Source organism: Pollicipes pollicipes, unplaced genomic scaffold (assembly GCF_011947565.3).
Source record: "Pollicipes pollicipes isolate AB1234 unplaced genomic scaffold, Ppol_2.1 Scaffold_7261;HRSCAF=8764_pilon_pilon_pilon, whole genome shotgun sequence".
Taxonomy (NCBI): Eukaryota; Metazoa; Arthropoda; class Thecostraca; order Pollicipedomorpha; family Pollicipedidae; genus Pollicipes; species Pollicipes pollicipes.
In genome coordinates this window covers 8,237,438-8,294,208 of record NW_023597054.1, presented here as the reverse complement: position 1 = coordinate 8,294,208, position 56,771 = coordinate 8,237,438, and the positions used below count along the sequence as shown (strand labels likewise).

General features: G+C 48.4%; 1 protein-coding gene across 1 annotated transcript; it reads right to left on the bottom strand.

Moving 5' to 3' along the window:
- Positions 1–17,941: 17,941 nt before the first annotated feature.
- LOC119112834 (abhydrolase domain-containing protein 2) lies at positions 17,942–46,040 on the bottom strand. The gene is made up of 6 exons (XM_037237119.1): positions 45,961–46,040; positions 44,801–44,967; positions 44,318–44,500; positions 42,758–42,925; positions 19,205–19,391; positions 17,942–18,292 (listed from the first exon to the last, which is right to left on the bottom strand). Exons 1-6 carry the CDS (start codon positions 46,038–46,040, stop codon positions 18,094–18,096), a joined length of 984 nt encoding a protein of 327 aa, XP_037093014.1. The 3' UTR covers positions 17,942–18,093.
- Positions 46,041–56,771: the final 10,731 nt, after the last annotated feature.

Here is a 56,771-nt window from a genome sequence, read left to right as displayed (position 1 = left end):
TCAGCGCGGCTACGCTACTACTGCTGCTGGATCAGCGCAGAAGAGCGGACCGCCCGAGCGCGGCTGCGTTCCCTGCCAATGGTAATCAGTGCGACAGCAAGCGCCAGCGTGACCATTTCATCCGACATTTCTCACTGCAAACAGCCGTCTGAGTGTATTCAGGCAGCCCGCTCAGGGGCCGGCCATCTGCATATTCGCGTAAAGTGACAATTCGGCCCTAGCATGTCACGTCTCAGCAGCATTTCGGTTGGCGTTGAAACACCGATTTATGTCAGCGCTCATCCAAAGAATGTCACGTACGCTGCACAATATTCGCTCTCGACGCATTAGCTCGTTCCATTTTACGTTCCAGCGACGTTACAAGGGAAATACTTAAAGCGCGTAGCGTTTTTACCCGTGAGCTACGGCTCTAAGTCGGCTATTCTTCATTGTTCCAACAGCACTGCAATGCGTAGTCCACACTTTGAACAAATAACAAGATTTCTTAGTAATAGCTTCGTACCGCTGCCGCAAACAAAGCACGATATAGTGAGTCACTACCAAACAAGTAAAGAAAATAGGCTTGTTTACACAGTTTCCCTAGACTGTAACCGCAGGCAAATGGAGACCTTGTCAGCGCTGCACAATCCCACAATGGGAATGCGGATGTTGGCGCATGGTTAATCGGGCCTTGGCCTGTAAGGACGGCGGGTCTGCACGCCGCATTATGTTGCCATTACGCTCGACGCGTGCTCCTAAGAATGGCACGTCTTAGCCCGGCCAGGTGCTGGCTTAAGGTCAGCCACGACGACGATTACATTACCGCATCAAAACCCAAACACGTTCCGCGGGAAGGTAGAAATCCGTCACCAACACGCTGGTGTACTTCTCCAATAAGCTCAGACGCATGCCGCAATGGTAAAGTATCCGTGGGTCCGAATACTTAAATTTCTGGATGAGAAAGTGATGCCATGAAGCAAAAAGGAGGTGAAAACTAAGAGATAATAAGGTTTACGCGTAGGGATGCCTGGGTAGTGAATGCTCGTTTATGATTCTGTCTGTCTGCAACTATGTTCTGATCTAAGCGATATTTGGAGATTTCGTTTTGGCATCCTGGCACGATTTTGTATTTACTTTAGTGTTATTTCGACCACGCATGTGGAACTTGCCCTACCGTACCTTCGACTACTTAATGTAATAACTCCAAGATCGTATTATCTGAAGGGGATCGCGTCTTTATCTAAGCAATACAAGAATATTTTGTTTCAGTTTCCTTACATTACTTCATATTCATTTTATTGTTATCCGACTAAATATGCCACTTCATGTGATGATACCAACAGTGTTCCAGTATTTTGACTGAAACATGTGGTCAAAAAATGGTCAACGCCCAAATATAGCAGCATCAAACTGAAAGGCAATATTTCAAACATATTCATGTGGCACAATGAGGCGAGTAAGTTAAAATGGCATGATATACGAGTGCCATTTATCTGACACCCACCTGTAGAACCTGTGGCCAGTAGCCGACGCCTGGCCACCACTGGGATGACGCACAAGGGCCCAGCCGACGTTATCTCACTTCCACCGACGGGCACATCTCAGCCGGGGTGGCCTCGGCCAACCCGACCACAACCCTCTCTTCAAGCCGATGCGCTCAACCGGGGTGGCCTCGGCCGACCCGATCACAACCCTCTCTTCCAGCCGATGCGCTCAGCAGGAGTGGCCTCGGCCGACGCGATCACAACCCTCCCTTCTAGCCAATGCGCTCAGCCAGGGTGGCCTCGGCGGATCCGACCACAACCTCCTCTTCCAGCCCATGCGCTTGCTGCTCAACACAGATCTTTGCGGTTTAGGCCCGTATAGCATGGCCATTCGCTTGATGAAGGACAACAAATGCCGAACTGTTCGAGAGGAACACGCAGTTTCCTTTCCACATTCGTAGAATAGTCATCTCAGGATGCTTGCGGGTCATGGCGGTTCTAAAGACAGACAGTACCCCACCGCTGCCGTCTGGCTTTTAAACTCGCTGATGAGGTTGACCTCATCGCCCTTGATGTCGCAACGAGGCTCCTGCCCCGCCCTGGAACTTAGCGCTCAGCGCCTGGTGCTAAAAATGGCGAACTTGCATGATTCCGTGTTGCTAAGAAGTTCAATAATTGCTGTTTTCTTAGGAACCGACCGCGCTTAAATAAGGCCCGGCTCGGTGATATTGTAAAAACACTCACCAATTCGATGCTTTCAGCGCCCCCGTCCTCCTGCCGCCGTGTTCCGACGCACCAGTAGAAGGCACGGCAGCACAGACCGGGCTGTGTGTGCCCCGGCGTGGGCTGCCAAGGCTAACGTCATGTTGACGCAAGGCAGCAGCGGGTAATATTCACCGCGGACAAATAAAGAGCACGATGAACGCTCATTTATACCGCCTTTATGGAGACCTAATGCTTCAAGCTGTGTTTGTCATACTCCGCAAGGAATTGAAGGCCTTGTGCAACATACTTCGACGTGACCAATAGCCGTGTCACAGGAACGGTTGAGCCAAACTTGTGGCGTGCTATATGCTGCGCCACTGGTCGCCCCGACCGGCACCACCAAATTGCGACGCAAACTTGGCCTTTATTTCTCGCGGCTCAGTCTTGATGCTGTAGTCTATGTTTTGCTTGGACTGGACGTCCATTTCATTCCGAATGACACGGCATGACTGCCACAAGGAAAATATTGCTTCTTAGCCAAAACTCCAACTCTGCGTGCTCATGCGTATCTAGACGAAGCGCAACCTCTTAAGACCGCGGAAACACTATTCTTGAAAAAATCCCTGAACTCTACAGCTTGCTGTGATCTATCCTATGAGCTATGATTGCTTGCTTGATTTATATGGTTCAGGGCAACTTTCCGTGGAATTCCTTCATCCCATGGGAGCTAATTTTACCATCGCTATAAAACTATCTATTTAACCAAAGGCATGTAGTTGCCAGGGCTTCATCGTATCGAGATTTATAGACATCTGCAGCACACTTGGAATTGATGCACTTCCGTATTTAATCGCGCCTGCCATGTACCATTTCCATAGAATATTCTATTAAAATTGCAGCGATTGAAAGGATATATCGTGCAACACGGCTAGGCTGCCAAGATCAATTTCAGTTCCGTGAGCGCATCGCTCGAATGAACTGTCATCATCGCGGAGAATCGAAACACTGCCCCAGTTACATGGTACACTTCCATTTTGTGATTCGCTGCCGACGGATACGAGAAAATCAGCCTCGAAGTCGGTTGAGTACCGGCAACCGAGCTTCGTTAGCCTCAAAATCAAGCAGTGTAAATCGTCTTCGCCTGACATAGACCTGACACTGAAAATATTGGTAATTTTACGTATTGGGTGAACCAACTGAACTGCATGCTTTGTTCAGCGGTGACTGGTCCAAAGCCTTGTTACAGAGGGTGTTTGTGATGCATGCGAGGATCGCATCCGCACCGTAACAGTTCGGACGCCGCTTCGGTCGGCAGCCGTCCCGTAGTTCACGTAACCCAATTTGTAGTTTCGTCAAAGCTGCAAATAGCGCACATCGGTTGTCGACAGGTGTTTTCATAGTTGTTAACACCTTTGGTTAAGAGCCTAAGGTGGGCAGCTCTTGAGATCTCTGGGACAGTGCGCTCCCACTGGTGGTATGTTCCGTTCGCTTTGGAGAGGCCGTTTGCAGTTTAAATGCTATATTTCACCTCTAAAGGTAATCAACGGAAGGCAGAACGTGATGAGCCAGAGTACGCTGAAAGGGGTGCTCCTATTTTTTTGATAAAAAGTAAGACAAAAGATACTTAAAAGGATTAGGTCCCAATCCGTTCCACAGAACGCAGCCTGACATTCCAAAGCAACACACCGTGGTGGGAGTGAGTTGATTTCAAGGGCATACACAGCCACACACGTCATTTACAGCGGTGACCTGCACCGATGTCTCGCGTCGAGAAAAAAAAATGTCTAGTACTTCATGCAAAGAGAACTGAGCAGCAGTGCTCTTGTTCATTGGGATTACAGGGCGCGCCGAGTACTTAGGTCATTTTGCACCCATGACAGCTAAATCACTACATAGGTGTATAAATGACTAACAATCCCACACCGTTCAAAAATGAAAACAGCTGAGTCGTGGCAAGGATGCGAGAGTCGGCACTACTGATGTTTGAATAGATAGTAACTGGAGCATCCTGTCCAAAATAGCGTAACCGCTCTTCACTCAAATGTGGACATAGGCAAATGATGTGGTGAACTGTAAGTGGCGCGCTTCGCAGCGAGGGCACTGGGCCGTTCTTCACCCGCGCAGGAGATAGCCATGGTCGCGAGCGCATGACCAATGCGTATTCGGGCAAAGGACTACTTTCTTCTCGTCTCGCATCGCGTGAGCTCGACGACTATAGGTCTAACTGTGGCTTGATGACTTTTAGCTTGCTGTTTGCTGTGACGTCCCAAAGACGTTGCCATTTTTCCGTTTAACGGAAATTAATAAAATTAAATATTTATTAACGGAAATGGCAACGTCTTGGGACGTCACAGTAAACAGCACGCTAAAGGTCATCAAGCCACAGATAGACCTATAAATGTCGTAATGGCAGGGTAAAAGTTCCTGACCCGGCGGAGGCAAAGTGCGGGTGCAAGGTGCACGCGCTGCTCGTCTTGACGCCTCATCGGCCAGCTCATTACCTTCGACGCTCACGAGGCTGGGATCCAAACATAGACGACACTCTTACCCCACAAGACCTAGCGCTGAGGCGAATAAAACTGTCTTGTATGATGGGACACGGTGAGTTAAGAGCTGGCAGAGCCAATAAGCTGCTCGAAGAGCCAGATCAGGTGTAAATTGCCTTCCCCAACTTCGATGAAACAAAGGGCCTTATTTCCGGCAACAAGCCCAGATGTGTACAGGAGGTATTTTTGCTTCTTAAGGCAACGAAAACGGACCGGGTGGCTTGGCCACTCACAAACGCAGAGCCTACTCCTGTCTCCATTTTCGAGGACGCCTGTATATGTGGTCTGAAAATTTATGTACGAGGCAATGTACTCCAAGGCCGGTAACCTAAGGTCAGCTGGGATCTCGCGCTGTTTATTAATGCATGACAGCGAGACATCCACATAGGGATTAGTCAGTTACCACGAGGGTGCCAAAATGTAGCGGGACCCTTAGTACAACGCACCAGTTAATGCCGCTGTTCCGGAACAGTTCCTCCATTTGCACGCCAAAAGGTATACCGTAGATCCTTCGGCCGGTTTGAAACATGCGCTCTAAACGTCGGGAAAAACTGCCCAGTGGGTCAGGCGGCTTGAAAATTGATTGCAACTTGGAAGTGTACCGTATTCCCAGTATTTCTCTCCTGATAGACAACGGCAGTTCACTTGCTTCCACTGCAAGACTGGATTTTGGCCACGATCTATATGCTGCAGTCACAACGCGTAATGCGGTGTGATGCGCTATGTCCAATACATGTTTGCAAGAATGAAGCGCACGATCCTAAATAAGACATCCGTAATCCAGCTAAGAACATATGAGTTAGCGGTAGATAGAAGAATAAGTGTTGCACCTGTCTACCCCGTACAAGAGCCTCGAAACATACTTAAGAATGTTCAACGCGTTAAAACATTTGCCATGTGGGAGTTTTAAATGCTGCCTATACGTCTGACGATTGTCAAAGAGCATGCCCAGGAAACAGACTGCCGATTCATTTGGAATCGTCTGCCCGTGGGCACTTAGACTCACCGCCGAGCACTGACACGACGTCTGCAAAAGTGTGCAGCAACTGTTTTGGACCGATGGATATCATTGGCATTGGCCGACAGATCGAGGGAGGGAATCCCCGATATCATTGATCATGACGCGAACGCGAACAAATCCACCCTGAGAACACTGCCCTGGGGCACGCCGTTTTCTTGCTGATGTCAGAAAAACGTGCACCACCACAAGGTCTAAAAAAATCGATTGGACAAAAAGTTTGCAAGGAACGTGCCCACAGCTCATCGAACCCCGTAATTGGAAAGCTTCAGCGGGATGCCAAATCGCAACGTCGTATCGTAGGCCTTTTCGACGTCAAAAAATACGGCACCAACGTGTCGTTTCCGTCTAAACTCGTGCAAATGTCTGTGTCTGATGTAATAAGATCAAGTGCGCTGTAATTTTTCCTAAACCCACACTGGGCGGGCCTTAAGACGTTGTATCGTACTAAAAACCCTGACAGGGGAACATTCCCCACACGTTACATGAATTTATATACGAATTAAGTCAACGATGTTGGGCAATAGTCAGCAGGGTCGCCATCAGTCTTGCCGGGCTTGAGCAGGGGAATAATGTGTGATTCTTGCCCAGGCTCCGGAAACTCTCCAGTCATCCACGGCATGTTAAAGGCTGCCAACAGGGCGTCATTCACTGGTGGGGGAAGTTGCTTTAACATAGTATTGTGGATTAAATCCGGACCCTCTGCCACGTTACGCAGCGAGCTGATTGCGGACGTTCGCTCAGACGTTGTAAACGGCCGGTTGTACGGCAGCGGTTCCCCCGTGCTGAAATTGATTGGTGATTGCCTCACAGAGAGTTCGGTATCGTGTGAACTGCGGAACGGCATTGCTATCAGCGCAGAGTTCAGACAGTGCACGGGTGATCTCATTTGCAACCTTGGATGGGTGCAGAATATCGCATCCATTAATGTGCAGCACAGGGTGCGGTGTAGATGAGCGTTGTCCAGTGGCTCGCTTGATTCGCACCCATACATTGGATGCAAGCGTGTAACAGTTCAGCTGACCGACATACGCTCGCCATGACGCACGTTTCGCTTCAAGAATGGTGTGTCCAGCAGTCGTTCGCGCTCGTCGGAACGCGATTAGATTTTCTGTCGTGCTACGGCGATCGAACTTCCTAAAGGCCCTCTTAGGCGCGCAGATGGCGTCCCGGCACTGCTGTGTCCACCAGGACGAGAGGCTGACAAGGATTGTCTGACGTTCGTGTAACAGATCTTACTGCAGACCGCAAAATCAAGGAAGTCAAAACCTGTACCAACGGAGGCTGACCCACGGCTTTCGTTGACATGAAATGCCCGGTTCGCGATTGAAACTCAGTCCAGTCAGTTTTTTTAATTTCACCGCTGTGGTCTACAACCCTGGATGACGTCAGTTCTGTAAATAAAACATATGGAGAAGTGATCACTTTCCGGCGGATCGTCCGACACCGATCAGCTATCAGATCAGCGGATCTGCGGATCAGCGGATCAGCTAAAGTGGTTGATAAGTTGCGGGCTCGAGAGGCTTAGGTCGATTGCTGAGCCCTGTCCAGATGGGAGTGTAAAATGAGTTTCCGTATCCCCGTGTCTAGAACACAAAGCGACCCTTCACGTATGAAGGCTTCACAGCGCTTCTTGCGGATGTTCGTCTGCACACATCCCCATGCTGAGTGGTGGGCATCAAAGTTATCTAATATTAGGAAGGGCAACGAGAGCTGAGCTACCAGGTGTCTGAGCTAAACGGAGGGACATGCGGTCCCAGGAGGCAGGCAAATTGAGCAGATGGTTATTGTGTGCGATACAAGAACACCTTAGCTGTGACGGCCTGTAACTCAGTGCATTAAGTCAGCCCGTGAGCAGACACACTGTGGTGTACCGCTAGCAGAGCGCCGCCATGCGCGACGGGATCCGCCGGCACGTCTCGCCGCCACACTGTGGTGCACCGCTAGCAGAACGCCGCCGTTCGAGACGAGATCAGCTGGCACGTCTCGCCGCCACGCTGCATAGCCAGAAAGAGCGGGCTGATTCTCAGGGGCAAGTTTCACCTCCTTGAAAACATACAATCGCTGGGCATCGTTGATTCAGGGACGCTCGCAGATCCTGGAGGCTTGTCCGGATACCCCTACAGATCTACTGTAAAATGTTTGTCATAGAGCTAAAAGGTGGGGACGGTCTTTACCTGTCTACCGCCTCGCGGCAACCACGCCTACAAAAAGACGTGTTTACGAGAGATGGAAGATCAGTGTGAAACAGGCGATCTAAAAGAGCAAAAAACATTTAACATTAATTTAGCATAAAATATTTACCACATGCTGGGCGGTTTACGACAGCGGACTTTAGTGGGGCAAAATCACTGGCACTGGTAGCACCGCATTAAGTTCGGCACATAACGGCGAACCTTCACGCGAGCGCATCCCACACGTATCTTCGGCTGGCAAATCAGTGGAACTAAACGTCAGTATGACGAGAATCCTACCAGCGCTTGTCACGCCAAACTCTTGATAGTTCCTCGACTATCTCGTCTTCGGCGACGTCACGTGGATGCAAACAATTCGCTGCGATCTTAAACGATTTTTTTGTTTTATGTGGTGTTGCTGATATCGACACGGTCTTTTCATGCTTACCCAGTGTCCTTGAATTGCCGGCTTTGGGTGTAAAGCGGCGTCTACGGGAGAGAACGACTTCCCCTGTGGGAGCGGGTCCCTGGTCAGCCCAGACAACCGGATCGCTGCCTAGTCCGCTCGTGTTCAACCAAGCGCGCCTGCTTGGCATCGCGGGCGCGCCTGTCAGCTTCCTGACGTTCCAGCGCCTGTACCACACGCTCACACGTACTGGCGAGGGGTGTTTGCCATTCCCTATGACGAGGAATTTTTCACGCCTTTTCCCCACATTTTATGTCAAATTTTCACTCCTGCCTGATACTGTCTAATCGGACATGCCAAACCCATATTTCCCTTCCTGAGGCTTTCAGATGTCATCCAAAACCAAGCTTACTAGAAACCACCAAGCATAAACAAGGCTCCACAGAACCTGGACACCTATGGCTATGTCCTGCCTCACTTACATCTCAACCATATCTATGCATGCACAGAGCAAGGACGCCAGGTACCTTCAAGCTCAAGAGCCCCAGCAACTCCATTCGCTTGCATGCATCAAGTTTGGTTTGTTCACAAAATACATCGCAGTCGGCAGCTGTGCGCCAAATGCAAGGTTTTCATGCATCCCCTTTTTTTGTCTCACCACCACACCACGAAAGCAGAGCCTGGTGCAAACAAAAACAGCAAAGCCTGGCAGAGAATTTTACCGCACGTATTGATTTTACCCAAAGAAACCTGACCGTCCAATTGCATCTCTCCCGACCAGCACGAGTGAGAAATTCAAGAAATGTCTTCTAAATGAAATTTACAAGATGAATATCCCCGTTTGAGCACTCATGCTTACAGATTTCAGGTCAACTTAGCTGATGACAAAATTTTGCCAAAAAGTATCAGTCATTATAGTTATTGAATTGCTTGTGTTTTTCTTGGTATCATACGAGTGTGATACAAATATATTCTTCCTTCCTTTCCAATTGCCTTTGAAGGTACCATCTGTTGCTAAAAATGTTGACCAATTTCTCTGCAAAATGCTCCAACTGCAAACCTGCACGTATTTTATACATAAATTGGAGTAAGTCGTCAGCCGCCCAAACATGTTTGATATGCACCCCAGAGTGAACAATTCACAGGGAATGAAGGAAATCATTTGAACCACGGTACTTATTTTTACCGCAATTTTTGCCCTGCTAAACCCGGTTAGCTGTTTTTTTCATCGTGGCGGTGCTCGATATTGATAAATCCAGACCTTTTCAGTGTCTACCTGACCAGTCTGCCGGACCAGGCTACCTCATGCTGCTATACATAGATTTGGAACAGGCCTGGCGCAGCTAATACAAAAGTGTTTGATGACGAAATTATCCCCTCTGGAACTATTTATTATGCACACCTCTCTCTTGTTTCGCAGTGTTATCTCGTAGGTTGGTGGACATGATTGATATTTATATTTGGGGATGGGTGGGGTGACCCTGTCTGTCTGTCAGCAAAGCATGCGAAGGGTACTGACTTTTTGTTTGGGAGGAGCAGGAAAAAGTGCGCCCTTAAAAAGCCAGTAAGCCCCATGTGGGGCAAGTAATTGCTTACCTTACCTGCTTTTAACACATGATCTGAAACCAGAGCAAACCATTTTCTGTTTTAACTCATGGGATTTTGTCATAAGACAAATTACGGCCCCACAAGACTTGCAATTGACTTATTTTGTTCCATATTCTTGACTATTTGCCTAAAATTTCTTGAAGTGGTCCCTTATGGCTGCTTGAACCAGATGTCCACAGTTGCCATGATTTGCTTACTGGCAAACGACTGTACTGTATATATGCACTATATTTTTAACACAGGGATGCTGGAAGCTACGTAGAAATTATAGTGAGGTAAATATCAGTATGTAGCAAACAGCCAGACCATCCGATCCAAAATGTGAAACCAATTTTGTCATTAAATATGAATAAACAAACCTAAATATATTCCTTTGCTTCAACTGAAAAGGAAAAGAGGTGCAAGTCCCCTACACCGGGCGAGGCCACTGCCCCTGCCGGGTGAGTAGCAGAGTCTTTAAACGTTAAATCAGTCGTCGGCTCCATACCGGAAGAGCATGATGTACATAAAAATCAAACAGGCATTAGAATCATAAGGGATCTGTCTCCAGAATTGTCTATGTTTTTTAGTAGAAAGGCTTGTAGTAGAGACGCAACTTTTCAACGCGCCAACCCACCAATATCTGAGCTGCAAGAACCCGCGGGCTTTTGAATGGGTTATGGGCCAGCCTTGGCGGGCTTTCGCTGGTTAAAATTTCAACAAGCAAAATAATGCATTCTTTCCACTTTTAGTTTTAAAATCATCCAAAGACCAGGATGTGCTGCCAAGCGCAACACAATCATGAAGCAATCGTTTTTGTTTTATTACATCAAGAGCATCAATGGTATAAGACAAATGGCAGATATCACATCAGCACACCAGGTTGCACATTTTAACAGCTTTAAGCAAACATCTCACTAAAAAAAAACAAGAACAACTCAAAACTATACACAGCACTTGGCTGTCATTGTGAGGGTGCGGTGTGCGCTAACTTTCTTGGACCAGGCACAAACCATGTCTTACAAATCACAATCGATATCCGTGATCAATAAAATGCATGGGAAACTGGGAGTCCTTCATTGCTCTAGCTTCTCTCATTTGTCAATACAGGCCACCGTAACTGGTATGTAAACTTCGCAACAGTCGTCAAAGCTGAACAGAGTAGTGGCATATATTTCGTCTATCTATGTCTCAAAAAGATGTAATTTGCGACCTCGACCACAGGGAACTTACACCCAATACGCTTCTCTCCTAGTGCATTGCCGCTATTTTCCAAATATTTCACACTAAGCCTTTTGTTCTCTTTGATTAGCCCATTCCTCTAAAATCTGGAGATGTAGGCAATTCAGTGTGGAAAAAACAATCTCAGCATATGATATCAGTGAAGCATTCCGTAAGCATCGAAACTGACAGCCGGAAGGCCATGTAGAATGTAATGCAGAAAGACTGCCTAGAAATCAACTTCACAATTTTGTGTTGTGCTTATCGAAGCTTTTCTGTAGAATGTAACAATACGTCCATTTTGCAATATTGCTTAACGTTTACGAAGCCACTGGATGGGCAAGTATTCGTGGCCAAAATATTATTGTCATGCTCGCTTTCACGCAGCATCACACAAACGACGTAGTGGTGGTTGGGAGTGGAACATGGATAGAGATAAGAGAAAAATATGGATCATTTCAAAACAAGAGTGTGTTTTTTATTCGGTGTTGCTGCATGATGCATCCACTTGAGGATAACGAAAACCGTATAAGAAAATGGCTCTGGTTCTTGAATGCGTAATATAAATTTGTGGCAATAGTGACGCAGTCGAATGACGTCAACAACATCCACGGCAACCTGTGCTTATCTACAGTGTTACGAACTGAGGAGACTTCCCATGACTTAAAACATCCAGCAAATTTCATTCTGTCAGCGCAAAACATTCAGCTGATGCATGCAATTTGAAAAGAAATGGACTGTGATTTATTGAGAAGAAAAAGTTTATGTGCAAGGGTGCATGTGTGCCTGTTTGCGTGCCTGCGTTCGAACGCGCGCGTGCGTGCGGATGCCTGTAGGCATGTGCGCCTGTTTGAGTGTCTGCATCTGCGCGGATGCGTACGGGTGCGTGTGTGTCTGTGTGCGTGTCTGCGTCTGCACGGGCGCATACGGGTGCATGTGTGTCTGTCTGCGCGTCTACGTTGGCGCGTGTGCGCTGATGTCATACCAACGATGCACATAGAACGAGATAAACTCAAGGCTATTTGGACCTCAGCCCAGAATACAGATCGTTTTGAGCATTACGTAAGACGCCATAAGGTCCTTATAAGGACGAGGACTCTGCGCCATACAATCTGGCTACGTCGGATCGAACCTCCACATCAAACTGAAACGTTGCCTTTAAGAGCTGCTCGGCATTCAGAAGCGTCGCCACAGTGACGGATAGCTCAGCATGTGCATCGGTGCAAGTATATTTTTGGGAGACGTGTTTTCGGTCGCTTTTGGGGTGCAGGGTTAAGAGCAGCATAAGATTCGAGAAATTTGGCCCCTACGATGAGGAGACTGAAAGTCCAATACGTTGGGGAAGACAATGCACCTGCACGCGCAATTGTGTAATGTGCGCTTACTGCACACGAAAGAGACATCGCGCAACGGGGAGTCTTCTTCCACCTCAGGGTAATCCTGAATGTACCCTCACATCTCAAAATAGCCCCGCACATAATCAGCAAACATCTGGCCGTTGCAGCGCAACCCCACCAGTATTCACACCGATTGAGCTGGTAAGCGAAGCCACACAGCCGTATCAGCTGCCGGCGCGCAGCCCCTACGGACCCAGCACACACAACGCTCTCCTGACGCTTGTGTGGACCCAGGCGCCACCTATATGCAGGCCGGTTCAAACAGTCCCGTCCACTGACCTAAGGTGAATGTAGAAACAGCGCTACAGCTACCCCGCTTCAATCTGTCAGCTACAGGAGATCACCGCACGGACTGAGTCACCTACATGACCGCCCGGTATGTCTCGGGGGATCATATTTAACGCGTCTGTGTCAGCATTTCTAAGTCCAACAAGGGTTGGTGAGGTGTTCTCCGGGACCATGTCGTTAATTCTCGCTGCGACATCAGGAATCTCACACACGCACTAAGCGCGCATCACTAGCTACCCTTTTACATGTGGCCTCAAAACAAGCAGCAATAAGCGAAAGGCAAGCATGCCAATGATGGCACTTTTAGGAACAAAGAGTTTTAGCCCGAGTGGTACTAGGAAAAAAGGCCAGTATCCTTGCTTATCGACTAAAAGATGATCTCCTGTGCAAAAAAAAAAATCAGCTATAGTACGAAATGGACGTCACATTCGTGCTATTGGCATGCCTCAGTTTCGCATACATATGCTCTGCCGTTATGCAGCTACACGTGTTTTCGGTGACACGCGGTGACGTACTCACAATGGCAATTGCCACTGCATGTGATGGCTGCCAGGGAGACACTACTGGGCGTACCGATTCACAATAGAACCTTCTAAGCTTTCATACGCTGTACCGATAACGTAGTAGTTAAAGGGAGTGCTCCACATTTGAGTGGGGTCATTAAATGAAATCGCCATTTTAAAGATAATTCGGTGCATTTCACAGCCATGTCCTTCGTAAGCCCTAAAATCCTCTAGTCTCTGGGCCACAGGCCCGCCAGCATGTGTAGGCAATTTCATGCAGGCTATCATTGCGGTCCCCCTTCCCAGAGGGACCCTCAGCCCACCCATGGCTGACGCATACAGCTTGCCCCGAATAAGCGGGGCTTCGCGAGGATTCACAATAAAGTAAGAAAAAGGGCAAGAGGGTCGAATATGCATCCCGAGTCACGTCTTGTGCTACGTAATATGCGAAGTGGGATATGGCTGCCAGTTATCACGGCAGCAATACTTGTAATGAAATAACTTAAGAGCAGCGCCATAACCGAGCATGTGAATACAAGTAAACTTCTCAAGCTCATGGACAAATATGCTAGAGCACCACGCGAAACGTCAAAACACGAGCACGTAACCATATTTGCGTCAGCGAACGCTTCCAGTACTACCACTGCTATCTCCCGAGGAGCTTGAAGTACAACTAAATGCTAAAGAGGAAGTTTCGCACAGCGGTTTAGCAGCACCTCAACGTCATGCAAAAAACCCTGACGCAATCAAGCAATGACGCATTGTGGAACATATTTACTAAATAGAAAAACAGTTTTCTATAGAGTAGTCTTTTCCACCTAAAAGTATGCCAATAGTTATAAGTGGACTTACTGCAGCATATCTGATCGCTGCTTTAATATCTTCAAATGCGGAGCACTCCCATTACAGGGAGCGTCACATATTAATATGGGGTTTTGAAGTAAAATAACGATCTTGAAGACCTCTTGGTGCAGTTCACAGCCATACCCTTTTTAAGATCCACATCCCTCTAGTTTTAAATCTTTACGCCCGCGAAAATAGGGAGAGGATTTTGGGGTGAGTGTTTTTAGGTCACCTTGGCATTCATGACGTCATACTAACGTCATTCAAGTCCTGTCGTTCCATAAGCCATGCGGCGATCAAGCCGATAAAAAGATAATTATCAAGTCGTTCGTATTCGGCGTTCGTGAGTGCAATTCCCAGATGTAGCGATCGTCAACTGGTTTTCACCAGTTGACACCAGTTTTCACCAGTTGCGTACCTTGCACAATCGATGTTATGCAGGGTACGTTGACGTAATCAAACAATCACGTATTGAGTAGCATATTTACTTAACAAAGAAATTGAGTTGCCTAGATCAGTCTTTTCTATTTAAAAGCATCCCAATAGTTTTAAGTGAGCTTGTTTCTTCACATTCAAAATCGTCAGTTATGAAACCTTCCCTTTAAAGGCAGCATACTACCTTTTTTGTATTGTTCACCCATTGTTAGATTAGCCGCGTCCGATTTCATTGATAACACCAGTTTTCTTGCTATCCGTCTAAATACCTGATGATTTCGATTTCAAGCAGCCGCCCCTGCGGGAGAAATATTACTGAAATCCTTGCTCACCAATTTGAAAGTAACACATTTCATTTGCCTTGCTTTTTCTAACGCGCGTGTTTTGTAATGTTTGCAACACACTGGGCTGTCAAAATGTCTTCGTAATAAAGGCTACGAAAGCTGGAAACACTCTTTAAAAAATGTCTGCTAACATGAGTCATTATGCCTCGAATTCAACACAGCGTTCCACGCTGGCTTTGATTTTTCCCCTATAGCGGATAGCATCGTGGCTCATTTCGAAACGCACTTCGGCTTTGAAAACGGAGTACCACGTGGTCTTCAGTGATGCGCTGGTTCAAACTTCAACCAATGCGTTTCTCGGTAACTGGCCCTTGCCGCCCGCTGTGTCATTCACAGACGTACATTTGTACTGACGTAATTCATACCAGTAGGGGTTCCACTCTTAGGCCCGCAGGCCCGCAACATGCGAGTTAAAACAGCTCAAAAGTGGCACCTTAAACCCATCACAGTTGACAGCGCCCCTAAGCAGATTCTGCCGTCGTCACGACGATGGCGGATGTCATCACGATGACGGACGCGATAACTACGGTTGTCGCGACACTCTGGGTCTACCAAGGGAGAAATGCAGTGCTGCTGCAAAGCGTCAAACGCGTAATTTTGACCCGAAAATGATAAAAATTGACCTCTTTACTATATCTTCATGGTGCTGCAGTGGCATTATTCAGTGCTATGATTAGGCTAAATGGAGCTGAGGCTTCACCAGGGTACGTTTTTGAAATGTGCCCCAAAGGTGGGACACTCCCTTTAAACTGCGCGTATAGGATACCAGGTGTGGCGCCTGCCCTTCGTGCCAGGGTGAAAGGCTGGTGACTTCACATAGCCTCAGCAGCTGAGCGCGCCATAGAGTCCCAATAACACACGCACACACACACGCACACACGCACACGCTTTCATACGCATGATCAGAATATGACAAGGTCATATCCTTGACAGCACCCGTTTAAGGCGTTCTGGCGTGCAGGTAAGCTGCTGATGGACGAGGATACAACTAGAGATGCCCGCAGGCAGTCTGCTGGCTCAAAAGTACGGCAATTTACAAACCAGGGAAAACAACGCAGCTATTAACAAACTGTGAACCATCGCTTACAAAAACCTTGCTCTTTACGACTCGTTACGACGTTTCCTCAGAATGAGTCCCTCGCTGTATTAAACACTCTGAAAATTACCCAAAGTTGCTGATCATGCACCCAGCTGCCACCCTCTTTCTCTGGCACATGGGCGTGGAATCGGCAGGGGAGTATGTACGGAGTTTGCACCGAAGTTTCGGTAGCAAAGCCGGCAACTGTCTAACAGAAAAGTCGAATCACTGGGCGAAGACGAGACTACGCTATTTTGGTAACGAAATGTTCTCGAACTTTCTAGTTCAGTATCTTAAATGCATGAGCAAATAATCAATGAAAATCAAACATCAACAGAAGGCAACCAGGAGTTGCAGGAAAAACGACAGTAATGTTTCCAGCCAGAACCTGCGTTTCACACAGCTAATTTTCTTTCACGGGCACCCAGGTCATTGACAGGCAGCTTCATAAAATACAACCCGTGGAAGACTGGACACATAATTCCCTCCATCCCACTATTTCCACAAATTGCCCGAGCCGGCTCGCCAGCTTCCCGCGCATAAATCAGGGCGTGAATAACAGATTGAGTTCGCGACAGCTCGCAATTTGGCATGGTGAAGTAATAGCCGCACGGCTTCATAGGACACATGTGCTGGCTGGCGACACCTTGGACACTTCTCACATGGCCAACCTCACCGGCAGGCGGCGGCATAGTCCGTTTGACCTTCGTTATGACGTCCTACAATGATTGAGACCCCACCCAGATCCGGCCTGGCGCACTCACACCATGTGACGTCACGTGCTGAAACCGGCGCCTGTCCCTGACTAAGGTCCGGGACCGCCCTTGACCCCAGCCAGGGTCGTCCCGTGACCCTAGCCAGGGCCCGTTCCCTGACCCGGTTCGGGACTGTCCCCGACCCTGACCCAGGGCCATCCCCTTAGCGTTACCTCAGACCGTCCCCTGACTCGGCCCGAGACCGTCCCCTCATCCGGCAACGGGACCGTCCCCTGACCCGGCCCGAGACCGTCCCCTCATCCGGCAACGGGACCGTCCCCTGACCCGGCCCGAGACCGTCCCCTCATCCGGCAACGGGACCGTCCCCTGACTCGGTCCGGGACCGTCCCCTGACTCGGTCCGGGACCCTCCCCTGGCCCGGCCCGGGACCGTCCCCTGACTCGGTCCGGGACCAACCCCTGACCCGCCCCGAGACCGTCCCCTGGCCTGGCCCGAGACCGTCCCCTGACCCGACTTGGGACCGTCCCAACCGTCATCTGACCCGTCTCCTGACCCGACATGGGACCGGCCCGACCCCACAAGGAACCCGATCCCTGTTCCCTGATCATGACCCGGAACCATCACCTAACCCTTACCTGGGATCGTCTCCTGATCCGACCCCGGACCGTCCCGACCCGGCACGGGACTGTTCCTTAACCCTGACCCGAGACCATCACATCGCCCTTATCTGGATGCGTCTCCTGATCCCACCCGGGACTGTCCCGACCCGGCACGCGACTGTCCCTTAACCCTGACCGAGACCATTACATCGCCCCTATCTGGGGCCGTCTCCTGATCCGACCCGGGACCGTTTCGACCCGGCACGGAACTGTCCCTTAACTGACCATGACCATCACCCCGCCCTCACTTGGGGCCGTCTCCTGATCCGGGACGGGACTGTCCCTTAACCCTGACCGTGACCATCACCTCGCCCTTACTTGGGGCCGTCTCCTGATCCGGGACGGGACTGTCCCTTAACCCTGACCGTGACCATCACCTCGCCCTTACTTGGGGCCGTCTCCTGATCCGGGACGGGACTGTCCCTTAACCCTGACCGTGACCATCACCTCGCCCTTACTTGGGGCCGTCTCCTGATCCGGGACGGGACTGTCCCTTAACCCTGACCGTGACCATCACCTCGCCCTTACTTGGGGCCGTCTCCTGATCCGGGACGGAACTGTCCCTTAACCCTGACCGTGACCACCACCTCGCCCTTACTTGGGGCCGTCTCCTGATCCGGGACGGGACTGTCCCTTAACCCTGACCGTGACCATCATCTCGTCCTTACTTGGGGCCGTCTCCTGATCCGGGACGGGCATTTGTGAAGCACTCACCTAGTGTACGCCTCGTCGAACTCCGTCATGGTGGCCGCCATGAAGATCTTGCGCTCGTCCAGCTGGTAGCGCGCCTTGACGTCATCCGTGAAGAGCACGGCCCGATGTCGCATGATGATGGCCTTCATGTTCTCCGTCATCATGTGCAGGTAGAAGCGGCGGAACTCGCGCCACCAGAGAAGCGCGTTCACACACCTACGGACCGCGAGGCGGTCAAGCGACGGCCGACTGGTAGGGAGGGATTTACACACGGACGTTAGGGGATGGGACATAGGACGGAACAAATAGGACGAAGGACAGCATGCAGGAAATGAAGTCGAGGGGACGAATGCTATGTCGCGGAGGGCATGGGACAGAAAGCAGGGGCCGAAAGTCAGAACAAGATAGACGTAAGGAGACAGAGGTCACAGGTCACAGAGGGCGGAGGTTAGGGGAACGAGGTAAGTGGACGGAGTTCACAGAACGCAGGTCGCGTACGAAGATGATGATGCGGAGGTCACGGGACAGAGGTCTTGAAACGGAGGTCACGGGACAGAAGTCGTGCACAGAGGCCATGGTACAGATGTCACGGGCCACAGATCGTGGAGAGGAGGTCATGGGACGTCGGTCACGGAATGGGGCTCGGGGGACGCAATTCAGTGGACGGAGGTTACAGGACAGAGGTCATTGGACAAAGCCACTGGACGGAGGTCACGGGATGGAGGTCACAGGGCGGAGAGCGGTGGACGGTTCACGACTCAGCCATGGGCGCCGCGTAACAGGCGTCCGGCAAAGGACATTACCATGCAGCACACGGACAGCATCAATAATTTGAGCTTTCAGTCGGCCTGCATCCTGCCAGCGCCAAAGCATGCTTCGACTTCTAACGCGGATTCTGTCCAGTAGTGCCATCCATTCGAGACGTGGCACAGCACACAAAGTAGGCGGCGTGTTAGCAACTACTAGCCAGCTGACCCCAGGCAAAGTTGGTGCCGCTGTCCTGCCCTTCCTGACCCAGGCACACCCCAACAAAATAGATCGATTCGAAAGTCGACGGCAGTAACGGGCAGGAATCCTCGAACGTGTCGCACCCTTGCCGCGGCGCCGCCGCCGTGCGCAGCGGCTGACCTCTGGGCGTCGTATCCCTGGCAGATGGAGACGGCGCCGATGATGCTGGGCGTCCGCCGCCCGGCCGGCTGTCCCATGTACTTGGTGACGATGTTGCCGCCCATGGAGAAGCCGACTAGGACGAGCCGTGTCAGCGGGTGCCGGGCCATGTGGCCCTTCAACATGACGTCCAGCTCCTCTGTCCGACCTGTGGCACACCAACAAGCCCCTATCTTAGGCCACAGCGCCGCTTGCAGGACCACGACGAGGCAGTCGAAGGCAACCAAGAAGGCGGAGTAAATCACCAAACCGACTTTACCTGACCTGACACCGCCAGCTTCACATTCGCGTATGTTAAATTGAATGGTTAGGTTGAAAGGCAGGGATGGGACACGCACTGGTAATATCTGCCGTTCGATTTGCTTGAGTTGCATGCTAATGCGGACATGCATCCGTGTCACGGTTCCAAATCAAAACCTCAAAAAGAAGGAAGTCAATGCCTGGGGTGTTGCGGCTAACGCACTTACCATGCCAGGCACAAAATGGTGAATGCATGCACGAAGTTGTGAAAAAAATCAATATGCGCCCAAATCACGGTTCCAAATAAAAAAACAACCGGCGGACGGCAATGCCCGGTTCAACACGGCTAATGTTTCACGTATCGCCCCAGACATTACCACCAACGCCATTCGGCTGGCATCACCGGCGCAGCAGGCCGCCATCTGAGCACAGCGAGGAGGTCCGCACTAAATACGTGATACTAAACTGTTGTTCAGTTGTCTCTATTTGTACCGAATGAACTTCCAGTGCACTGAAAAGCACAACCATACTTTTACCCTTTTCGCGATAAGAGTAACAGTACTTTTCGCAGCAGGTACAGAACAAATGTAACACGCGCTATGGTCACACATAAAATTATGACGCATAAGCGCGACGCTGATTTTAGCACAACTACGGAATCCTGCTCATAACTTTACAATATGTTGAAAACTACACAGATCCATGCCCATCACAATATCACTGAAAGCACCCACCTGGACTTTGCGGGGTGCGTTTTATGGCAGAAAACTAAGGGCGATAGCGTTTAAATTTTGCAGAAGCTGATAAAACAACAACGTTCGCACCATCACACGCAAAAGCGTGAAGCGATCATCTAGGCAAATACCTCTATAAATATGGAACCTATATCGCCGACACTTCACCAGGCTTGAATGCAGTCCAGCTGTGCATAAAAGCAGTTATTTAGGACACTTATTTCCTAGTCGTGACACGATCTGAGGGCTCCGGCGGCTTAAAGACGTGGTAGCCCGCATCGTCCGGGGTATTTCGCCAACGGCGACAGCTTGACGTATTACTTTAACCTCCCATATTATTAGGCTAACAATTGTCGGACCTTAGCGAAGTCGATAGCGTGAGTCATTCTTCTGACAACCGTGAAGTAACTGTTGACGTCCCGCGTTACATAACAACTCACAGATTCCCTACATCATCTAACGGCTTCGGTGGGCCGTGGCATTCGTCGTCAAGTCGGCGTCCTAATGATGCCTAGCTCTCGACCGGGCAACAAACGAGAGCCGCCTTCATTTGCGTCGGCATCATACCAGGACAATAGTTAAGGGCAGGATTCACATGCAGGATAAGAGCCAGGTCGGGATTTGGGTCCCATGCGACGTTTTGTACGAAATGTCTGTTCTACTCATTTAGAAACTTGTTGTGAAGCATGATGAGCCAGACGGTGGCAGTAAATTGGCATCATATATCGGTTTACCGGCCAATATTCCAGAAATGAACAGCACAAGCCATTTCGATTAGGTTATACACGTGGGTCTGCAACGACCTTTAAATGTGGCCTCATGCAGTCTGATCGGATGACTAACTCCCATCGGCATGAAGTCAAGCCAGTCTATATATCACGCGAACAGAATCCGTAAAAACGAAAGAAAATTTTGAATTGCTACCTTCAGAAGCTTCAGAAATCGTGCAAGCCTTCCTTAAAGGCGCTATGTCTCTAAGACCCGACTAGGCATCAAAATTTACCTCGTTGTTACACCAGAATGAGTCACAGATGGCCATTTAACAGGAGTCGAAAATTTGAAGTCAATCTGGAAAGGTACAGACGTGATTCAAGGAAGCCGGAGGGGATTACCTGAACGCTGAAGAGAACCTTGCATTTATACCATAACTCTCGACTGATTCAGTTTCCTCAGAGGGCGCCGTCTCGCTGTATGAGACACGAGCCGCCAAATAAGTAATAAATACGGTCGTCACATTCAACTAATCTGTTTTTGGTGGAGCGTTTGATGCGGCCTCCAGCTGTTCGCCGAAGGAGGAAACGAAAAGAAAACTTTAAATTGCTGCCTTAAACTGCTGAAAAACCGCAGGCGGCTATGGGTTCAAGGATTGCAAAGCGCTCCTGACATTTTATTCTCGTGCAAAGAGTAAACATGAAAGGGTCAACACGGGTCTTCGCTCTCGAAAAACATCGCTCTCGTCTGGAATTTATTCCATACTCATATGGCTGAGGCGTATTGCAGCTTCCCACGACCTCTTGACAGCCCACGATGAACTTGCCGATTCAATACGGAAACACAAGAAATTATATCAGTGGATCGGCTTGAAACGCTCCGTAGCACATCGCCATGCGTATTATCCGTGTCATTGGACTGTTGCTAACGAGCTACAGCCGAGTCGCCACTAAGGTTCGTAGCGGTTCTGTCTGTGACTTTTCACTGAGTGCCTCAACAGCATGTTTAAACCGTGCATCATTATTTGTATTACTTGCCGCCCACCAATCACTCGTACCGATTTCCTGGCGCCTTTCCGATAAATCCCTCCTCGGCACCGTCTTGAAGGCTCATGTCATTAACACTTTACTGTTCTAAGCATTGTCATATAAAAAAACGATTTTCCAATTGATTTTGACAAAAAGTAAAAAAAAAGTCAACAGAAATGATTTTCGCAAAAAGTCAACAACACTGTACGTAACACGGCAAGCGGACGCCGTTTTGTCGGCATGTGTAGTCATCTCACGTCGAGGGCGGATCACGATACAATAACGACCACACGCTAAACGATCTACGAATAATAAACGATATGGCAACTACAAGTTTCCTTTTGCTCTCGCAGATATGGTTCGGCATTACGGTCGCCTCCGGCACTCAACGCTAGAAAATGTTAAACTCGCTGTCTTGATGCGATATATATCGTTACGCCTACGGCCCAAATACACAAAACTCCTTAAACTCCCTTACCCCTCGTTGGAGCTGCAGATAACTGCACCAGCCTCTTGAAACTTCGAGGATAGTCAAACAAAATGCTTACCGCATCATCATAGCAATGTTACGTGATTTTAGGACATCATACGTTTCTGAAACTGCAACCGCAAACATCTCAAAACTTTTCAGCTTTACGTCAATTGTTAAGTGCGTTTGCGGGATGCGTTATGCATACAAAGAGAGAGAGAGAGAGATGGATGTGCTGATATGTCAGCTGCACACCTTTATTGAAACTAATAGTAGAATGTCATCTATGTCTCATTTCTCCTGGTGATTCTACGAGGAGTAAGGCTAACAGAAGACTTCCAGTCTTCCCCACACTGAGAAACGGGGTTCGGCTGGAGCAAACCCCAGAGTGAAATCGTGATCATATCTCAACGTAAAGCAACTGTGGTGTCTTGTGTTAAGATTAGGAAAAAAATTAACGTCGCGGAAAAAACAGAACAAACAAATTCACTTCAAATGATACATTTCTTCATCGAGCAGAGCTATGCCAAAACAGCAAACTCAACCAACCAGACGGAGGGAAATTCAGAGCAGCAGCTATGGCCTTTTCGTCAAGAACAAAGACCATCCGTCAGACCAGACCCAAACATTCTGGGGGGAGCCGTGCACACAAGTATTATTGCGAGCCGACCTGCAGCGGCGGACAATAACGCGGCTCGCCCATGCGTCTTTCAGTCATTGATGACAAATACTTTCACTCGTTAATCAATACCGGTAAACAGGCCTAACATACTCGTAAACAAAGAAGAGCCTATGCAAATGACCCATTAGCGTCCTGAAAGGAGCGTCAACAAGTTGCAGGGGAAGGCAGGGCTGTTGGATGAGCCAGCAGTGACGAATCGAGGCTATGTCCGCAGCCTAGTGGTCGCTTATCCCATCAATGAAGATTGGTGACAACAGTCGAACACAAATGCATCAACGAGCACTAATAGAACATTCTAGGACTACTGCCCCGGGGGGGGGGGGGGCAAGAAAGACTCCTGCTAAGAAGAGCTGTCGATGGTGACAAGTCATCTGGGCACACCAAATCTTGAACGCCTAAGAGCCAGCTTCCCGTAACCATTCAACCGTGAGTGCAATTACTAAAAGGCTGCATAAATGCAGATTTTTTTCTAGAAATGGACGGTCGGAGGCGGCAGGATCCGTGCGGCGCAGGAGGCGGCGGCAAAAGGACGGCAGGTCCGTGCGGCGACTCCGACCTGTCTGATGGCCGCCGGCAGGTCCGGGCGGCAACCCCAACCTGTCTGACGGCTGCTGGCAAGCCCAGCACGGCGGGCGCAGGACGCCCGCAGTGTATTGCCAAACAATGGTCCCGGCACGCACGACGAAGCCGTGCTTCTGCCGTCAAGCCCAATCTAAAGCAGAGACAATGAAATAAAGCCGAAGTCGAAGCCAAACCAGATAGTTTCCAAGCTCGAAACTGCAAAGCCGAAGCCGGAGCCAAATGTTTTGTATTTTTGGAACGCAGAGCTGAGTGCGAAGCCGAGGCTTCTAGCTTTGTGCACGTGTATTAAAAACTTAGAACTTACAAAACGCCAACCTTACCTGAACCCGACAGTGAAAATCCCGAAAACGGATCCAAATCCGAAGCTTGTGTAAAACGTTGTTTTGCGAAACGGAGGCGATTTTGGCGTCTGTTAAAGTTATTCGTGATCAAACAAGACCCGGGTTCTGCGGAGTAACTGAGACGACGTGTTAATGGGCGAATTTTCGGAGCGTCATCCTCGTCTTGTGTGTTAACATGTATACAACGTTTCGTACGTTAATTCTACGTTCGTGGTCACGTGTTGATTGGTTTTGAGAGGGACAAATTGGTTCTTGGCATCCATCCATGCATGCGTCGCAACCTCAAAACGTTGCGTGGTATATTAAGGTCACACGACAGGAAAAACTGCATTTTTTCTAAGTGAAGTCGCAACTGCAGGAAAAAACATCATAACAAAGCCGAAGTTAGTAACGGAAAATATGAGGCTAAGGACGGAGACATAATATAAAAGCTGTTCGAACCTAAAGCCAGCAATTAAAATGGCATGAAGTCATAGCCGAACCCAGCCGTTTGAAATGGCATGGAACAAAGAGTCAGTCGTGACCAATGGCTCGGAACCGAAACCGAGCCGACTGGAGCAAACTGCGGCTTCGCAAAGACGAAGCTGAAGCCGGCCTCGTCTCCACGCCTGGACCACACGGACAGTACGAATAGTGAAACATCTGAATGCAAATGCACAACTTGCGTACTTACTGGCGCCTTTCTCGGAGATACGCTGAAAAATACTCGGGGTGCCGATAACGCACACTGCGACACGCTTCGCACCAACGTCGTCAGGGCTCTTGATTTAAACGCGGCCATATCAATAAGCCGGCGGAATGACCCACTCAACAAATCGTCACCACACGTCCCGCTGGCTCACAGCTCCGCTGAGACGCTCCGTTGCCGGTCCACGCTTGGCCCGCAGCGTGCGTGGCTGATTGCTCACAGGAAGGCCTGCGTATTAACGTCTCAGGGACCGGACCCTGCCCCCCCCCCCCCCCCCCCCCCCCCCCCCAGTTGCCTCTGCTTCCTCCTCAATTTGTAAATGTTCCCCCAGCTGACGGAACGTTGAGAGGGGGCCGTGGTGCGCTGGAACACCGACGTCCTACACTCGCATCGCTGGTCTGCATTCCTCATGGCGCGGCCGATATTGATTGCGTATCGGGTAACACTACACGGCCGGAGCTGAACAGCTTTCCGACCAAGATTGGACACCTGAGCCAACGGCAGGGGCCGCGCGCGCTCCGTGACACAGCGCTCGACAGCCCCACCGGGTGTGAGCTTCACCCGGACAGACACACCGCCATCACACGGCCACACGGCCATCGCCAGGAAAAGGGGAGGCCAACAAGCTCAATAGCATAAACGGGCCTAGCACTACGGAGAAAGCACATACGTTCCATGACACACCCGGGCGTGCGGATAGTACCCAGGAATTATGGAAATCATTGATGTGTGGACTTAATAGAAATGAACGCATTGATGAACAGGTTCGAAAGGTTCATTTCTACACGTTTTAAGGTTATGATGTGGGATCGGCATGGAATTGTTTTGGTACAATTCGTTGTACCGCACGCAGCGTTGTACCGCAATAAGTGGCAGCAATGCGTGGCAACCGCTAGTCGATCTGGCTCGCAGGAACACAAGTTCACTGTAAGTGAGCAACATGTTCATGAAGACTCAGGAATGCTGCCATATAGCCTAGAATACTTACACAACATAATTTGTTTCATTTCGACTGGATTCGGCTTCGGCTTTGGCTTTTAAATATAAAATGGCTAAACAATAAAAGTTTTCACCTTTGATGCTCATATCACTTTTCACACTTTCGGACGTGTGTGAAAACCTGGGCTGGCTGAACCCTCATCACATGTTCAATAATTAAAGCCTCACGCTTTTACACCAAATCTACATGACAAGCGGGTTTGAATCTTCAGCCATTGGTGCGGGCATCGGTCTGTATACTTTTGTGAGGGCTTGGCCCACGCGACATTGAGATGCCACTCCCTTCCCCCCCCCCCCTCCCCCCTCCCCTCCCGATATGTTTTTGGCTTGAACAGGGCACAGGGCACGTGATACTGTACTAGCAACCAGAATTTCTATCATCGAACTACGGAGCATGGGCCAGAACGAATAGTTGTATAACAATGGTTTGCCACGGTACTGAAATGCAGCACACAGGCGAGAGTTCTATTCTTCGACACATCCCATTTGCTTCGTAGTTTGACGATACTGGTTCCCTTATTCTGCATAGGTGTCTTTAAAACTTCCAATGCCTCATCTTGAAACTTGTGTACCTTGTGCATTGTGTGTCTGAAAACTTGAATGTCTAGAAAGTAGCTCGTGTTATTATTAAGAGACATAGGCGTTCCTCCATTCTTGTGTTCTTAAAGTGATCTCTTCAGTCTCGGAACATGTTTGCGTGCGTCGGGGCCGCTCTACAGATCATTGTGGTACCTCTCCAGGCTTTGGGGCGGCAAGCCTCGTTAAGGCGTCCTTCTAGCCATCAAAGCATATTTTCAGGTCTTAGAGATATCTTGTGAGTCCTCGTGGGCACCTCTCTCGAGCTAAAGCAGTCTTGTTATTCTTCATCAAGTGCCTTTCTTAGATTTTAGGGCATGTCATCAGCCCCCCCCCCCCCCAATTGTTGCCCCTAGGCAGCCCATGAAGGTCTAGGCCATGTCATTTTTCAAAAGGGCCCGGCCCTGCGATATCCCAAGGGCGTCAGCGGAGGTCTCGGTCTCAGCCGAGTCTTCGGGCGCCCCACCCCCTGAGTTTAAGCCACTGTTTATTGTTAGATGCGTTACAGTTCTTTTTATCCTCGGGGTGCATTTTTAAACTTATTACTTTGCTTCTTACACACGAACTTATTACAACCCATCACTTTTATGGGCGTCGTTGTCGTCATCAGGACAGACGACTCGGAAACCAAACGTGTCCTCGGGGGATGGGAGATCGGGAGCTTTCCAGTCTACGAGTTAGGGATGCCCTTTCATTCTTCAGGGCATCCTTCCAGACTTCACGATATATTCACGGACCACATGACGACCCTTCAGTCCTCAGGGGCGTCTCCTTCCCTCCCACCTTGGTTTGGGCCACCGTTAAATATTCACGGTCATTAAACACCTCGCCCTGCTGCGCCCCATGGAAGGAGGACGTTTAGCGGCCCCGTCAAAAGCGACAGCAAGTGTGGGGGCCAGGGACAGGGGGCGCGTCCCCCGAAACTTTCAAAACGTGGGGGACTGTTGCCTGCAACGCCAGAAACCGGATATTGTTAAATGCATGTGCATACGTTCTGGTTAAATGTGTAAATGCATAACATCTCGTGTCTTTTCTTAGTTTTCGTCATGTCTTTACAAAGCGCTACCGCCTGAATATGCCCCCATGGGCACCTCACAGTCAAAACATGCGTGCATGTTAAGCACGTTAAAATATGCTAAGTTAACATGTGTATGTGTGTGTGTCTACTTCATACCACCAAGATGTTTCCACCTTGTATGACTAGGTCCAAGAATTGGGTGACTTCAGCCATTAACCGAGAACGGACTCAAGATGCAAAAAACAAATTAATACATAGATAAGGTACTACGAAAATAATAGGTGCCAGGGCTGCTACTTTCGAACCCACAGGCCCGCAACATGCGCGCTTTAAAAAAAACCGCAGGTCATTTGACGAGGTTTTTGTTTTTTCAGACACAGTTACAGGTTAATAATGGGCCTTCTGTACATAAATTATTCCAAATGGTGTACTTGCAAGGCATATGAAATACCAATTGTCTTTTAGTTGAGCATAATAAATGTTCATGAAAAGAGAAGTTTTGCACAATATGTTACAATGGAGCAACGTATTTAAGGTTTACATATTTTACCGCATATATCAGGTTTTCCGGATACCAAGCACACCTTTCCATAAACAAATCTACCATGAGGCATCCAATGACTACATCAGCAAAATAACATGGCTTAAGTACTGTACCACTTAAGAAGTGGCACGTAAGGATAGATAACATTCATGAAATCCAATATACATCATGAGAACACACAGTGTCTGGCAAAGTTGACAGGTTCAAGTCCTCAAGTCATGTTCAAACAGACGCCACCCAAAAGGTCCTGCTTAGATTGAATAGACAGGGCTTTGGGCTTTGCATTGGAGGGCTTTGCATTGGAATTATAATGTATGCCAATATCTGCCAAATCCAAAACGCATTGTCACCAAACCAGTCTCCTGTAACTCAGAATACATCTGCAGACTACGCCACCTAGATAAGCAGTAACGTCTGATGAATGCATGCCTAGTCTTTGTGGTTTTCGAATGCATGCCAAGCTTTGTGGATGCAAGGCATCGATGTAGTTTTTCTCTTGCATCGTCCGTGTGAATCGACTGAATGGGAACATCTTAGCATGTAAAGCGACAGCACTGTGTTCATGTAAGGCATGTTCTGAGTTGGTAAAGAAGTGAATTTAGACATGGTTGGCACGTAGCAAGAAAGAAGTCGAACGCACCCTAAATGCAATCCGATACAACGTTATGATATACCTATGCCTTCATGTGAAATCAGCTGTTCTGGCCACAGATCTTATGACGTAGTCATTAGCGAACAGCGCAACGAAATAATAAATAACCCAGAAGTCATGCTTAGAGCAGATGAAGTGAAATACCTTAAGGTATAGTACTTAGTAAGTTAGTAAGCAAAAACATTTATTTTAAAGGTAAAGTGAAATGCCTTTAGATGCAATGATTTCATTCGGTTTAAGCTAAAGCATGTCCTCATCGCACCAGCACGTCAAGTGTTTAAACTGCTTTAACTCTTTAGCTGCAAAATATTCTGGTGTTTGTGTCTCAGTGCCATTTTACGACGTTTATTCGGCTTACAAACGAGGTCGTTTTTCCTAGTTAGTAGTCACATTTAAGCTGTTCTGAGATAAAGCGCTTAGCGTGAAGTCAGATATGGCGCACTTGTCTTTTATGAAATAAACCGTTTGCCTGTGTTGTTTTGGCTGGCTGTTTCAACGGAGTGCGTATTGCTTACCATGGAGCGTAAAGCGTTACGGCTTCCAGCATTTGATGGCAGTGCAGTTACACTTTCTGGAAATTGATTTCAATCATGAACTTAATCCACCTTTGAGAACACCATCTCAGCAAGATGCAAAGCCTCGTTACAGCACGCAAGCAAGCATAGTCCGTCATCGCTCAGGCACTGCTGGTACTGCTGTATATGCAATGAAGAAGGTCGTCATTGAAGTGCTGCTCGCAGTTCAGCAATGTTTTAGTCATATGTTGTCCGCGACGCATATCAATTTGTGAGGCTGTTCGTTTTAAGCATCAATAGCAGTTTTTTTTGTGAAAATGATACTTGCATTCCTTCAAATATCAACGATCTTTGAGCTAAGGATGTTTTGGTTTGTCTTTACAAAAACCTTGAATATGCATATTATGAGGGACATAAAATTATCACCTGGACGAATTTTACATCTTTGACCAAAAGCGATGTGTGTTTGGCCCTTCTGAGAATCTAACTTTCCTTACAATTATTCAAACTTCTAGGCCTTGAAGTAAACGAAATGTGATAACCTCAACAACCGTTGCTTTGAAAGCAACTACTGAAGCAGTACACATTGGAATATTTATTATGTTTCTTCTTGCAGGTCAAAAAGAATGTTGAGGTACAAGTACAGGTACAAGCATGTATACCAGGAATGACACCTAAGATTTATCAGTGCCAGCCTTGAAAAACTAAACTAAAACAACAAAAAGTTGTGTACAATTGTTAGAGCGAACAATTGTGTGGCTTAACCATGACAAAACCTTAAATATTTAACATAGGTAAAAGCGATGCTTGCGGGTGTCCGCGGGCTTTTTCCCAAAACATTGCTCTGCGTGGCGGGGAGAATTAAAAAATGTAGGCGCGGGGCGGGCAAGGCCTGTGTTTATAAAAAGTGCCTGACTAACAGGTTCACTACTACTTACGAATAACAGACAATAGAAACAGACACCATACGTATACAGCATACGTGAGAGGCATCAATTCAGCACGCTCACTTGTTTAAAATCACTTGCTAAAAATTAGTCGCCTCAGTGTACTAACTGCATGGTATGCACTACGTATATACAGCTACAAGCATGTGCAACGTAATGTTTTGTTTCTCACGAACCACTTCTGACGGTTTCCGGACATAGCGGTGCATGGATGATGTTTTCTGTCAGGAGAGGAGCATAGTGGTACTCCATCCGGATTTTTGCTCAGCAATGATTCGCAGTTGCAGTCGCTTTTTTGCAGTCGTGTGAGAAGAAATATATGATGATGATGAATATGATCATCATAATGGCACGAGAAGTCGCACAGAAACAACCGGTGCATTCCATTGGCCCCAGATATTCGTTCGTGGCCCACAACTGAGAGCTAAAGGTTGATCTGCCGTTGCTACAACGTTCTGCACTTTGGTCGAAGTGTCATCGCCCCGCGCGTCCATCTACCTCAATCACTGGCAGTGACGGGCACAAGAGTGCCCGATCTATATCAGTCAGGTGATTCATGGCCGTTGCATGAGCCATGCCTGAATTGGCGACGCCCCCACACGGCGGTAATAAGCCGCCTAATCCGGTGCAGATGTCAGGGCGGCTGTCAGCGCCCGCCGCAACGGTCGCCGCGCTGCAATCCCAGCCGGCAAGCATATCCAACAGCGGCGGTAATAAGCCATCTAATCCGGTCCAGATCAGGGCGGCTGTCAGCGCCCGCCGCAACGGTCGCCGCGCTCCAATCCCAGCCGGCAAGCATATCCAACAGCGGCGCGGCGCCGATCCACGGCCGATGATTGGGTGCCGAACCGCGAGCTGGCGCGCCAGGTGTACCGCCGACCTTCAACGCGGCAGTCGAAGAACCCGTCACCTGCTGCTTCAGGGAACGCGGACCCTAACAGAGGAGTTTTCGTTTGCAAAAAAACTTAATATTCATATACAAAAGACCTCTGCCGTCCCTTATACCTCATGTTAAGGGCGACCGAACTGGGCGCATCGCTTACTCCGTACAACATGTATGCTTCTGCTTTTATTTTGCCCGTTCGGGGAGAGCCAGCAGCAAAGTGGCAGCCAGCTGTATGAAAGGACTCAATGCTCCCTTCTTGACCACTACATATTTTTCGGGCAGGATGATTAATTGGGTGTCGGCGATGGGACAGCTTGGCACTAGCATCCATTTCGCTGGTTCCCACACCGCAAAAAGTGGAAGGTTTGATTCTAATGAGCCAAGCTGCACGTGTCGACAAATAACCTTGAATTGAACTTTGCCGAACATGCGAAGCAATCAATGACATAAGAGAGGGTGCGTGGGTAGTGCTCCAATATTATGTTTGGACCGGGCTTTCATAGCAGAAAACGTGAACTTGGAACCGCGACAGAAAAACAAACTTGGTGCGTGCTCCAGAATCCTAGTAGATAATCCCAAACCCAAATATATGATTCTGCAGACCTTTCCCGGACACACGAACTTTGAACACGGTTACTAATTTGAGAGTTGCAAAGGGGCTGGAGATAATGCATTCCACCCGGCGTGTGGCAAATAGCATCCAATACTGTAATTTCAGGGATCGGATGTGAGCCGTATATGCATCTCGATGAACTAAACGCTTTTGTCGAATGGTCACAGGATACAACTCGATCACAGCACATTTGGTTGGGCACGGAGTGGCAACTAGCACGGGTGAACTGTAACGCTAACGGCTTCGCACACATCGACGTCCATCCAAAAGCCACCAGCGGAATGTAAACTGAGCTCGTTTATGTCCAGAATCCTAGTGAGTATCATCCAGAATCAATGTATTGCACACTCCAAGAGCAACACATGAGACGACGGCCGAGTCCTTAGCTCAGGAACATGGACCAAAGTACGCCGTGCGTCGTTGGGTGTGACGGTATCGGTCAGTAACGCTTTACATGAACAGCAGCACTCCACAGGGTTTCCATTACATTAAAACTTAACTGAATACATTGAAACCATCAAAAATACTTGTAAATCTTATTCGTTGAACAGCAACCCACTTGTTCACCAAGAAGCATAGTAAAAAAAGGTCAACAAACAAGTCAACAAGCAGCAAGTCCAAGCTCAACAAGCACAGGATAGTCGAAACATTGATGCTTGCACGTATGGCCTAATTTTCGGCCGTAATGCGAGTGCCTCCTAGCATAAGCCTGTCACCCACGGTAATGCCCAGTCGAGACCAAAGCTCTGCGAACAAATACTGCACCAAAAAGAATAAGCGCGTGGCAAGAGAAATATGCCATACGCATCAGACTCAGACGCCGTAACTTGCTGCGCGTATCACAACAAAAGTGATTCGGTGGGCGCATATGAGATATCGAAACCTTCTACGGTCAGAACAACGCACTGTTTTTCAGTGTCCCGCCCCCTCCCCCGTTGACCTTTGCCCAACGAGGGCCTACGTGAACCGTCGCAGTTTGGGTAAAATAACCTCTGAATCGCTCTGCACATGATGCTGAACTCTTCAGTACCGAACGTCTAACATTTTTACACCGAAGAAAATCTAAAAATTCCATCTTTCGTAGTTCAAGATTGATGACATCTTGGTCACTCCGTTTGTATTTTGCGGTCGGATCCCTGATATTTAAGACGGGTAGCCAGCTTCCCTTTAAGCAATACTTACACAAGCTTCTCTTTAATTGATTTTATGTGCTTTATGATGCTACGTGCGGATACAATGATATGACATCAGATTAGGTCAGGCTATGCAACGCCAAGCTGCGTCAAGCACATTAAACGGAAGCTATTTGCAACGCGTGATCTTTGACTGTTCAGAACTTGGTTTGACAAACCTTGAGCTTCATTCAGCGATATCCGGTGCAGTGATACGCACCCTGCGACATCGTTTGTATGAACTCAGCGCCATGTGCAATTCTTGACGTATAGGGGCGGATCTATGTAAACAATGTTTGACGACTAACACCCGATCTGACACGGCACACATCACATCCACATATAAGCTCCTTACTGGCTGCGCTTCGTTCGGTGTTCGGTTAAAACGCTATGTTCAGTGAAGCTCATGGTCATGCACACCTGTGGTCTACGTGGTAAGTTGCAGTCCCTCCCAACATTCACAGCACAAATAAGCAGTTATGTGGTACTCAGCCGTGAAACAGCGGTCGGGTTGAAGTTCCCGATATGCATTACGTCATCTGCATGCTGGCCGACAACTGCACTCGTAGCCCGAATGGCTTCACAAAACTGCAGCGGCGATCATCTACAACAGTGACTCCCTCGTGGCAACGCTCTCCGGCCTGTGCACAGTGACGAGAACCCCGGACTGCCATCGATCTTCCGCACCCCGCTTCGACCCGCGGCGCTTCTCTGCCGATCCGAGGGGCGGGGGGGAGGGGTAAGAGGCGGACAACGAACGACCGTCGGTATGTGAGTCACATACCCTGTTTACATGGGCAGCTGTGATTCGAATTGAGCCGGGACCCGTCCTCGATCCGAACTATCCGGCCCATGTATACACTCACGCGCCGTTCCGCTGATTCGAATCGTACGCCGGAGGAAATCCCTTCCCGTGAGAGGATCATCCGTTCAGGAAGGGATTTCGTTCGAATTATCGGTCGTCAGCTGCCTAAAAAAAGCCTGGCGCACGCAGTTCTGTTCACGGCCATTTCAGCCTTGTTTGGTGTTGCCGCCTTTCCACGGGTTTTTAGCTATTTCTCAAGACGATCCAAGTCCAAGATGGTAACGGAAAAGGGAAAGAAGGTGAAGCTGACACCATGCTGCTAAAAGTACTCTAATTATTGAGGGCCTTAAGTGGCTAGCAGCACAGAAATGCTCACGTAATTTAGCCTTGTTAGGCGCTTGATCTATGCAGGCAGCAGGCGTCGGCGGTGTTTGGTGTTATCTTTCCGCCTCAAGGTTAGATTAATTTACATCTGGGGGCAGGCTCCATGCTTCCAAAAGCCATATGGAGGAAACATGGTCCATTTTATATAGCTTTGACTTGTTCTCACTTTAATTTTTGGATTGCTCTTGAAATTCTTGCAGAGAATGCCTGTAAGTTGTTTTCATTAAGTTAAGACCTAAAGGCCCCAGGAGTGTTTTTGCAGACGTTCCTTAATTTAGGATGTTGGTTGCTTGTCAGTTTAATTTGTGTGAGGAAGGTAACTTAAAAATTCCTGCATGATACGACGGATCAACAAATATAGATCATTGCGGTCAGCCCGGAATGTGTACTTTTTTAATGATAGGACCGAAATTGCCCAATGATGGGGTCAAAACATCAAGAAAGCAAATGTGAACACTGGATGAAAGTAGTTGTCATCATTACTCTGCCAAATCCAAGTTCGTGTGTTCCATCTGGAAGAAAACAGTGCATAAACTAACACCTAACACGATGGCACATGCCGCATGGAGAACATGTCTGTGGTGCGTATCATCACCTGTATTTGTACTGGTGATTAAATATGTTACCTTAGTGTTTTTTTTGTGATGGGTGTCTTTGCAAGCCATGAGGAAGGTAATTCAACTGTTCAACAATTCTTACAGAGAATACCAATAGTTTGTTTCATTAAGTGAATACATAAGGGCCCCTGGATTGATTTTGCAGACATTCCTCCCGTGACTTGTACATTTGGTTGACCACCTATTCGCTGGAGGGATGTGCTGAATATTGGTGACTGGCTCATCAAGGAAATATGAAGTTGCATCACACTGGTAGACAAACTGGCCAGGAAGCAGGGGCTGGAATAATTGCTTTTGACGCAATTAGGCTGTTCGTTGCTTGTCAGTTTAATGTGCGTGAGATAGGTAACTCAATAATTCCTGCATGATGCAAAGGATCAACAACTATAGACAATAGATCATTGCAGTCAGTGCGGAATGTGAACTATTTTTAATGACGGGACCAAAATTGCCCAATGATGGTTTCAAAACGTCAAGAAAGCAAAGGTGAGCACTGGATGCAAATAGCTGTCATCAGTCAGTGGAAATGATGCTGGCTGATAGCTGCCAAATCCAGGTTTGTGTATTTCATGTGGAAGAAAACAGTGCGTAAATTAAGTAACACCTAACCTTATGGCAAATGATGCATGGAGAACATGTCTGTGGCGCATATCATTACCTGTTTTTGAAGTGGTGAGTAAATATGTTACCTTGGTGCTTTTTTGTGATGGGTATCTTTGCAAGCCATGAGTTGGGTAAATGAACCGCTGTTATAATGAATAATTTGTTATAATTTTGAGCCAAGAGTGCTTTCATCATGACACAGCTCTCGGGCTGTTCACATAATATGATCTTTGGACTGTGCAAACACAGCTGTTTGTGTCACCTAGCCATCAGCCCATATCAGCCCAATGCTGTTGACTGCAGGGATATCAAAGCAGTATTTCAACCCTAGTATGTCAAGAAAGCAAATAGCTGCATTCTGACTTGCCAGTCCATGCCAAGTCTGAATGGTAATGGTGCCTTCAGGTACTGATGCTGCATTTGATGGGGAAAGACCACATAATTGAGTTTTTGCCACTGTGTAGCATTCATGAGTCATTTCTGTAGCTTAGCTCACTGTTGCAAGCTGCTCATAAATGCATTAGTGTGGGAGTAGGAAATGTGTTTCTTGGGCTGCACACGGTAGATGACATGATGCTGGGTGGCCCATCTGATCAGAGTGTGGTCAGTCTGTGAGTGCCATTGGCCAATACAACAAAATACTGATTTCCTGCTAGCCATTGCATGGTAGCAAATATTCAGGTGTCACGGGCTCCAGGTGTATCTGAAATGTCATCCTAAACAATGTCAGCCAGAACAGCAAGCCATGATCTACATTGCAGAATGGGAAGCAGTAGCCTTGCTCGCACTTTTTGGAGCTATTGTCAAGCATGGATGGTCCGACGCACGCTACTTTAACATCTCTGTCATTGCCATGAAGCTGCTTAGTCTTATTTACCAGTTTATTTCCTTGTCATTCTTGATGAAATGCCTGTGATCAAAGAAACTGTTTCTCGCAGAAATATATGCTGGAATATCTGTAAATTAGTTTTTCCCGTTTTGTCCAAATTTCTGTGATCGTCCTCCTTGCAATGCACAATGTTCACATGTCTCAGGTCCACTAGTAAAAATTTTCATATAACACTACCTATGGGACAGATTTGGCAGTGCTAACTACGCAACTTTTGTGTTTCAAGTGCTATGGCTTGTGCTGTGGCTATAAAGCCTGAGTCCCGTATAGACCGTTTTTCCAACGGAGTCCATCTTCCTCCTTACCCTCAAAGCCGTCTCGTGCCCACCATGGCTTGTGACTTTCGCCATCCATACGCAGAGTACCGGCTTTTTTCAGTTCGCCTCAAAAGCGCAGTTTTCGCCCATAATCCGTCCCTTGATTCGAACTAAGCGGGATCGAGCTATCGACCGTTAATCCGACGTAAAGCCAGTTTCGCCGATGTAAACGCACCTCGGCGAGAGGTTTAACGTCGCATGATCCGTTCCGATCTTAATTTGAATTACCCTCGGCTGCCCATGTAAACCGGGTAAGTGTGCGTCAGCGGGTCCGTCCCCTTCCCCCGCACCACGTGTACCATAACGGGGGCGACAGGGGGGAGCCGTCACGGCTGCCCGGCCCACCGGGGACGCGGCGGCGGCGGCGTCACCTGCGGCCACCGCCGCCGCCGGAGCGCAGCACATTGCCTGCCAGGACAGTCGTGACCAGGGGAGACCGGGGTTGACAATTACCCTGTTTACATGGGCAGCTGTGATTCGAATTGAGCGAGGACCCGCCCTCGATCCAAGCTATCCGGCCCATGTATACACTCACGCGCCGTTCCGCTGATTCGAGTCGCGCGCTGGCGGAAATACCTTCCCGTGGGAGGATCATCCGTTCAGGAAGGGATTTCGTTCCAATCATCGGTGGTCACCTGTTCAAAAAAAGAAGAAAAACTGCCTGGCGCATGCAGTTCTGTTCAAGGCCATTTCGGCCTTGTTTGGTGTTGCCGCCTTCCCACGGGTTTTTAGCTATTGCTCATGACGATCCAAGTCCAAGATGGAAAAAAGGGAAAGAAGGTGAAGTTGACACCGTGCTGCGAAAAGTGCTCCAATTGTTGGGGCCTGAAGTGGCTACCAGCACAGAAATGCTCACGTCATTTAACCTTGTTAAGCGCTTGATCTATGCAGACAGCAGGCGTCAGCAGTGTTTGGTGTTATCTTTCCGTCTCGAGGTTAGATAAATTTACATCTGGGGCAGGCTCCATGCTTCCAAAAACTGTATGGAGGTAACGGGGTCATTTTACATAGCTCTGACTTGTTCTCACTTTAATTTCTGGATTGCTCTTGAAATTCTTGCAGAGAATGCCTCTAGGTTTCTTTCATTAAGTGAATGCCTTGAGCCCCCTGGATTGTTTTTGCAGACGTTCCTCCAATTAGGCTGTTGGTTGCTTGTCAGTTCAAGTTGCGTGAGAAAGGTAACTTACAGATTCCTGCACGATACGAAGGATCAACAAATATAGATCATTGCAGTCGGCTCGGAATGTGCATAATTTGTAATGATAGGAGCAAAATTGTCCAATGATGCTTTCAAAAGACCACGAAAGCAAATGTGAATACTGGATGAAAATAGTTGTCATCAGTACTCTGCTAAATCCAGGTTTGTGTATTTCATGCGGAAGAAAACAGTGCATAAATTAATTAACCCCGAACATCATGGCACATGCTGCACGGAGAACATGTCTGTGGTGCCTATCATCACCTGTTTTTGTACTGGTGAGTAAGTATGTTACCTTGGTGCTTTTTTGTGATGGGTGTCTTTGAAAGTCATGAGGTAGGTAATTCAACTGTTCAACAATTCTCACAGAGAACTACCAATAGTTTCTTTCATTAAGTGACTACACAAAGGCCCCAGGATTGATTTTGCAGATGTTCCTCCTCCGACTTCAACATTTGGCTTGGCAACCTATTGACTGGAGGGATGTGCCCAACACTGATGAGTGGTTCCTCAAGGAAATATGAAGCTACATCATACTGGTAGACCAACTGGCAGGGAAGCAGGGGCTGGAATATTTGCTTTTGATACAATTAGGTCGTTGGTTGCTTGTCAGTTTAATGTGCGTGAGATAGATAACTCAATAATTCCTGCATGATACAAAGGATTAATAAATATGGACAATAGATCATTGCAGTCAGCTCGGAATGTGAACTTTTTTAATTATAGGACCAAAATTGCCCAAGGATGGTTTTAAAACATCCAGAAAGCAAAGGTGAACACTCGATGAAAATAGCTGTCATCAGTACTCAGCTAAATCTAGGTTTGTGTATTTCATGTGGAAGAAAACAGTGCATAAATCAATACCTAACCTGATGGCACATGCTGCACAGAGAAGATGTCTGTGGTGCATATCATTTCCTGTGTTTGTACTGGTGAGTAAATAGGTTACCTTGGTGTTTTTTGTGATGGGTGTCTTTGCAAGCCATGAGGTAGGTAATTCAACTGTTGTTATAATGAATAATTTGTTATGAATTCGAGCCAAGATTGCTTTCGTCATGACACAGCTCTCGGCTGGTTTACACGTTATGATCCTTGGGCTGTGCAAACACAGCTGTTTGTGTCACCTAGTCATCAGTTCATATCAGCCCAATACTGTTGACTGCAGGGATATCAAAGCAGTATTTCAACCCTGGTATGTCAAGAAAGCAAACAGCTGCATTCTGACTTGACAGTCCATGCCAAGTCTGAATGGCAATGCTGCCGTCAGGTACCGATGCAGAATTGGAAGGGGAAAGACAACATAATTGCACGGTTTTTTGCCACTAACTGTGTACCATTCATGAGTCATATCTGTAGCTTAGCTCACTGTTGCAAGCTGCTCATAAATACATTACTGTGGGAGGAGGTAATGTGTTACCTGGGCTGCGCAAAGTACAAGACATGATATGGGGTGGCCCATCTGATCAGAGTGTGGTTAGTTTGTGAGTGCCATTGGCCAATAGAAGCAAATACTGATTTCCTGCTAGCCATTGCATGGTAGCAAATATTCAGGTGTCACGGGCTCCAGATGTATCTGAAATGTCATCCTAAATAATGTCATAATAAGACAATAACAATAATAAATATAAACCTAAATAAATAAGAACAGCAAGCCATGATCTACATTGCAGAATCGGAAGCAGTAGCCTTGCTTGCACTTTTTGGAGCTATTGTCATGTATGGATGGTCTAACACATGCTACTTTAACATCATCCCTGTCATTGCCATGAAGTAGCTTATAGTTGTATTTACCAGTTCACTTCCTTGTCATTCTTGATTGAATACCTGTGATCGAAGAAACTGTTTCAAGCAGAAATTATGCTGGAATATCTATAAATCATTTTTTCCTGTTTTGTGCCAATTTATATAACTGTGCTCCTTGCAATGTACAATGTTCACATGCCTAAGGCCGCTAGCACAAATTTTCATATAACACTACCTATGGAACAGATTTGGCAGTGCTAACTACGCAACTTTTGTGTTTCAGGTGCTATGGCTTGTGCTGTGGTTATAAAGCCTGAGTCCCGTATAGATCGTTTTTCCAACGGAGTCCATCTTCCTCTTCGCCCTCAAAGCCGTCTCGCGTCCACCGTGGCTCGTGACATTTGCCATCCATACGCAGAGTACCGGCATTTTTTTCTCAGTTCGCCTTAAAAGCGCAGTTTTTGCGCATAATTCGTTCCTTGATTCGAACTCAGCGGGATCGAGCTATCGACCGTTAATCCGACGCAAAGCTGGTTTCGGCCATGTAAACGCACATCGGCCTGAGGTTTAACGTCGCATGATCCGTACCGATCTTAATTCGAATTACCCCCGGCTGTCCATGTAAACCGGGTAAACTACCCTGTTTACATGGGCAGCCCAGGGTAATTCGAATTAAGGCAGGAACGGATCATGCGACGTTAAACACCTCGCAGAGGTGTGTTTACATGCGCGAGACCGACTTTACGTCGAATTGACGGTCGATAGTTCGATCCCGCTTAGTACGAATCAAGGAACGGTTTATGAGCGAAAACTGCGCTTTCGTGGCGAACTGAACAAAAAAAAAATGTCGGTACTCTGCGTATGGATGGCGAATGCCAAGAGCCATGGTGGACGCGAGACGGCTTTGAGGGCGAGGAGGAGGATGGACTCCGTTAGAAAACAGTCCGTGCGGGACTCATAGGCTTTATAGCCACGGCACAACCCATAGCACTTGAAACATAAAAGTTGCGTGGTCGGCACTGCCCATATGGTTAGCCTGTCAGCACTGCCCACAGAGTATCATATCTGCCCCATAGTTACTGTTACGTGACAATTTTACTAGTGAATCATGACATGTGAACATTGTGCATTGCAAGAAGCACGATCACAGCAATTTGTACAAAACGGGAAAAACTGATTTACAGATATTCCATCATATAATTATGCTAGAAACAGTTGCTTTGATCACAGGAATGCAATGAAGAATGACAAGGAAATGAACTGGTAAATAGAAATATAAGCCGCTTCATGGCAATGGCAGAGATGATGCTAAAGTAATATGTGTAAGACCATTCATACATGATAAGAACTCCAAGCAATGCAAGCAGGGCTACTGCTTCCCATTCTGCAATGTGGATCATGGCTTGCTGTTCTAACATTATTTAGGATGACATTTCAGATACACCTGGAGCCTGGGACACCTGAATATTTGCTGGCATGCAAGGGCTAGTAGGAAATGAGCATTGTCTTGCATTGGCTAAAGGTACTCTCAAACTTACCACACTCTGATCAGATGGGCCACCTAGCATCATGTCATGTACTTTGCCCAGCCCCAGAAACATATTACCTATTCCCACACTAATGCATTTGTGAGCAGCTTGCAATAATGGGCTAAGCTACAGAAATGACTCCTGAATGTTATACAGTTAGTGGCAAAAATCGTGCGATTATGTTGTCTTTCCCCATCCAGTGCAGCATCAGTACCTGAGGGCAGCATTGCCGTTCAGCCTTGGCATGGACTGACAAGTCAGAATGCAGCTATTTGCTTTCTTGACATACCAGAGTTGAAATACTTTGATATTCTTGCAGTCAACAGCACTGGACTGATATGGACTGATGGCCAGGTGAAACAAACAGCTGTGTTTGTACAGTTTTAAGGTCATAATATGTGAACCAGCCAGAGAGCTGTGTCATGACGACAGCAATCTTACCTAAAATTCATAACAACTTATTCATTGTGACAGCAGTTGAATTACATACCCTATGGCTTGCAAAGACACTGATCACAAAAAAAACACCAAGGTAATATATCTACTCACCAGTACAAAAACAGGTAATGATATGCACCAGAGACATGTCCTCCGAGCAGCACGTGCCTTGGTGTTAGGTGTTACTTCATTTATGCACTGTTGTCTTCCACATGTGGTAACAAACCTAGATTTAGCAGAGTACTGATAACAGCTATTTCCACCCAGTGCTCACATTTGCTTTCTTGATGTCTTGAAACCATCATTGGCCAATTGTGCTCCTATCATTAACAATACTTCACATTCTGAGCTGACTGCAATGATCTATACTTGTTGATCCTTCGCATCATGCAGGATTTTTAAGTTACCTTTCTCACGCAAATTAAACTGACAAGCAACCAACATCCTAATTGGAGGGACGTCTGCAAAAACAACCCTGGCGCCCTGAGGTATTCACTTAATGAAAGAAACTTGCAGGCATTCTCTGCAAGAATTTCGAGAGCAATCCAAAAATTAAAGTGAGAACAAGTCAAAGCTATGCAAAATGATCATGTTACCTCCATATGGTTTTTGGAAGCATGGAGACTGCCCCAGATGTAAATTAATCTAACCTTGAGGCGGAAAGATAACACCAAACACTGCTGACGCCTGCCGTCTGCATAGATCAAGCGCTTAACAAGATTAAATTACGTGAGCATTTCTGTGCTGGTAGCCACCAACAACAAGGCCCCAACAAATAGAGTATTTTTAGCAGCATGGTGTCAGCTTCACCTTCTTTCCCTTTTCCGTTACCATCTTGGACTTGGATCGTCTTGAGCAAAAGCTAAAAACCCGTGGGAAGGCGGCAACACCAAACAATGCTGAAATGGCCTGGAACAGAACTGCATGCGCCAGCCAGTTTTTTTTTTGACAGCTGACCATCGATCATTCGAACGAAATCCCTTCCTGAACGGATGACCCTCTCACGGGAAGAGATTTCCTCCGGCGTACGATTCGAATCAGCGGAACAGGGTGTGAGTGTTTACATGGGCCGGATATTTCGGATCGAGGACGGGTCGCGGCTCAATTCGAATCAGAGCTGCCCATGTAAACAGGGTAAATGGCGGCTGGGGCCACAGCTCTCCGGCGCTGGACCAGCCATGTGTTTACACACGCTGGGCTGTTATCATTACTCGATGGAGAGGTGCGATTAATGCTTTGCAGCAGTCCATCCCTGCGGGCGTTTGAAGCTTATATTGGAACGGTGACGACCAACAATATCGCTTCAATGTTTCTATGAGCTCAGAGTCTAACACTGCCAATCAAATGACAGTCCAACGCCAGCAAAAAAGCAGCAAGGGACGGCCTGGAAGAATCTAACAAAACTGCATGCGGCGAAAATGAACGAGATTATACAAGATGGAAAGCAGGAATGGAATCCGATGTCAATATGGATCAATACAGTACAACTTCGCTCAATACCATGGAGTACAACGTAACTGGTCGAGCACCACCCGCCGTGCTGCTGCGCAATGCAACGGAACTGGTAGAGTTGCGTGAGTCGGGCGGTGCTCACCGTAGCAGAAGATGCGAGGTGACGTGACCTTGACGGAGCGGAGGGCGCCCAGGTGGTTGAGCACGATGCAGCGGTATCCATTGAGGCACGCGTAGTGGACGAACGACCAGATGTAGACGGTCTCGCTTGAGTTGCCAATGCCGGGACACACGGCGATGGTGAAGTCGCCTAAAACAGCCGGGAGGACGCGTCACGAAGGACACACGCCGCAGCCGAACGCAAGGCACCCTACACGCCGCGCAGCGGCCAGATTTACTCAACACGCTGCAAGAAAAGCTCATTCTAGCAGGTGTTTAAGACGCACGCACCGGCTCGGTGCAGGCACAGATGTGTCCTTAGTCTGGCTTCGTGAGCGAACGAAAAGACGGTGGCAATGCCCTTAGGTTACAGAACGTGGCCTAGTTCACAGCAGCACGGGCCTGGTTTCAGCTCGAGCTTGTGAGACAACTTAATGCCATCGGCAGCCCACTTCAAGCCGTGCATTGTAGCTTCACACTCCTGGCGGACGTCACGTCATGGTAGACACTGCGGTAAAACAGGTCTGGTCAACTTATTCGACAACTTCGGTAACTTCATAATTTAACCGGCTTTAGCGCCACTCTGCAATAACCCAATGATCCAAAACGTAATGCACATTTTGGCGCTTTCTTAACTAAGCATTCCTGCACACTGTTGACGCACTGAGCACGAGTCAGTGCTTAGCGGTTACCAACGCAGCATATATTGGTTCTAGGTTTTCAGTCACACATAAGGCGATAAAATAAAACTTCGCAGAATGTCGTGCCCAAACACCTTGCAAACTGCTGGCGTTCGGTGTTGCTATAAATGTGCTCCATCGCCTGAGTCTAGTTGTTCGTCTGGCCCTCATCGCCTGAGTGTGGCGTCGGAGTGTCGGCGTCTGACACATTTGGGCGCATGCCTATCTAAACTATTTCAAACGGCACGCTTTCTTTGATAATAATGACAATGTCAAGGAGTTTATTACTTCCTTCGGGCCCATTCAATGGGTTTTATTTACATGCGTTATGTCAAGTACGACTGCTACTGGTTAAGAAACTACAGCGGGGAGCGGGTCCATATTGTCGTCTAGTTCCACGGCAAAGGATGACACGCCAATAGACTGACAAGTTTCATCCTGCCTTAGCACACCATGCATGATCAGACAAAGCACCATTTGCGACTTCCAATCGCATTCATCAAAGACGCCGGCCAGCAGTACGAGCGGCTCGATGACACCGTCCGCAATGGGGACGCGCCGGTGCCAAGTTCACATCGGCCATTATCTAAATTGCGCCAGAGTCGGCCAGCACTGGGCAGAAGTTACCGAGAGCGTGGGGGCTGAATGCCGCCAACGTCCGCGCGCGGCCAGGGGTCGGCGCGGCCGGACAGCGTCCCGCCATCGGTCAGGCGCGCCGCCGGCGCCGCTGAGCGCGCAGTAAATCGGCGCACGCCCAGTCCCCGGCGCCGTCGCCACGTTTTAAGCATCCGATAACGACCGCAGGCGGTCGGCCGGGCTGCCGTCGGCGGCCGGCGCGCCACTATCTGCCCATTGCGGCTGACGAACGGCGACGCGCCACCTGTAGACGTTGCGGGTCGAGTGCGGCCGCGGGTCCAGCCAGCCAGCTCCGGCACACGGCCAGCAGAGGCGCGCACCCGACCCTCCCACCCGGCCAGCCAGCTGAGGCGCGCACCCGACCTCCCACACGGCCAGCTGAGGCGCGCACCCGACCTCCCACACGCCAGCTGAGGCGCGCACCCGACCTCCCACACGGCAGCTGAGGCGCGCACCCGACCTCCCACACGGCCAGCTGAGGCGCGCACCCGACCTCCCACACGGCCAGCTGAGGCGCGCACCCCACCTCCCACACGGCCAGCTCGCGCACCCGACCTCCCACACGGCCAGCTGAGGCGCGCACCGACCTCCACACGGCCAGCAGAGGCGCGCACCCGACCCTCCCACACACCCTGAGCGGCGCACCCGACCTCCCACACGGCCAGCAGAGGCGCGCACCGACCTCCCACACGGCCAGCAGAGGCGCGCACCCGACCTCCCACACGCGCGCACCCGACCTCCCACACGGCCAGCTGAGGCGCGCACCACGACCTCCCACACGGCCACAGAGGCGCCACCCGACCTCCCACACGGCCAGCTGAGGCTCGCACCCGACCTCCCACACGCCTGAGGCGCGCACCCGACCTCCACACGCCAGCTGAGGCGCGCACCGACCTCCCACACGGCCAGCTGAGGCGCGCACCCACCTCCCACACGGCCAGCTGAGGCGCGCATCCGACCTCCCACCCGACCTCCCACCCGACCTCCCACACGGCCAGCTGAGGCGCACCCGACCTCCCACCCGACCTCCCACACGGCCAGCTGAGGCGCGCACCCGACCTCCCACCCGACCTCCCACCCCCTCCCACACGCCATGAGCGCGCACCCGACCTCCCACCCGACCCCCCACACGGCCAGCTGAGGCGCGCACCCGACCTCCCACCCGACCTCCCACCCTACCCACGCCGTCTCCCCGGGGCGGCTATCGCGAAGAGGCGGCAGCGGTGTTCGATGCATAATTGCGAGACCGATCAGACAGCGTCAGATGGCACGCGGCGCCACGGGGCCGTGGCTGCGTCACAGTAATCGACCAGGAAAACCCGGCCTCGTCGCGCTGTGACGCGTCGCGCATTTGCCGTGACGAGTGGGGTCACGCGTCGTAAAAAGAACAAAGACGCCAGAACGTCCACTTTAAATGTCGGCATAAGTTGTCTCGCGGCCGTCCCTTCCAAGATTGCCGCTTCCTGGGCTGCAGACCACAACGCAAATCAAGTGAAATATCTTTGAACAGAATTTATCAGGCGGCCCCGCCAACCACAGTTCAATAACGGTGCGGTGCGCAGGCATCTGCAGACGCGTCGACTGAAAGTAAATTGACCATTTTTTTTTTCAGCGCCGCATCAGCTGACCCCACGCCCTGTAGATTTCCAGAACTGTCCGCAAAGCTTGGCTGCCGGCTAGAGTGTACGCTACGCAACAGACGTTCAATTAAACGAAAAACGCCACCAGATGACATAAATTCTAGCTAACCAGGCACGTTTCCCTTCCGCTTTCAGTCTTTTTTTCTCGCAGTAATGGGGTAGCTCTTGTTCCGACCAAACTAGGACCAAACACCGCTACGCCTACGCCACGGGTTTTCGATATCGTTCACCTTATGTCGGTGTCGATGTCGTCCGATGTCAGCTGACCTTTTAACACGTCAGTCGACAAAAACAGCAGGTCTCGATCCATCGGTTAAAGCCGAGGCTTAAGTGATCCAGCGGTGTAGGTCCAGTGACTTGCGTTCGAGATTAGTTTCCAAAACATCGACATCATGTTTCCCAGCCATGGGGTACTTGTGACAAGTATGAACCTGACAGAGTATGTCTGGATATGTGATTGATAAAAGGTGAATTCGCGGGGAGCCGTCAAAACATCCCAAGACCGCAGGGTCAAGTGTTCATGACATCCAAAATGGTAACATCCATCATTCAAACATCCAAACTGCGTCCAATTCCGTGCCCACTGGAGAAATTCATCGCCTCTAAGCTTACAACGTCCAAACTCATAACATCCAATGGTCATAGCATTTAGTGATCAAGTCCAAAGTAAGTTTTGAATCCTAGCGCCAGGTGGCACTTCAGTGACACTTCTATCGACTTCTGCCGTAGATTGCATAATATGAGGAGGAATTTTTCACTCATTTTCCCCATATTTTGTGAATTTTTCGCTCCTGCCTGACATTATCTAATCGCACATGCCAAAGCCCTATTTCCCTTTTTGAGCTTTTCACATGTCATCCAAAACCGAGCTCACTTGAAACCACCAAGCATAAACGAGGCTCCACAGAACCTGGACACCTATGGCTTTGTCCTGCCTCACCTACATCTCAATCCTGTCTATGTATGCACAGAGCAAGGGCGCCAGGTACCTCCAAGCCCAAGAACCCCAGCGACTCCAGCCGCTTGCACGCATTAAGTTTTGTTTGCTTACAAAGTGCATCACAATCGGCAGCTTTGTGCCAAATGGAAGGTATTCACGCATCCCCTACCTTTTTGGTCTCACCACCACACCACGAAAGGAGAGCCTGGTGCAAAAAAACAGCAAGGCCTGGCAGATCATTTTACTTCACCTATTTCTTTTTCCCCGAGGAAACTTGGTCCTTTAATTGCATCACTCCCGAAATGCAGGAATGAAAAAGCCAATACATGTCTTCTAAACTACATTTACAAGATAAATATCGCTTTTTGAGCGCTCATGTGAACAGATTTTAGGTCAAATCAGCTGATAACAAAATTTTACCAGGAACGTATCAAGGTCTTCATATTTTTATATCTTATTTATACCTCTATATCATTAAAGATCAAAGGTCTTTATATGTATTTAACTACTTTTGTTTTCTTTGTAACATACGAGTGGGATACCACTTTACTCTTCCCTTCTTTTCGATTACCTTTAGAGGTACCATCTGCTGCTTAAAATGTTGACCAATTTCCCTGCAAGATGCTCCACCTGCAAAACTTTACGTATTTTATACAGAAATTGGCTTAATTCACCAGCCGCCCAAAACATGTTTGATATGCACACAAAAGTGAACAGTTCACAAGGAATGAAGGAGACAATTTAAAGCATGGAACTTATTTTTATTGCATTTTTTGCCCTGTTAAACCTTCCGTTAACGATTTTCTTGGTTCATGGCAGTGTTCAATAATGATAAATTTAAGCCTTTCGAGTGTCTAACTCACCGGGCTACATGACAAGGCTTTCCTAATCCTGCCATACAGAGCTTTGGGACAGACCTGACGCAGCTAGTACAGAAGTGTTTGATGGCGAAATTCTGCCCTCTGGAGATATTTATCATGCACACCTTTTACTTGTTTCGCATGTTAATCTCGTACGTTTGTGGGCATGATTGATATTTATAATTGGGGTGGGAGGGGGGGGGGGGCTGAGTGGGATGACTCTGTCTGCCAGCAGACCATGCAAAAGGTACTGACTTTTTGTTTTCGGGGAGCAGGAAGAAGCCAGTTAGTCTCCTGTGGACCAAGTAATTGCTTACCTTACCTGCTTTCAACACATTATTGGTAACCAGAGTTAGCTATTTTCTGTTTTAATCCATCGAGTGTTGTCATAGGACAAATTATGATGCCACAAGGCATGCAATGGGCTTATTTTGCTTCCACATTCTTGATTATTTGCCCCAAATTTCTTGAAGTGGTCCCTCATGGCTGCTTTAACCAGATGTTTCCTATAGTTGTCATGGTTTGTCGACTGGCAAACGACTGTACTGTATATTTGCGCTTTATTTTTAACACAGGGATACTCTAAGCTGCATAGCAATTATAATATGAGTTGAATATTAGCATGTATCAAATATTCAGACCATCCCACTTAAAATGTGAAGCCAACATCTCAAACTTTGTCATTAAATATGAATAAACAAGCCTAAATAGATCCCTCTGCTGCAGCTGAAAATGCAAGCAGCAATACTGGCATGGTCATCTAAAAGTTATGTTACTTTTCGAGAAGAGAGATTGTTTTGTGGGGTGTACCCATTATCACCCTTGACATAGGCTAACCATAAAAATCAAAATTAGTTGTTCAAAGTCATTTAAAACGTTTTGATTCGTGTGTTGTCAACGTTGTCTGATGTAAACAAGCATATATAAATGAACTGAATACAAATGCAAGTTGAAATCAGCTAAAAAGCAACTTTATCATGATTTTATCACAAGTGCTGCTGTCAACAGATAGGTGAGTTGAGGCGATGTTCAACATATGGGCTACTCTAAGTTAGGTTAGCTTGGTTAAGTGCATGGCAATAGGAATTATGCAAGAATCCGTAACTCACAATTGCTGCTGTGATACAAACAGGTTAGACAGGGAGAGTGAGGTCTCTTTGGGGTAGGCAAAGTTAGGCTACTTTTATGGAAATAAGCATTGGCATTTTGTAGAAAACAGTGGCAAAATGTTTGCTTTTGACCCCGTCTTAACAGAAACCAGAGGTATGTCTATTGTGTTTGACTTGGTGGTGGGCTGACGTGCATGAGTCCAAGGTTTTTTCTTGTTTGAGTGTTTTATGCTTGTTGAATTTTCGGTGGTTATTTTGTTATTGAATTCCTTTGCTTTGTGTTGTGTTAAAAGTGCTGTTGAAGGGAAGTGCAAAGTGCAGCATCAAATTATTGGTGTTCTTTATTTTTTTATGTTCATTACACTGTCATGAAATTAATATGCTTTACGGTGTTCTGTTTCAATTAAATGGCCTTTGATGTTAAAAAACAAAATAGTTTTGTCAGGTTTCTGATATTACGTCCACGCCAACTTGAAATAGATGTCTTTGTTTGCTGAAGCATCAGTCACGAGCTCGTAAGTTCCATCTTTTGTGAATTGATTTTTTTCACTCCCATACGGTCTTTTTGCGACGGTATTTTTCACTCCCACCCTAGTCCAAAAGTGATTTTAGCTCCCTGGATGGCTTAATCATCAGGGCGTTCAACCCATGGTCACGTGATAGGTATAGTGGGACATGGTTAGTACGAATCGCCTCAAGTGCCTGCGGCTGGCGGTCGTATATACGGTCCCAACAAATGTTCCGTGCCACGCAGGGGAGCCCCATGCCCCACGGGCATTCTCTATTCAGAACACAACGGCCTAACTAAAATTCATCGACGTCGCTTCCAACCGTGACCCAAAGGCGGAACTATAGGTTCAAAACAGCCATTGACGCCAATTGCTTCTCTGTAGCCCTGTGTGGGTGAGTAGTAATGGTAGGTACGCATGCATTCGATTATATCCACCAGTGTACGCACAATTGGAGAATGGTGTTTCCCACTCGATTGTAACAAGGAACATTCAACTCTTTACGGACCGATGGCCTCATATATGTGTAGGTGTCTGCAGTGCCACAATGGACATTGAAAGGCACATTCGATTTAAGGTAACCTTTAGGCGTGCTATCATAATATTTGCTTGCGTGCCAAGTCATTCATTTGCTTGCGTGTAAATAGCTAAGATACCTTTTATAAAACTAGTTTCGCAGAAAATGTGTGCATAACTTGGGGTTCAATCTCCTAAACAGAACGTATTGAACAGGACCTGGAACATATTACTGGAGTCACACCGATCCGGTCCACCAGGTACTTTCGTCTCCGGCATTTTTGTCGGACAGGCCAGCAGGGGGCGTCATGTGCAGCACAGCGCCACGACAGAGCCGGCCCGGACCAGGCTGACACTGTTTGGCCACTTACCAGCGCACCTATTCATGTCATTCGGGCAAAGTAATGCGCCTGCTCCGGTAATAGTCATACTCAGTGCCACCAGATTACTGGTCCCACATCTTATTCGACACCACGGGGAAGGCAAATGTTCTTTTTTATATCAAACCATGACTGAGAAGAAAGCCACTGTGCATTGCTGAAAGTTGTACGGAGATGCAAAACCTGCCATGCCTGCGGGGGCCTGCGAAGTGTTCTCGACCTGGCCTGGCCGGACCTGGCCGATGAAATCACATATTCCGATAAGTTTATGTTGAGACAGCCCAGGCCCCCGCCGTCACTCACTCAGCAACAAATAAACAGATATATCATGTCTAGAACACTTAACAGAAATGGCAAATGCACAGAGCAGTCTGAAATAATGCACTACATCGCTTAAGCACAGCTGGAATAGCCTTTATGTGAATAAATAAAATTATCCGCATGCCAGGCAAGTTTCGGGGGGGGGGGGGGCAGTGGCCGCCATGCGTGACATCAGTCACGGAGAGGGCAGCCGGGGTGGGCCCTTTGTGCCATTAGAGTATGTCATGCCTATTTTCGCGGAAAACGTCAAAGAAAATGTGTCAGAATGATAAACGGCTGGACCCTCAATGTTCGCACCTTATCGATTTGCTCACGTTCGATCCTAATCTTCGAGACCAGCAAAAGGTTATAGAGACAAGTGAAATAGGCGGTCGAAAAGTCGCAAGGAACAACAGCAAAACGCGAGAATGTAAAAGGACAGTCAAAAGGATTACATTGACAAGGATAGAAACCAACACGGCAGCGGTCAAACACAATATATCAAATAAGCAGCCAGTCAAAAGGGATAAAAGTCAGATAAATACAAATAAAAAACCACCAAGTCTGTGAAAAAAAAAATGGAAGATCAGGAGATCCCACTTTGTGTTAATGGGTTGCTGGCTCGGGGACCCCTTAATTAATCAGAAGGCTCTGTCTCAGATAAGGAAACGCTCTCTATAAATCAGAATGTCCCTTTTCTAGATCACGACATCCCTTTATGTATCAAGGGACCTCCTGTTCAAAAAGGTCTCTGCTCTAGACCAGGCCCTGTATTGGGATGAAACGCACTTCACTGGAATGGGGATTCCGTGAGAACCACGCAATTGATTCCAGACTTTCCAGACCCGAAAATGCTGTGAAAAATGCAAACTTTAGTTCCCAAAACTAGGAAAGTACTATAAAACAGCTTTGGAAAGTACGAATAGGCTGCTGCGGGGGTCAATTGCCCTCTTCCCGCACAAACACAGGAGGTCCTTGGGCAATCCATACCCAGGAGCATTCCCAACCTGCAGAGAGACCCCATTTTGCCTGAAAGACAGCCTCAAGAAGTCCCAAACTCAAAATCCGTGAGTACGCCGGTAGACGAAGTATTTTTATCAGCATGACATTCTGGGGTAAAGGGGATCAAGCCAGATCGTCAAAACGGCATCGTATGGTAAAAAACTATCGAGCGCCTAGATGGCTCACATCGCATGTGGGACCATTCCGATCAAAATCCCGGGCAAATCTGCGCCTTCTGCGCAGTCACGAGGCCACGGGTTGGCTGGGCCCCACTGGTTCGGCGAGGCCGGGCTTTAACCCTATACCCCCTCCCCCTCCTCCCTCCATCGCCCCTATGGGCGAGCAACTGACCAAGGGCATTTAGTACATTCGTGAGCCCTGGGGAAGCCAGGACCTGTGGCTCGGACAGTGAGCTTTGATTGAAGCCTGTTCTTTTTTATTTGGCCATAATTCCATAACATTTTGCTTAGTAGACTTTTTGGGTACATTCATTTTTGCATTTGACTCTATCCCTTCTACCTTTTGCCTTTTTCACTTTCATACATTTGCTTTATATGACTTGGAATATTCGCCTGCCTGAATTCTTAGATTTGACTTATCCATACGATGTCAACCATCCGGTTTAATGTCCTTACAACTTTTTGCCTTTTTGCTTTTGACATTCATCCCGTTTGAATTTTTGTCCTGGCACCGTCCTCATCTTATGAAGGCAAAAATAAATAAATAAAAAATGAAGACATGTGGCGATTCTTATGATTGTGGTACGTTGTGAATGTTGTTAGACATGGGTTCGGTTGAAAGGCATCTGAAGCTTGTGAATAATGACGTCATCTTTAACAACAATAAACGCAAATCATGCGATCTTCAAAGAAACGCTGAAAATGGCGTCCGTTAATGAAAGGGGTATGCAACTTTCAGATTAAGATAAAGCGAATCTGGCGGATTGAGGATTCAGCGGAATAAGGGCGGATGCCGAAAGGAATACTTCACTGATGTTACAAAAAGCACTTTTCCGCACCTCAATTGCACTAATTGTTCCAACATGCCGCAGTTGTAAACGTTTCTTGCAGAAGTGAATGATTGACGACATGTGGAAGCTGGAGAGCAAGGGCATTCTGCGCTTACGCCATCCACGAAGGCGGGAGAGGGGGGCGAAAGGTCACATACAGGTGAGCATCCAATTACTGACGGAGAGAATGGGCTCAGACATCGCTTGACCTCGTTAGTACATCCGTTCCGTCAAACTAGGCGTTGACGACGGGCTTGACGTGATGCATGCGTGTGATCAGCAACATTCGCTGCGAACCTGCAGCTGGGCAACGCATGGATTGCAGGTGGCGATAACTACCCGGGAGACAGAGCGCTTACTACTAGAGCAGCCTTACAAAATTAGAGCTAATCACATCGTACCGACATAGGACGGCATTACCAGCCTTTGCAGTACCAGTCGTGCCTCAGCGGGTCACAGCACAGTGATCCACTTCAAAGACCTTGGTCCATATGACCTCTAAGTTTATTGCGATTGTGCATCCGTCCTTCACCTATCTGGGCTCTGATGTGAGCGTTGACATCATTGATTGAAGATATTGCGGCAGTGGGTCTATTCTGAAAGCAGTTATCGGCTGCTCGAAGACATCGTTTACCAAACACAGCAAAGCTACCGTTTAATCACAGGCTGTAGTCGTATATAGAACAGCTACATCCAACTGAACTGGTTCCCCACTCCCAAAAAGCCTTGACGCTTTTCACGAACTGGTCACGAGAGGGAGCCTAATGGAATCGACCAATCGGAGTGACCTGAAACGCGGTACATACCAGGCGTTGTACACTATGGAAGGCCGTCAGTCTTGGACATCCGCTGGCGACTTCACACCTGGCGTGTAACAGCAAATATTGACAAACGGAGGGATAGCCCGCATGTCATCTACATTTGAATATACTGAAGCAAGCTTCAGACACGATGAAGTAAGCTTACTTATAACTATTGATACATTTTGCAGTGGAAAAGACCGCTCTAAACAACAGAACTTCGGTACGTAGTAAACACGTTCCTCAATATGTCATTGGTTGGTTGGGTCATCATATCTTGCACAATATTGATTTTCGCTTCGGTGCCCGCTGTTTGTCCCTGACTCGAACCGTCTGCGGCCGGTGCAGTGATGGACCAAAATCAGATGAGGTCAGAGGGCGGGAATTTTGCTGGAGGGAACCAAATTTTGCTGGAATTCCACAGTCGGATGACGGAGTTATGGTTCACACATCCACTACCGCTAGCGTGCGCCCTGATCCAAAAGTCAATCCGATCAAATTCGGATTAAATTACAGAAACATAACAAACAATCCCAATGGACGCCACACTCCTGCCCACGTCAATTTCTCTGCCCCCTGCTGATAACAAGCTTGCTTAGTCAGTGTGCGGACGGAATGTCGGCTCACGTCAAAGACCAGACAAATCGGCAACACATGGGCACCTCACATAGACATGTTCATAAAACAATGTACAAGCAAAACCCTAATATAACTTAAAATCCTAAGCATAAACTCATTCATAACCATGTTTCATATTTTCATACAAACACAGCCAAATCGGCCTTGCCTCGGACCATGTGAGCATTGAAGCCAGCAGATTGTCTGTTGTCATCGTTGGTACGACTGCTTTTGAATATCTGCTTGTATACAGATACAGCTTGACATTTGCTAGTGAATGTTGCGAGTCATGACCTATCATTGTGCCGCCTCCTGCTATATTTCTGTTGCACTATTATTGTGCCTCATGCCCACCATGTTTATATATTTCCTTTCACCTTTCCTGGTAGCGGTGCCGTGGTGATGTCAGGTTTCTGAACCTGATGTGGTGTCCGTCCGTCCGTCCGTCCGTCCGTCCGTCCGTCCGTCAGACGGACAGACAGGTACCCATCATTCACACAATTCAAGGGACTGAGAATCCACAAGTGTAGCCAGTCAACAAATATGTGGGTGCTATCGAAGTTCCCGAATAGCCTTTCATTCTAATTTTATGCTTTATAATGGCTCCTAACGTCGCACGGCGCCCACGAACTTTCCTCTCAAAACATCGAAGCCCCTGCGGAGAGAAGCCCCTCCCAGTCTGCTGCAGTGCGGATGGCCAGAGGCTGGCCATCTGTGGAGCAGCTAACTAGGCTGATTCAGCCAATTAGGCCGACCTCTATGACGCCGTGAGTCCCAGATGCCGCGACAAATGCCCATGCGTCGGCGCAGAGTCCGACCGGCGGCGGCGGCGGCGGACTGCGGCGCGACGCTGATTAGCCGGCGGCTCCGAGCTGAGTGAGGGCGCCACTCGGGCTCGCTGGCGATCCCCCGCCGGCGGCCGGGCGACGGCGTCGGGCCACGCCAATACGGCGCAAACACGGCGCAGCAAACAGGAAGCGGAGCCGGGCGGACGCGCCGCCATGATGACCGTGACCGGCCGCTATTGGCCGCGGTGGAAGAGGCCGCCCAAACACAGGCCCGCTGCAATAACCGGCCCACTCTGCCGGCGTGACGGCGCGTGCCCTGGCGCTGTGGCATGACGCGCCGTCCCGGCTCGGATTACAAGGTGTGACTGCGGTTCTGGGATGTGACGTCACCAGATAATGCTGCGTGACTTAGTCTCCGGGTGGCGCGGAGCGGGTGGCATGAACCGTCTTCCTGGGTTTACGACCCTTAAGGGCGGACTTGATTTCAATGTGCGCCCGCTGCTTTGAGCGGTATAAGCAGGTTATGACTGCGGGCGGCTCCCTTCCCCCTCCCCCTCCCTTCCCCCTCCCCCTCCCCTCCCCTCCCCCTCCCCCTCCCCCTCCCCCTCCCCCTCCCCCTCCCCCTCCCCCCCCTGCAACTGCGATAGACCAGGCCAGAGGCACAGCTGCATATACAGGTGGCTCGTTGTCATAAATCGCGAGCGTACGCTGATCACTTTCGCTGGTCCAGGAGGGTTGATGCCACACCTCACTTGGCTGTTCTGAGACTACGGAAACAATGGAAGGCAACGCCGCAAAAGTTGAACAGCTGATTAAAAGATGTCATATGAAAAGAACTCCCTTCCCCGCTCCCCTCTAAAAAAAAAACACATGGTAACACATGTCAGGTGACTGCGTCATCTCGTCACCTCTGCAGTCCCCACGCATACACGTGACCATGGATATGTCAATCACCTTGTCAAGGTAAACGACGTCAGTGACCAATGACAACTTCGTTTTCCCTTTAGCCCAGCTCATGCACTGAATCTGACTCAAAACGTGGTTCTATGTATACTAGTATTTGGTTCGGAAAGTGTCGTTTTCGCTCCAGAAAGGACAGTCTTTCGAGCATTGAGGCTGGCCTGAACTGGGGGTTGCTGGCTGGCGTCAAGAACTCAACAGGGTATCGTATTCCTCAGATGTTACGCTACCCACCGGTATTTGTGTCGTGTGCTGTTGGCACTTCGCGACGTAGTCAGCTACTGAGGCTATGTAGCGTCGCCTGCCACTCACCCTGGTAAAAAGGGCGACCACCGCGGGGAATCGCACCCCGTTTCCGAGCCCGATTATTTTTTTATCGTGGGGATAGCTCAACCTCGAACCAGATGGCAAGGAGATATGATGAAATAAGCCCCCTTATAACTATTGGCATACTTTTAAGTGGAAAAACTGCTCTCGAAAGCATAATTTCCCTGTTGAGTAAATATGCTCTCTAATATGCCACTGTTTACGTCGTCGTAACTTGCACAATATTGATTGACAGCCAATTGACGGTCGTTATATCTGAAAATTGTGCTCACGAACGCCAGGTGTGAGCTTCACGACAATCATATTTGGCCTGGCCTTGATTGCCGCATGGCTAATTGCATAAAAGGATTTAAATGGCGTTATTATGGCGTCCTAGATTCCCTGGGTGACCTTGAAATATTCTGCACGTCTTCACGAGTATGTGGTTCAGAAACTAAGTTTAAGCCTCAAGGAGGGCAGGGCTCTAAAAGGGAATGTTCCACATTTGTATGGCGTTTTGAACTGAAATGACCATCTTGAGGACCTTTTGATGCAGTTCACGGTCATGTCCTTTTTAAGACCCAAAACGATCTGGTTGCTGAGTTACACGCCCGCAAAAGTGCGAAAACGTTTATTCGGAGCCTATTGCAAAGTTGCCCGGACTTAATAACGTCATAGAAACGTAATGCGATCGCGGTCATACAACATGCTGTTTTCATCTTATGTTCAAAACAGCATGGCCGCTGGTTCATTTGCAAAAGCGATGATGCGGCACGTATGATACAATGCGCGGAAGATGATTGGCTGTTAGCAAGATTTCGTTGCTGAATGCTTGTCGCGAACATAAGCGTGAGCACTTTCGCGTTGTCCGGTACTCGTGAACAGGTCATGTTTCCTTGTTTCTAGGCCACAGGTCAATGCTACGCCACTGTCTGCAAAAAAAA

What these genes read in the sequence shown, in the direction of transcription:
- LOC119112834 (XM_037237119.1), bottom strand. Translation starts at nt 46,040, where the DNA reads ATGGATCGAGACCTGCTGTTTTTGTCGACTGACGTGTTAAAAGGTCAG. An exon ending in GCGCGCGTGTGGGAGGTCGG is followed by an intron (nt 44,501 to 44,800) that starts GTGCGCGCCTCT and finishes TGCGCGCCTCAG; the next exon opens with CTGGCGTGTGGGAGGTCGGG. An exon ending in CAGGGATACGACGCCCAGAG is followed by an intron (nt 18,293 to 19,204) that starts GTCAGCCGCTGC and finishes CGCGGTCCGTAG; the next exon opens with GTGTGTGAACGCGCTTCTCT.